The sequence below is a fragment of the Cupressus sempervirens genome, chromosome 11 (genome assembly GCF_028749045.1).
Source record: "Cupressus sempervirens isolate cs-2001-9-10 chromosome 11, ASM2874904v1, whole genome shotgun sequence".
Lineage (NCBI taxonomy): Eukaryota > Viridiplantae > Streptophyta > Pinopsida > Cupressales > Cupressaceae > Cupressus > Cupressus sempervirens.
In genome coordinates, this window is record NC_143128.1 from 304,721,697 (window position 1) to 304,793,785 (window position 72,089).

The 72,089-nt window shown below is 33.4% G+C and overlaps 2 pseudogenes across 1 annotated transcript; both read right to left on the reverse strand.

Annotated features, from left to right (window-relative positions):
- Nucleotides 1–20,539: 20,539 nt before the first annotated feature.
- LOC149529347 (pentatricopeptide repeat-containing protein CRR2, chloroplastic pseudogene) lies at nt 20,540–39,160 on the reverse strand (annotated as a pseudogene). The gene is made up of 2 exons (XR_016358969.1): nt 37,034–39,160; nt 20,540–21,293 (listed from the first exon to the last, which is right to left on the reverse strand). The product of XR_016358969.1 is annotated as a pentatricopeptide repeat-containing protein CRR2, chloroplastic pseudogene (transcript).
- A 15,161-nt stretch (nt 39,161–54,321) lies between these two features.
- Nucleotides 54,322–56,930, reverse strand: LOC149529348 (uncharacterized; annotated as a pseudogene).
- Nucleotides 56,931–72,089: the final 15,159 nt, after the last annotated feature.

The following is a 72,089-nucleotide window of genomic DNA, read 5'->3' on the forward strand; positions in this document are numbered from 1 at the left end:
TTCTGATGTATTGTATCTTTTCTCACATACCCTGCGACATGTGCAGTGGATGTTATTGATTGGATGTACTTTCATTGTATTGTTTATACTTATGCATTTGCTTATGCGATTATGTATCTGTTATTTCTTTATGATCTTGAGACATTGTACTTGGAACTTAAACTAATTAATTAAAAAATTATTAAATGTGACTCAACGTAAAGGAATTCTTGAGGAATTGAAACTGTATCCGTAATTGCAAACGTGTATTTGATATGTATGTTCTTATTGCTTCCGCATTAATGTTATCTTGATGTTGTTTAAACTTCAAAAAAAAAAATAGTTCAGTAAACATTGTAACATGTTAGGTTTAATTCTCTTGGGTTCCCGAGCGGGGTGTTACAGATTATTGTTGACCATGGTGATGTTGGTTGTGGTGATGATGGATGTGGTGATGCTGGTTACGGTGATGATGTCTCTGCATGGCAGAAGGCTGCTGGTCTGGTGGAGGATGGATGGACCACAGTAAAGGGAAAAAAGGTCAAGCCATCCACTCCTTTTGATATGGCATTATGTTCTCAGAAAATGAAACTGAAAGGGAAAGGTTGATTCCCTTTTGTTGTTGTCCCATTTTTGTTTCTCTTGGCTCCATTGGCTTGCTATTTGTTGTAGTTAGTCATGGTTTGTTTTACCATGGGGTTTTAGGTGCCCGTTAAAAACTTGTTTTAGTGGCTGGAGAATATTGTTTAGCTACGATGCCACCTTGGGCCCTTGTTCTAGGATGTTGACCTGTTTCCCCTTGGGCCTATTGTATTGTTGGTTTGGGTTTCATTGAAAATTTTATGTTATGTATAGGGTTTCAGGGCCCTTCAAAACCTATTTTCCTTAATAAAAAACATACACTCATACATCAACAACAGATAAACAAGTTATGACTCTTAAGGGTCCCATGACGTTGAATCACATTTAAGTTTAATTAATACTAAAACCAATATATCCATATTAAATAATATCTACAAGTACAAATTCCATTTAAATAATATTCAATTATATATGATGCCACTTGTCAATAAATAGAATGCACAATCATCCACTATACGGGTCACAGGGTATGAAAGGCTAAAATAATATACATAATGAAATAGATAACATCATCTCGTAAGATCTATGAAATCAAATACAATACACTACGTATAACCATCCATCATAGAAATACAAGAATAGATAGAAAGGAACATTAGAAGAGGGAACATCTACACAAACACATCCAATAACAGCATCTGACGATTGAATCTCAATGGTATAAGAAAAAGTACTACCGCTTGACCTCGTGCAACCCAATAAGGTCCACTCCCACTGTGCTAAGGAGATAGACTCAAGTCCCAAACAAGATAACAAACTCAACAATCAAATCCAACATCTAAGTCAAGGAAAACCTAAAAGCAATCTAACTCAAAGGTACCAAGATATAAATGACATCTAAACCCAGAGGCAACACTGACACGTAGGAAATCTACTATGCATGTGGGCAAGTGTCATTGCACGAACCAACTCTATGGTTACCCAGCTAGTCTTTAAATCCTCCACCCCACTAGTGATTCTATGTGGCACTAGTATCCTTTCGTACTTACAAGGCATACTAATGAAGCATGGTCGCAACCAAACATCCTCTCTACTCCCATCATAGCCTGTACTAGCACTCAAGGCATGGGCAAGGAAAATAATGACTCTTATTAATTCATTTTAAACCCATTTAATGAAATGATATCACTTATTAAACAACCTACAATGGGTTACCCATCAACCTCTTTAGGGCGTCGGCCTCCATTGCAAGCCACTTCTTAACATGACATATAAATAACCTACCCTAAGCTCAGTAAAGCAAAAAGATATTAAAAGACCACATACCAGACATCAGTTCTTAAACAAGCAATTGACAAGTATCGAAAATCACTGATCATAATCACAGATTCCATCAATATGATCATCCTCACAGGACTGATCCCAAAATTAAGTACACATAAAACAAATCCATGTCAACATCACATCACGGAGAACAAATCATACAAACACCTTAGTCCTATACAAGTGATTAGAAAGCAATTCCAAAAACAACTGATCGAAGACTCAAAGGTTATATTAGATATGTCAAACCATTCACCTCAGTTTCACACAAGAACACTGGAAAGCAATAACAATCAATAGATCAAAATACCTCATAAAGCATACAAGACACATTACCATGGTTGAGTATAGAAGATTGTATACAATGCATCATCATGACATCACAAACAAAACTCCCAAGCCTCTCGTAAACATCTTGACTGGTCAAAGCTAAGTCAATGCAACACAAACAATAAAATCACGTCATAAAAAAATGTATACAAAAGTGAATTTCATAATTCATTAGGTTTTGAATACCCTAAAGTTCAATATTTACTAAAGGTTTTTAGGTTAAATCACAGACAATTCTATAATGGAAATCAATTTTCTCAAACAAGGGTTTCAACCTAAATAAATTCTCAAAATAGAAACACAACAAACACAGAGAAGATAGGAATTTGAAAAACAAGTAACTATTGCACAAACTCACAAGATCCTTCCTACCTGGATCTGATGCTAAAACAATGAACACACAAACATGCAAGAATCTTCTTTTTCCTTCAAAAACCCTCTTTTCGAAAATTGGCTCCTCCAAACCTGTGTGTCTAGAAATGAGCTCTAATTTCCTTAATAAAGAGTTTTTTCCCCCCAAATCAGGGCTTTGATCATGCAATTATGCGAAAACTCTTTGTCTTTAATTATTATATTTTAATTTTCATGCACACACTTTATGCAATTTAATTAAAATAAACTTTAATAAATTAAAGCTTTCTCTCTCTTATTAATTTTCAAAGCATTTTTAATAATATATTTATTAATTTAATTAGTAATACTATTTAGAGTTTATTATTAAAATCAAACTCCTAAATAATTATCATTAAATTAAATAAATATAACTATGCAACAATTAGAACCATAACTTTATCTTTAAATTTTCATTCATTCATTTAAATAAATTCATGAGACATTTTTTACTAATACAATTATTAACTCAATTAATAACATTATTTATATTTGATTATTAAAATAAAACTCCTAAATAATTATCATTAAATTAAATAAATATAAATACATCAAAAATAACACTTTAATATAGTCTTTTAAATTTAATTCTTTCATGCACATTTAAAGAACTTTTGAATTAAAATATTCTTTTATATTTTCTTTTCCTCCACTTTATTAATCATTGCAAGCATTATTTAAAGCATATTTTATTATTTAAATTAATAAGAAAATTAAAACTCATTATTTAAATGCAACTCTAATCTAATAATAATTAATTAAATAATTATAATAAAACAATATTAAATCTTTGTTCTTTTAATATTTTAATTCTATTTTAATTTTTTTAAAAATTAAATTGAAGTACATATTTAAAAATGTAATTAAATAACATCATATTCTAATTTCTCTTTAACCAATTTTCTAAATTTAGACTTCTAATTTTAGACCTCTAAGTTTAGACTTCTAATTTTAGATTTTTTATTTAAAGCATACATTTAATTAGTTTTAATTAATCAAATATTCACATATTTTAATATTTTCTTTTTAATCAAATAATATTTATTACTCTATGCAAAAAGAGGGGTAAAAATTTATTAAGACAGAAAGGAATACACCAAGAAGAGCTCAACAGGGAGCTCGATCCTGAGCAACAAGATCATCAAATTCTTGCACCATCTCAAAGGACAGTTGCCTCCTATCCCTAATATTCCAACCTGGATCATGACTAGATGCCCATTTGGCTAAACAATCAGCAGTTCTATTCCATTCACGAGGAATATACGTGAACCTAATGAATTGGAAAGAGGAAGAGAAGAAAAGAATTTGCTTAACAACAGTAGCCAGCTGCCAACTAACATCCTCAAGCTCTTGCGAAGAAAGCATGTTCACCACTACCTGGGAATCAGACTCACAGATAATCTTACTCCATCCCCGCAAGCAACACTGTTCCACAACATATAAAATAGCTTGAGCTTCCATGAGATTGTTAGTATAATCACCCTTATGAATTGAGAAGAAAAATTTAACATCCCTAGAACTACAATGAGCCACTTCGCCAATACCAGCCGGACCAGGATTCTCACGGGAAGAACCATCAGTGTTAATTTTCAAAACTCCACAGGGAGGAGGAGTCCAATGCCCATCCCAGTTAACCCGACCCTTTCTCTGATGATGAAGCTGCCTAGACATAGAAGGAAACCTATGAGCTGCAGCCCCATCCTGCAGATGAAAATTGAGGCGATTACAGATAACAAGATCAACCGGATCCATACCCCGATCAAGCTCACACTTCACAAGAATAGTTTCCTGAAGAGAATGTGATATTTTTCACCAAAGATGCAAAACACCAAGCCAAACATCTTGGAATATGCAACGATTCCTCTCCAACTAGATATGCCAAAGCATGAAAGATGGGCCAGCAATCCAAGCAGCATGGAGAAAAGAAGACTTGGAGGGAGCAGTACCCAAGAAGGCCCAGAACTCAGGCAAAGAGGAAGCATGCCGACAAGAGCAACCCCAAGCGCGCCACCAAAGGTGCCATATCTGAGTAGAATAGGAGCAATGGAAGAACAGATGGGAGACAGACTCCTCTCCATTACCACACAAAACACAATAAGAGGGGCCCTGAAATCCATGTTTACAAAGATTATCCTAGGTAAGACAACGGTTGTGAGCCACTAGCCACATGAAAAAATTGCACTTGGACCAAGAAACTTTATTCCAAACTTGCTTCCACCAAGGGACCTCAACATCCCCAAATAATTGTCTAGTTATCTCCTGATACCCAGCAGAGACATGATATTTACCAGACAAGGTACCGCCCCAAGCCAAAACATCTGGACCAAGCAAAGAAGAACACTCTCTAGAGGCCAGAATTTGAGAAAGCTCCTGACGATCCATGTCTGTACCTCTAGGAGGCCAATCAGAAGAATGCTTCCATCTGTAACCAACAACAGGTCCCAATTGATAAGGAGTCTTGTAATGAGCCACTTTATCCCATCCAGCGGCAAGAAAAGAGTCACAAAGAGGCTGAAGATGAGGGTATATGGATAAAATGGAAGGGAATCCATCCCAAGCATTAGACCAAAACAAACTCTGAGAACCTCCTTTACATATCCAAAACAGACCCCTCTTTACCAACATCGCATCTGTCTTCAAAGTATGCCAAACCATTGAGCCACGACCTTCAAGAGGAAGTGCAGAAACAGAGCAAGGATCAACACCATGAAAATATTTATGAGTGATAATACGAGCCCAAAGTTGATGTTGTCTAGAGCACCATCGCCAATAAAGTTTAGCAGCCAAAGCTTGACTACTCAATAGAGCAGATCGAAGACCAAGACCACCCTCCTTTTTAGGCCTACAAACAGTTGCCCAATTAACCAAGCTCCATTTAGTACTACACAAATTACCACTCCAAAGGAATTGTCAAGAAAGAGCATCAAACTCCTTGAGAAAGTAAATAGGTGCAGCGTGAACCATGCTTCGATAAGTAGGAAGAGCTTGGATAACAGCTTGAAGAAGAGTAACCCGGGCAGCAGTAGAAAGCCATCTATGAGTCCAATGATTTACCTTATCCTGAAGCTTGGTAATCAAATTTTGCCAGAAGAGACATGGCTACTTGGAAATAGCAATAGGGATGCCAAGATAAGTCAAAGGAAGTGATCCTATTTGAAACCGTAGGATACCAACAATCCTGTGCTGAATAGAATCAGGAGTGTTAAAAAAGTAAATGGAAGATTTGTACTCATTAACTTTCTGGCCGAAAGCTGCCAAATAAACGTCTAAAGCATGTTGAAAGGCTTCAGCTTCCTTGATCCTAGCAAGATCAACAAGAGCAGAATCATCAACAAATTGAAGATGGGAAAGAGAAGGTAAGCCATTACCCCACCGCCAGCCTTGAATAGAATTCTGGGCCACCTGATGCTTAATGAATCTGCCCAAGCCTTCAGCCATGATGATGAATAGATATGGGGAGAGAGGGTCACCCTAGTGGAGGCCTCTAGAAGCACCAAATAGTTGAGAAGGTTGACCATTAATAAGAACAAAAAAAGAGGCAGAAGTAACATAACTCATAATCCAACTCACCCAGTCAGAGCTAAATCCAAAAGAAAGAAGAATACTCCTTAGGAAGCTCCATTTAACTCTATCGTAGGCCTTAGCCATATCCAGCTTAACAAACATGGCTCTCTCCCTTGAAGTAGCCATAGAGTGAATAGCCTCAGTAGCAATAACCACCCCATCCAAAATTTGTCTGCCAGCAACAAAACCACCTTGTTCTTCTGAGATAATAATGGGAAGCCACCTTTTCAATCTCTCAGCAATCAACTTAGTAATAACTTTGTAAACCACATTACATAAGGCAATTGGTCTAAAAAACTCCAATTGATTAGCACCCTCTCTCTTAGGAATAAGAGTCAAGAATGTAGAGTTCAAAGCTCGAAGCATCTGCTTGCTAGCATAGGATGCTTTAACCACCTCCAACAAATCATGATTAATGATGCCCCAAAATTCTTGAAAGAATTCAACTGGAAAGCCATCAGGACCAGGAGCCTTCCCCTTAGGCATGCCAATGACCACCTCCTCCAGCTCTTCCAAAGAAATAGGACGCATGAGATAATCATTCATTTCCTAAGTGATAAGGGAAGGAATACAGGACAAAATAAGATTTTTTTCATTATCAGCAGGAGGAGAGTCCTCAGAGAAGAGGGTAGAGAAGTACCAAATAGCCTCCTGGAACAAAGCTGGCAAGGAATTCAGTTGGATACCTTGAGAATTAACCAAAGAAGAGATAGTGCTCTGATTCTGGCGAGATTGCACTATTTTATGGAAAAAGGCAGTGTTATGATCACCTTCCTGGAGCCAATCAACTCTAGCCTTTTGCTTCTAGAAAATTTCCTCTCGAAGTTCCCATTCTTCTAGAGCTCTAGAAGCAAGGGATTCAACCTTGCCAAGATCCTCTGAGAAACCTCGATCTCTAATCTCCCTTGTGATGACATCAAGATCTTCTTGAGCAAGCATCTTCATAAAGTGAAGGTTCCCAAAGAATTCCCTATTCCATATCTTGAGCTGCCTTTTAACATATTGAAGCCTTTTAGAAAATGAGAACATTGCAGTACCATATGCAGGAGCACCATCTTTCCACCAACAGTAAACACAATCATGAAGAGAGGAGTCCCGAAGCCACATCAACTGGAACTTAAAAGGAGGATGTTGCGGAACATAAGCCCCTATAGCGAAAAATTTGATTGGCCAATGATCTGAACCCCTCCAATCAAGGATTTCTGAAGAGATAGTAAGGGTGCCACTAACCCGGAAGCAAGAAACAAGAAATCTATCCAGACGTTCTGAGATAGCAGCAACACCAGTCCTGTGATTATTCCAGGTATAGAGACCATTAGAAGGCTTAACATCAGAGAGATGCAAAAGAGATATATGTTGCCGAAGAAGAGCAGAAGAAGGCCCCAATCTAGCCAAACCACCATGCTTCTCCACCATATTTATTACTCAACTAATAATACTATTTAGGGTTTATTATTGAAATAAAACTCTTAAATAATAATAATTAAATTAAATAAATATAAATACGTCAAAATTAGAACTTTAATTAAATTTAATTATTTTATTTAATTAATTTATCAATTAATTAAATATAATTAAATATTAATTTTTTAATATAAAATTTCCATTAAATTAAATCATTAAATTATCTTTTAATTTGATTTAATTATAACAGAAAATCACAACAGATCCACAAAACCAAATACAATAACTCAATTGAAAACAAAAAACAAAGTCAAACTCTAGGGTCAAAGTCATGAATTCATGTCATTTGACAAATTCGGAAAGGTGAAACTAACTCAGATACTTGTCCTATTTTCTAGGACAATTGGCTTAGGTTAGGATTTGGACTCAAGAGTTATCTCCCCACTTATACCATTGAAATACTGCAATAGGATACGTTCATCTTGGCAATTCAGGGAAGTCAATACCCAATACCTGCAATCTGCATAAAATCTATGCATGTACAAACACATATATTCTAAACTAAACAAGCAATGACGGGAAGTGGTTCATCGTGTAGATCCTGAATAGCAGGTGACTACGACTCCCCTTCTCAACCACATTAGAAACGTCAAACATAAAAAATAAATACACTCAACATACACATGCAAGTATGGGGTAAGTATCCATAGAAATCACATAAAAATAATTCATCCAACTAACATCATTAAATAATTGAAATTCACTACATGAATATATATATATATCCTCGAACAATCATGAGGTAACTGAAATAACTAAGTAATTCATCACATATATCAACTAAGTATATAATGACATATAATCAAACCTGGTACCCAAGTACCAATAACCATAAAACACAATAATAGAACAAGGCTAAAAGAATCTGACACTACAATAGAAAAGTCAAGTAGGGGTAGGCATTACAAGGCATGTAGGTGGTCAGCGCATCCTACATATTGGATTTGTTGGTTTTTGTTTTCTCTTAGATAATGGTGTCTCATAAGAAAAGTCTCTTTTAGTTAAATTGTGTGGAGAACTTTTCACTTTTAAACATTTTACTAGTTTTTTTATTATTGTGAGATCTTCTTGATAGTTTTCATTCTCTATATTTTTTGATGGGGTTTTGATTGTAAGTTAAAAATGATCAAGTAGGCATAAAAGTTGTCATACTTTTTAGTTGGAGACATCCTCAAAATTTCATAAAGGATGATTGTTGATTACTTTAACAGAAAATTCAAGTTAGTTAAACTTTTGATTATTAAAAACAAAAAAATTGTACATTATACATACTTATTTTCAAAGTATACAACCAACCCAGTTTATAGGGTCCTAAGATGAGTTAAATTGATGAATGTTCCAAACTGTCCAGTAATCTTTCCCCTCTAAATGAAAGGGGATTGCTATTCAAATATTGATAATGCATGTAATAAATGCCATCAATGTTATTTTTATTAGTTAGGTGATTCCATACATCGTGTTTAAATTGTAATCTCATGTACACATTATTTTATATGAATTCATCATTCATAAGCTCTTAAGGGTTCCACAATGTCTATCATATAGAAGAGTGTAACATGATAGGAACGCATACCATTCTAAAATACAGAAAAAGTTAAAGGGATGCATGTTAATTGAAATATTGATTATTTATCTATTTAATAATGATATTTATTTATTATTAAATAGATATATGTTACAAAAATTGCATACCAAAAAAATATTTATGTGAAAAGTATTTCCCTATATCAAATAGATGACTTGGATTTTGACATGAACCATTGATATTTTCTTAGAAGCATTGGATAACCATAGTATACATCGTTACAACCTATTTTTCGTCCCCATGACTTCAAGGATAGATGAGAAAAAAAATAAAGATGGAAACCTAATGTTGCCCTTGATCCAATAATTTAAGATCTATAGAGTTGGGCTCAACAAGCCTTGAAACTTGACTTCTCTTTTTAGGTCAACTCTTAACATATTTTTCTCTGAGATTTTTTTGTTTACGATTCTTGCGAATGGGGAATGTTCGAGAAGTGCACTTTCCATTGGCATGCCACAATTGGTGTAAGACATGTTCACTAGACCTCGCAACCTCAATTACAAACAACCCATTTCGAAGGACATTGGGCTTCATATGTAGACAACAAAGATTTCTGATGCCATATTAAAACTCACAAACTTAGAAATATTCTGCACCTTGTTCCAAACCAAAAACATGTAGATGTGAATGGTGTAGAGTTTGAGAAGTTCATATTCAAAAGCTCCCTGGTGAGAAATGTGCACATAGTAAATATGTCCTCCATTTGGGCTCTACAAGATAGAAAAATATAAAAACTCAAAGGAACCCACCCTAAAATAACAAACAAAAATGGAATTTTAAACATCATAGAAATTTCAACGATTGATCTGAAGGCTCTTTTGATGCATTTGTTAGAAGACAATTTATGCATGTTAGGTTTATGTTATCAGTCAACAAATGTTTTCCTTTCGATAGATGAACATTTTGTAAGTATTTTTGGGATCTCCTTTATGTTGGACATTTAAATGCCCAAAAATCAAAAAAATTGTGTTAATGAAAATACATGTGGCCAAGGCTTTAAGATATTTTGTAGCTACCATTATTAGACAAACAAAAGATCTAGGGATGGACGTGTTCTTCTAGTTGTGCTACAACAGCTGCTTTGTAATCTATGAATATTAATCAAATCACAAATGATATAAATATTTCAACATATGTTGTAGTTGCAGTAGCATGTATACAAAGAGTGAAAGAATAGACAAGTCACACAAGCAGTTTGACAAATGACAAAATGTCTCACAAAGGATTGTAATGCTTGGATAATATGTTAAAATTCACACACACACACACACACACACACACACACACACAGGTTCAAGGATTGCAATGCTTGGATGATATGTTAAAATTTACACACACACACACACACCCATACCCACATGCACCGACCCACCCACCCACACACACACTAGTACAACCACACGTGTATGCACACCCACACACACACACACACACACACACACACACACATGCACACGCGCGCGCACACGCACACGCACACACAAAGTGTGGAAGCATGAAGCAACCAAAAGAATTAGTTTTCAGCATACCACAGATTCTTCATGACATGGACTACGATAATTGAAAAATATGAACATAATGGATGTACATAAAAGGCTTTATAAACTTACAAGAAAATGCAATTGTGAGATGTAAAGTCAAATTCCACAACCTTTACCAACATGCTCTGAGACTACCAGAATGGAAATTTTGTAACATCCATGAAGGCATTGCAGTAGGGGGATTTTTGTCAGATGTTGTAGTTGCAATTTCCTAAGATGTATGTAAAAGTGGTAGTTTTTTAGGAGAAATTAAATTGCCAAATCAAGATATAATGGGAATAATTAAATAAGACCTAAAAAACAACCTTTTAAACATATGAGCCTTTGCATCAAAATAGCAGACATTCTTAGAAATATCACAAGTTTTTGTGCTTGATAAACATCAACATATTTCATCGAATTTTCTAAATGTTTAAGAAGATATTAGTACTTAGCATACGGTTAGAGAAGGTTCAAATTATAATTCAAACTATTTTTCAAACCTTATGACCAAGCAAATAGTTGTGAAGAACATCTTATCCTACTCTATTTTATCAAGGGATGAGCTTTCAGTTGGTCTTTGGTTATTCTGATTTCATAAATGAGGTGGAGACTATTGAAAGGAGTAGGCAACGGAATTTAGTGGTTTTGAGAGGATTTTTTGTTCCTAGCAGTGACATTAAATGGTAGTGACAGTTTCTGATTTTTGGTTGTATGGTTTTGATTAAGTAAAAACAGGTTTTGAAAGGACCCAAAACCTTTTAACAAAAGGCAAGAAAGATATAACAATGAGTGTCAAAATACAACTATGGGAAACCACCCGACAAAACAAAGGGACACACCAAAGTTCCCAACAAGAGAGCAAATAGCCCAAGAAGAGATAGACCATCAAGATTTACATTTTGGTCTAGTATTTTGAGAACGTAAAGACATATCAAAAGAAGGAATAGAGGATTTGCCTTTTTTTCCTTTGACCAATGTCCAACCATCCTCTACCTTCCCAGCAGCCTTCTACCAGTCCCAACTGACCCCCAACAACCCCTCATTGACAGAGTCGACGACAAAAAAATGAACAACAACATTATGATTCAAAGCCATCAAAGGGACATCAGTCGAATCAACAAAGAAAACAGTAGGCGAATAGTCAGAAACAACATTCTAATTCAAAACCAACGTAGAGACAACAGTAGGCGACGAGTCAGCAACAAAATTCTAATTCAAAACCGTTGGAGAGACAATCTTTGAATCACCAGAAACAACAATAGAATCCTCAGCCAAAGAGAGATCAATATGCGAAGAGCTATCCGAACCATCCACCTCTGTAGAAACCTTATGAACCATATAGTGATCATCCGAAACCCTCGAGCACCAAGAAAGTGATTTCTTCGATCTAGCCTTGTCAGGGGAGAAACTCGCAGCAAGATGGCCAATCTTATGACATTTCCTGCATTTGAAAGGAATACCCTTATAATCAAGCAGCTAAAACCAAGAACCAATTGGAGAAGCCAACTTTAACATTTTTGGAAGCCCCTTGGAGGTATCCATTTCCACCAGGATGCGAGCATATGTTGTCCTATAGACGTTGGAAGAAACTGAATCAACCAATATGAAATCCCCAAGAGCATCTCCTATAGCCTCCAGGATTGAATCCTGCTAGAAATGAAGGGGAAGATTCAATAACCTCACCCAAAGAGGAATCTTATTAAAAGTTTCAGTAGTCGAATTGAATGTCAGAAACCAAGGTGTGGCCATTAGGGGGAACCTTTCCTCCCAAGAGAGACCACGACCCAGGATGACATTTTTGTCATCAACATTAGCAAATTTCATAGTAAAAAAACTCCTAGCCACAGGGTAAATCTACATTTCATCCGAAATGATTGGTTCCCAAAATTTGAAAATCCAAGCATGCAAATTTGAAAGAGAGGGCCAAAAACCCCTAAAATGAAAAATAGCAGTCATATTGGAGTAATCCACCACATATGAGTTGATCTCCTCAACAACATCTTGTTCAAAATGAAGCACAAGGGGATTACTAACCGGGATAGGCACAACCGAATGACTGATTGAAGGAGCAAACGGACGGGGCCCCTTCCTCATAGGATCAGAAATAGTTGCCTCAAATGCGGCCACATCCGCATAAGATAGGGAAAATTGAACCAAAGAACCCTTCACAACAACAGTAACATGAAAATCGGGACCAGGACCACCCCTAGCCACAATAGTCACCGCAAGAGGAACCTTAGCCACAACAACAAGCAAAGCTAACACAGAAACAAGAGTCAAAGGAGGAACCCTAGCCACAACAGCAGGTAGAGCTGTCGCATAAATAGGGGTCATAATAGCTCCTTGGGTAGACAGAGCCATTGTAGAAGCCGACACCAAAATAGAAAACGTTGTTGTATGGTTAATGGTAACCTAGATGAGTATATTTTTTAACATGGGGAGAAAAATACAACACCCTTAAATTGGAACCAAATAAAAAACATCAATATTGAGACTTTAAAAACATATTACTGAAAAATGGTCATGATGTAGTAGTTGTTATCGAAGGTGCATGAAAAGATATTGTTGAATCCACATAGAGTATGGATAAAGTACATGCTTCAAGAAACCAATTATTGTTGAACATTGTTCTCTCTCTCTCTCTCTCTCTCTCTCTCTCTCTCTCACACACACACACACACACACACACACACACATCGAAGGTGCATGATAAGAAATTGTTGAATCCACAGAGTATGGATAAAGTACATGCTTCAAGAAACCAATTATTGTTGAACATTGGTCTCTCTCTCTCTCTCTCTCACACACACACACACACACACACACACGTGCGCGCGCGCGCGCGCGCGTGCGCGCGCACACACACACACACACACACATAGAGAGAGAGAGAGAGAGAGAGAGAGAGAGAGAGAGAGAGAGAGCTTCATATGTTGTCAAGTTAGTATCATTTTGGTATGGAACATAAAATATTTAATTTGAAGTATATTGTTGTGTCTTGTGAGCATCAAGATGCCTAGATTCATCCTTTTGTTTGCATCTTTTCCTTTCATCTCTTTGAATTCAAATAATTTGAGTGCCACCTAGAGACTTACTTTCGAAGCTAGAAAATTATATCCTATTTGAGCAAAATACTCTATTTTTCAAACCCAAATTACATGATTCGTTCAATTACAAGAAATGCATCACCCAACATTGGTTGTTCCCTTGTGGCACAAAATGCCATTCATGGAGTTAGGTGCACAAAATTTGGTATATGCTATAGCTAGGGATGCTGATGTGGCTCTAGATAATGCTAATAAATGTGAACACCAATATCTTTTCTTATTTGTGTCTCTGGGTTTGTAATAAGTTTTTATATGTCCCTTGATTGCCCATTTTCTATATCCATGATTTATATAAATTTATGTATTGGAAAATGTGCCATCCTGTATATTTCTTCAACTAGAAGCTTAAGATAATTGATGTGAGGATTAGAGATAACTATTCACCTAATTTTAGGAAATTATACCTCGAGTTAGGTAAAGAACCTTTGTCCAACCACTTGTTATTCAAATAAAACACTAGATAAATTGCATATCCTCTTGTATGTTTAGGGAAAATATTACCTAAAATGACATTTTCATCTCAATACATTTCAATTTTTTTGGGGAGGTTGAGGGAGAGGGGGGCATCATCTTCTATTTTATTAACTCTCATCTCTTTGACAAGAAAACCTTTTTGTAGGACATTGCAATTCTTAAAATCATGGGTATGTTTTGTTTGTGATAATTCTAATGCATTTTCTTCTAATTATCATTTGTGAATTGTCAATATAATTCAACATATGCATCTCTTATAAGTTCTAAAAATTGGTATTATTGTGTTTACATATTAATTTTCTTCTTCTTTCAAATCGACTAATCTTGCCCATGGTATTTTTATCAAAATTTGGTTTCACGTAGGAATATTCTATGAGAATTTTCACACCTTTTCCATTGTTCCTAATAATTTATCGAAAATCAAATTCCAACTAATTAATATAGTTTCTATTAAGCTCTCATCTTTCGACATATCAATACTCAAATCAACGTAGGGGAGAGGACCCAATACCTGAACACGATCCAATGGTTGTGATAGCAGTTGTTTACTTAATACCCACACTTGGCGATTTAATATCCAACAATTTTGACAAGATTGTACCAAAAGTTTTTTTCGCTAATGTTGGATATCCTATTTTGGCTACATAAAAGGCACATGAATCTTTTGACTCCATGACAAATATGCATAAAATAAATTAGTTGAATAGACTTTAGAAGTTCAATTATCTCCTCAACCCCCATTTAAGAGACAAATCATTAAATAAATATGATATTAGAACTACGAATATTTAAACTAATGAAAATAAATTTTTACTTGAAATATTACACTAATTTACAATAAACAATGTTATAAATTAAAATATATAGAGTTAAACCATTAAAAATGATTTTTTTAACACAATCATAATAATGATTTTATTGATTATTATGATTTATTATATAATTTATTATTGATTTCTATCAACAACTAAAAAAATTAAGTAAAATTTTATCTTCAATACCTACAATAAATATATCCATCTAATAATTTCTTTTGAATAAGATTTGATTTTCCTTTTATATATATATATATATATATATATATATATATATATATATATATATATATATATATATATATAATTGATACATTACAAAAAAACTCAATTTTTTAAATTTTAAAGTGTAGTATAGTCTCAAACAAATTTATTTTTAAGTGCAATATGGTCTTAAATTAAGAAATATATATTTTCAAATGAACAAAATTATAATAATGTTGTTTTTTATTTATATTAAAACCTCAAAAAAGATAGTAGATCAACCATTATTTTCCAAGGCTCACATTTCACTTGTACACATGTATTGTCCACCTATTTAAATATCTATTATTTTTTAAACTACATTTTAAAAGTTGTACTTCCCATTGACTAATAATACTCTTCAATCATTGTTTCATTATTGCTTTGGTGGCTTCTACAAATTGTTAGTTCTTGTTACACATGAGACTAATTTTTTTGATAGCCTTAAAGTTAGCTTTTTCGAGCATTAGTTCACTCCTCGTTGGAAACTGTGCAATCTAGAATAATCTTGTCTAGAACTATAGTTTTAAAGTTTTAAACTATAGTTTTAGAAGAATTTTAGAATTAGTTTGACACCATATGTATAAATTATTTTTTCCTATTCGTTTCTAAAAGTACATAAAGAAAGATTTGCATGAGTGTGGCACTTGACATGCACTAGGAGTGTCAATTAGGAGAGGATTATATGGCATCGTGCATGGCCGTTAGGTGGATTTAACAATTGATCTTCTTCTTTCGTGCATTCAAAGAGAAATAAAGAAAGCAAAGAAGGAACACAAAGGAGGAGAGTAAAATGGGATCTATTGAATTGGTTGTGAAGTAATTTGCTCTTTCAACAACTTACGAAAATCCTAGAATTCAACATATGATCAAGTCTTTTGCATTTTCTACATTCTTGTGCAAATTCCCCTTTTCTTTTATTGGCTTTTCCTGCAATTTGTTTCTAGAATCACCATCATAGAATTGCATGACATTTCCCTTGTTTTGAATCAATTTGAATTCATTGATGCAATTAAATCTATGAAATCATTTGTAGTTTCCTTTCTTAGTGTTTTGTAAGGTTCGAATAACAAGTTGTGCATAGGGGGTTCTTGATATTTTTTGGATGTGTTAGATTTTTTTAAGTTTTCCTTAGTCGTCTATTATCTTTCGTTTTTCTTCTCATAACACCCTTATGATGCACCCAACTTTATTATCATACTATATGCCTTTACCACAATCAACATTAATTTAGCATGTCCCACGAACTTTATATTCTAGAAGTTTAGGCAAGTTATTTATGTATCCTAAATTTGTCATTATTTTTGTTCTCATTTGGCATTAATACAAACATGCAAACTTACATTGCCATTTAGGGATGATTTGGAACTATGCACAGTGAATTGATAATAAAGTTAGCAATACTTTATTATTGTTTTCCTTGGTAGATTCTAGATATGTCCTTATTAATTATAAGTAAACTTATTTTCTAATTGGACCATAAGCATAACTCTAGTCCTTAGCTTTATATGTTATAATGTACAAATTGTTACCACCACTTATATTTATATTAATAATAACTAGTTCAAAAATGGCCCTCAGAGAAAAGAACCAGAAAGGAAAAACCTCGATCATTGTCTGATACAAAAAGGATGTAGAAGAAGAAAGACTGCATCGAGAGAGAGTATCTATCAAGACTAATGACTCTTGTCATTATGAATCCCAAATCTAGAACATTGCGATTACAAAAAAGCCCAAAACTCATATGAAGACAATTGTTAATCCAAACATTATCTAGTAATTGAGAAAACACCAAGAGTCAAGCCAAAAACTGTCATAAAAGTTTTTGATTAAGAAAAACAAGTTTTGAAGGGTGCCTGAAACCCTGTACAAGTCTAAAGATTTTCAATAAGTACAAAAGCAACAAAACAACAAACAAAAGAAAAACTAGTCACCCCCCAAACAAAGGGTAACCAAGGTGTCAGATAAGCCTATCACTAGCCAAAGTCGAAAAACCAGCTAGAAGACATACGAGAGCCATATACTACAATGGAGCTCACGATTTGCCCTTTGATTTAGAGCCTCCCTTGCACAATTGGAGGTTTATTTCTAAAGGAGGAGTAGATGGCTTAGTTTTCTTTCTTTTTACCGCAGTCCAATCATCCTCCACCTTAGTTGCCTCAACAAACCAATCCCCAAAAGAAACTGAACAATGAAGCCCAGGGGAATTATAAGCAACAACAATCTCCCTAGAAGAGCCCGTAGGCAGCTAGCCCCCCACAGGACCAGGAGAAGTGTCCAATACAGGGACAGGTGCAGGAGAGAGTACAGGGTCCTGGCACCCAACAGGGCCGGGGGGAACAGCCAGTACAGGGGCAAGCGCAAGAGAAGGAATAGGGTCTTGACTAGGAGTCTGGACATACTCTGCCATCTCGGTAACCGAATGATCATCAGCAAGGGAATCATCCGCAGAGTCATCCACTGGATCCAGAGGCGCATCCATGGACTTAACCACCGTATAGTGTTCAAAAGAGACCCCTGACCACCACGAAAGTGGTCACCTTGATTTAGTCGTCATAGCAGCACGACGAGTAGCAATGTGACTTGTCATGTGGCATTTTCTATAGCGAAAAAGGATACCTTCACAATCCAATATTTGGATCCAAAAGCCCCTCGGAGAATCCAAACAAACCTTCTCAAGGAGGCCCTTTGAAATATCCATCTCTACAATAATTCGTGCACATGTCGAATGGAGAATATCCGAAGTGTCTAAGTCCACATATAAAAAATCACCAATGGTGTCCCCAATAGCTTCATACACAAAATCTAGCCAGAGATGCATCGGGAGGTTCAAAATCTGGACCGAGATAAGAACCCTGTTAAAGGATTCAATAAGTGGATCGAAATCCATATGCCACGGTTTGGCCATAAGAGGAAATATGTCCTCCCGTGAAAAATTGTTATCGCACAAAATAGTCTTCCTGTCTAACAATTTTAAACTTTACTATGAAAAATCTTTTAGCCATCAAAAAGATGTGGACATCTTGCTCTAAAATTGGTTCCCAATGCTTGGAGATCCAAGCATGAAGATTGGCAAGAGAGGGCCAAAAACCCCGAAAGCGAAAAATAGCAGCAAAGGTAGAGAGCTCCTCTGCCATACTGAGAACATCAACAATTGTATCTCAGTCTAAAAGTACCCTTATAGGGTTTGATACACTTACAAGGGAAACTTCACGAGGATGAGAAGGCCCAGAATGAGCAGTTCGAACAACACCATGAAGACCCGCCTCAAATGCAACCATGTTGGCATAAGAGACAACCCTACCCCCTAAAAGCATAGGAGAAGCCGACCCAGGTCCAGCTGGAACAGCGACAAAAGGCATAATGGCAAACCACTCCCACACCCTGAACCAACAAAAAGTGAGAGAGCACCGGCAACCAGCAGCTAACAGTTGGATCACGAACTGCAGAGAGCACCCAACAACCAACAGTGATCAACTGGAACACAAACTGGAGCCACGTCAAAGGCACAGAGAGCCGACCAGCGACTGCAGTGTCCAAAAGGAAACGAACACGTTGAACGAAACCAGCGAGCTGACCGATGGCCACGAATGGCAACAAGAGCCGACCAACGGCCACGACTAGGGCATCAAATTTTTCAGGTCTTAAGCAGCGAGAGCCGACTAGCGGCCACGGCTAAGGTGGAGCCGACCAGTGGCTACAACTAGGGCATGACAGGTTAAAACTATCATAAAAGTTTTCATCATTGATCTTCATCCAAAATTCCAATTAAGACCATGATATTAGTAAAAATTCATCCGATGCAAGTACAAGCCAGGACCCTAAACTACATACAATATCTTAAAAGGACAAGTGAGATCCATAAAAGTAAAACATGTGAAATCACAGAGAAGCCATGATTTACTGTCAATTAATATTTGAGAAGGATGCTAATGACAATATTATGCTTAGGCACACCATCTTTTAATTTGGTGTATATTACTGATAACAATAATAAGGGATATTGTTCTAATCAGATTATCATAGAGGATAGTTACTTCATATAGCATGTGTATAAAACATCATGAATGCATTCTATTAATACTTATTTTAAGCTCATCATCATTATTATTATAATGCTTCCATGCATACCGATTTATAAAATTGGAAATTATAAAATAGAAAAAGATATATATATATATATATAACTCTAAATTTTTTTTTTTTTTTGGGAATACTCCAAATAACTCAGCCTATAGTGTACAAATGCAAAGGCCATGCTGTCTGTAGAAGGCCTTCATGGGTTGATCAATTTGAAATCAAGGTAAACTTCAAGAAAGCCACCTCCAAAAAAAGATATAAAATATTGGCGAATCTTTCAATATTTTGAAAAAATAAAATTATTTCTATTGGCGAATCTCTCAATTTTTAATTTTAAATATGATTAATATTGATAATTATTTTCAAATCATAATTTTTTTTGTATAAAATATTGACGAATCTCAATAATGGTAGGAAGTTCATTAATCACCATGGAATATTACAAATCAAAATTGAACATTTTTTTTTACCTCATGGAATATTATGAGGATCGTTACATATATTTCAAATCAATAGTGAAAACTAAATATTGGTGATATATCCTTAAAATAACTAATAATTATGATAATTATTGATTAGCTCAATTTAATTTCTCTAATAATATATTATATTTAGGTGACTCAAATCTAATCATGTAATGAATATTGTGGCGAATATTTGAGTTTAAATTTTTCAATAAAATAAATTATTGAACAATTTTAAATATTCTAAAACTAAATTTTATAAAACAATGGCGATTTAGGTTGTATCAAACCCTAAATTATTAGCCAAATTACTAGCCAAAAAATTCTAAAATTAATCAATTTGCAAATATTAACCACTAAAAAATACCTTGTTTGAAATGCCCCAAATTGAGGTATTTGAAAAGGCATGCTCGTATAGAAGAGACACACAACATACCTCCAAGAACCACGTCAGCAGCTTTATCACTCTTCTCTCCCCTGGCAGAGCCCTTGTTTTGAGAGTTGCATTTTTAACTTGTACAATATCTTCCAAAAAAATAGACATCATTTTAAATTTGCATAAATTTAACCAAAACATCAAAGCAAGGCATACATACTGCTATTGAGATATTCCATATGTTGCTGGCATGAAACATCATGGTGTGTAAATTTCATTCACATGATTCACTTACAATGGATAATATAGCAATGTGCACGTACTGAAAAATAATATACTCTGTTGAGTGCTATTTCACTCTGCTGAGTGCAAACCATACAATGCACATCTTCTACCAAAATCTGGACATATCAACTTTTGAAGGTAATGAAGTGTGGTCTATCTCAAAGGCTAGCTTATCATACACCCGATTAGTAATCATTTCAATGCATGCAGAAGATATGATTACCAACTCCTTTTCGAAAAATATTTTTCTAGTTGGTATGCGTTGGCCAAGGATCATTCTAAATGCATATGTAAAGTTTAGTCTCAATGTGTGTGTCTTAATTTTGGCTTCTGAAATTGACAATTTCAATTTCAATGTGAATCACAGAAGGGGCAACAGGATGACTTCATCTTTTGGATTAATTAAGCTCAACAATATTGGGCAATGGACTCTATGCAACCAGAAGTAACTGTGACTTCCTTCTCTGGATCAACTATCAAAATGGTACCCTTCTCAAATCTTGCAGTTACTGCAGAATTATCTCCAGACACCATTACCACAAGCATGCCAGTTCTTACCTTCTATTATTGCTTAAATACCAATCTCCTTGAATCCAAAACCATCACATTTTGGGAAACCTTGCTCAAGATTAATGACATGATTTTTCAAAGGTAGGATACTCATTTGTGTAAAAACTATGGTCTTGAATTCCTCCAAGCAGTGGGAAGCCTGTGATCAGCATTTAAGAACATAAGAAAAACAAAAAAAAAAAGAATATAACATTAAGAAGACATTTTCCGTTAACCAACAATTAGGCAGACCTCTAAAATACTAAGCACAACCTTTAAAAATCTCTAGAGTTAGAACCTCTGATGGCTACTTTTGATACTCATTTGTTCTATTAGATGAGAAAAGTTAAACAGTCTGAATCTTAGACTCACGTGGGAAAGCTTGAGGCAGAGGAAAAGTAGATGTAATGGATGAAAGAATTTGATAAAAAGGATAAAAATCACTTATGGTGGGCCAAACGCATGTCAAACCTTTGTTAAACCTTTGGTGGATTTTGACAATGCAGATACACCTAGACATGGCTCCTTTAGAGTTTGGCAATTATCTATGATTATTTCTAAATTGCAATATCCAATGCATCAAGTTTGGGAGTACTCAAATCATACTGAAAGTAAGATATTCAGAGGGACTACATAGACTGGGATCAAAAGAGAATCTAAGTTAGTGTCAACTTTTCAAATCACAATTTATGCTGGAACTAAAAGAAAAATTAAGTCCCCCCTCCCCCCATAAATAGTGTTAACTTTTTAAATCACAATTTATGCACGCTCCATTTATATCAAAATCTAGGAGGCAAACACTTGAACAAAAATTTGAATGAAAAATTTACCGAAACTCAAAAAAGAAAAAAAGAATCACCAATTCAGATTCTACCATATTACTAAAGATCGCCTCAAAATGGAATCAAAACTCAAATTAGCTAGGAAACCATATGCACAGTTTAAATTCTGGCAAATAGTTGCACTCTGCAAAAATATTGGATTAATGTGGCAAATTGAAAATCCGAAAAACAAATTTTTAAATAGAAATCTTTTGAAACTTTAAACAAGAGATAATAAAAGATGAGCATCGAAATTAAAATGAGAACAGACACAGAAGACTCTTGTTTTGGGGTTTTTAACTTTTCCCCTTTTAACGTATCAAGTTTTATTTGTTTTTTTCATATTTGTCAAACAAAGTGAATCTTCCCAAATCATTTGACAAACTGTTGAGCGAATATGGCAACATTCCAAGTACTCTAATAGGCATTCTGTGCACAGGAAGTAAATGCTGCTTTTAGGAAGGCTATATAAACATCCAGAGTCTCAATAATAACTCAATGGATTCCTAAACTCACATTTCTACTAAAATTAACTCAAAACCAACAAATACTTGCATACCAATTGTTTGCTAGGCGATGCAATAAAGAGCCAACTCAACATCAGTCAAAATGGAACTCCAACAAAAGCCCAATACACTATCAATCATAGAATAACAAAACACAACCAATTATTTGAATCATCATAAACTCTAATAATTCTTAGTGAGAGTGAAAATAACTGTCATCTGTCTACAGAGCTGCTACAAGTCCACCTTGACATCAGATGAGGATGATCTCGATACGGGGATTATTGACTCTTAGTTTTCTCCAATCTTCTCCGCCTTCCTTCAACCTCTCCTCCAACTCATAACACGTCTTCCCTATCTCTATCTGCTTAAATCTTGTCAACTGCTCCCACCCTGATGGAGCTCTGATTTTTTTGGCAAAACTTTGAGCCTCCATTTGAGATTTGATGTTGGAGTTTTCATAAAACATTATCGTTAATGTTGAGAGTATAAGAAAAATCAATAATACTAGCAACTTCCTTGTCTATAAGAGTAAACATACAACAATGTGTAGTAGCAGATTGACTATGTGTTATAATAGCAGCACACATAAATGCAATGATATCCTGGTATCATTGAGCATCTAAAGCATAAAGCTACTTTCTAAAAGGCGACAAGATATTTATGATTTTGAAAGAGCCAGAAGAGTATATGCTGAGACCAAAATGCAACAATGTAACAGTAGCACATGGTATATTCTGCAAGGTGATGAGAAAGATCAAATTTAAAGGCTAGCTGAGGACAAGGACATTTACAATAGGCATGCACATTCTTCAGTTTTAGAAATATCTAGCCATAGGAGCAGCTTTATATTCTTCAAACCTGGAGCTTGATGCAATTCTCATTCCATTTTGGAAAGTATTCTTATAAGGATCGATAAAGAAATAATGTCAAAGAGTTTATCAGGGGATGTGCCTATGGATTGAGATGTCAATATCATTTCTGTTCTAAATCATTATTAGCACTAAGATATTTTGAGAGCAACATTAAACCAAAAAATCCAATAGTAATAAACTTGAGTCAGCGTAAGTCTCAGAAGTGGGTATCAAGGGAGTTCAGATATTGAAGATTTTAGAAACGAAAGCCTTTGAACGCAATCATCTTGAGCCTGATAAATCTGTACAGGGTTAAAGCCCAATAAAATCACAAGAAAAGAGCATGTGAGCCACGTAAAGACATGAAGTTATGCATCGTCACAAATGGAGTGGAAGTGTTCAGACATTGATTGGTTTGATGTTGTTGTCATTCAAAAACAGGTTTGCGTGAAGCAAGATCTGTTGAAGAGTGAGAAAGATGGAGACACCATGTACCCACGTCAAACTTGTCAACGCGACCAAATATGCAAAAAAGCAATTGAATGGATATCAAGTCACGGCAACGGTGAAGTGGTAATGAATAGATGTGCGTATATTTTTCAGATTGCAATACAGCACCTAGATTTCAGAAGGAATCACGTATCCTTAATAAGAAGCAGTTGAGCATTACCCACAGAATGAAGTGACCAAGATTTGCCATGCAGTGAAAGGATGGAGTTGAATAAAAATCAATTCTATTAAGGCCATAAAAACTAAGAACAATTACACTATAGTATTTCAAAGTTAATGTTTTAAAGTTTGAAGATATTAGTCTAAACATTATGTAAAGTATTAGCAAATGAGTTAGCAAGGGTGCAGTGATAGCATTGGGGATAGCAGTGGGGAATATCAGCAGGAGAAATTAGGAGGTATGAATTTTGCCAATGAGAGGCAAGGAATTTTGTATCTCTTGATTTGCTGAAGTTAATATAATTCTTTATCTGTAGAACTGGTTTTCCCTTGGGGGTTTTTCCATGGACGATTTGTCCAAAAATATTGTGTTCTTTGTGTTCTGAATTTCTTTCCGTATTTTATTGGTGAAGTTGCAGTCGTGTTATTTTTCGATATTAGCTGTGAATTTATTTTCAGTAGTTTAATAATCATTTAGGATAGGAGATTAATAATCAATCACTACAATAGTATTAATTTTCACAACCCTCGAACAACTATTTATGACCACTCCTTTGAAAAGTTTCAATGCTCCATCCTCCAATGCAGGAAGCACCTAATACCCAGCTTAACTAGCTTAGGAAATCGCTCACTCTCCCATAAATTCTTGGGCAATTCTATGCATTTTGAATTACCAGACATAAACAATGTTTGTAAGTTGGACAACTTTTGCAAAGAGGGGTAATTAATGGAACACTCCAATATAAGTTCTTTTAGATTCTCCATTCTACATATGAACTTGGGACAGAGAAACGTACAAGATAAAGTTGTTCAAGATCTTTCATAACATTCATTTTTTCTAGTAATGCTCGAAGAGTGGAGTCCCTTGCATTGCTATTCTCTACCACCAGAATCCTCATTTTGACCAGATGCTCAAGGATACCTTCTTCTACACTTCTCAACCCCCTACATCTTCTAACCGAAACCTTATTTCTTGGATATTGATCAAACTACCAACATCTTTAACATTTAAGAATTCATTCTCTTCAGTTGAAAATGGGAAGAAATCTGATCTTAGTGTCCTCAGACTCAATAGCTTTGATATCCCTTTGGGCATATGATTCTAAGTTAATTTTGGTGAGCAACGTTTATATTGAGAAGGGAAAGACATTTGAGCTCACGTATCCATTTGGGCACACATTGCAGGCTTCTGCAATAGGAAACATCAAGAAACTAAAGACTCTTAAGTCTTCTTATACATACTGGCACTTCCCTTATCATTGTGTGAGACAAATTTAAGAACCTGAGAAGTTTCAAGGTCCCAATATCATGTAGCACACCGATCTCAACTCACAGAGAACTTAATAAACTCATGACAAAACCCAAATAGTTTCAAACTCTAAATTGCTCATTTCCGAAAATTGCTTCTACATGGATCTCTAACTCCATTAAATAACAACTGACTCCAAAAAAAAAAAAAAAATTCCCAAATTTGGCAGATTTCGACAACTGGAAAAATATGCCATTTTTGGTAACTTCTAAAAACCTTTGAAAAGCAATTTTGAAGTTTCCTATATCTACCCTTTAAACCATAAAGGTGAATTGCCAACTAATCTCCGAAATTTAGAAAGAAATTTCGAAGTTATTACAAAGCAAAAAAAAAAAACAAAACAACACCTAAGATATTTTAAAACTGAAATTCGGAAGTCAAGATGGAATTTTTGGCTCTCCAAAAATAAATTGAAACTGCCCCAACAGAGTTGGCTTAGTTGGAATCCACCTCAACTATAGATTTTGAAAAAAACCCAGAAAAATCTAAGAAAACCCAGATCCAAGTCAAAAGTTACTACTCTCTGAACTCCCTACATCATTCTCCCTTTCTTGAAAGAAACACTGCTCCTGCAAGTGACTATTGGTGAAGTGGTGCAACTTGGAAGGATCTAATTGCAGTACTACCACTCAGATAGCCATGTATTTTCAGTGTCTAGTAAGCCATCCCACTAAATAGCGGTTGTATTGACCGTGCCTTGTGGAAGTAGATTGTTTGTCAAGAATTTGGGCAATGGTATCCTGTTTCTTATTTGGAAGGTGATGTTGGCACTCAACTTCCTGTCCATTAGCTACCTCTGGAACATTTCCATGAAATTTATGCAAATCAGTAACATTAAACACAGGAGAGATGTCTAGATTGTTGGGTAAGCTAACTTCATAAGCATTATCATTAATTTTCTTAAGGATTTTGCAAGGTCCAATGTTTTTGTATTTCAGTTTGTGATATGTGCCAATAGGAAACCGCTCGCGGCATGAGTAAACCATGACCAAGTCACCTTCAATAATGTTTGGTGTCTTCTAGTAGCATCTATGATGCAGGAGCATCTTGCATGGGAAAAATTGAAAAATAAAAAATAAAAAATAAAAAAAATCTGGAGGAGAGAGAAAGTGATGAAAATTAGAGGAGAAATAATAAAAAAAAATAAAAAGGGAAAAAAAGGAGAAAAGAAAGGAAAAGGGGATTTCTATTTTCGAGGTGCATAGGTGGCATAATAGAAAAAATAAAAAAATAAATGGTTGTCATTCCATTTATCAAGGTGTGTGGGTAGAATTCTAGAAAGTTATGAATATTGTGGAAAGTTGTGGATATTGTAGAAGGTTATGGAAGTTGTAGAAGGTTGTGGATATTGTGTAGGTGGAATTCTAGAAGGTTGTGGATAAGTCATGTATTGGGTGGTAAGTGCCTATTTAAGCAAGACATATGAGCATTTCTAATCAAGCTCGAAAAGAAGATGAAAGCTTGAGAAGTGGAAGCTCGAGAAGGAGAAGCTTGAGAAGGAGAGGCTCGGGAAGTAGAAGCTTTGGAAGGAAAGCTTGGAAAGGTGAAAGTTGTGGAAGGTGAAGCTTGGAAAGCTTGGAAGGCTTCAAGGTGTGAAAGAGAAGGAGGAAGTGAAGAGTGAGTTTTCCTGAGTCTGTGAACCAAACGCCGAATGTGAGGCAGTTTACAGCAGGATTATGATGGACTTGTGAGTGTGTAGACAAAGCGCCGAATGTGAGGCAGTTTACACTTGGATCTTGGATAAGGTTGGAGAAGAGCTAGTGGCTGCGGTTGAGAAACAAGGAGGTTGCTTGGTGGCTTGCCAGCACAAGTTGAGATCTCGGAGGTTTCTACTAGAGTGTGGATCTGGATCTGGACTAGAGTGTTGCATTCTTGGTTGTGAGTTGGTAAGGGTGGTGTGGCCCTTCGTTAGTGGTATCAAAGCAGTACTTCATCAAGTGGTATCAAAGCATACCTTCATCAATCTACAAGAATCTTGTAGCTGTCATTGCTAAGTTGTAACTTGTGCCGGACATCTTGTTGGAGTTGTTGAAGGTGTTCAGCAGAGGCCACTCCATAATCAATAATCCTGTCACCCAATGGTAGAGGCATGAAATCTAGAACACCTGAAGGATTTCTACCATAAACAATTTGGAAAGGAGATTTCCCCGTTGACCTATTAATAGAACTATTATAAGCAAATTCTGCTCGGGGTAATGCCAAGTCCCGCTGTTTGGGCTTCTCACCAACAATGCATCGTAACAGATTCCCCAAATTCCGATTGACTACCTCCGTTTGTCCATCGGTTTGAGGGTGGTAGGCATTGCTAAACTGTAACTTGGTCCCCAATTTCTTCCATAAAGTCCTCCAAAAATGACTCAAGAACTTGGTATCACGGTCAGAAGTAATGGTCTTGGGTAGACCATGTAAGCGAACAACTTCTGAGAAGAACAATTCAGCAATCCTAGTGGTATCATTAGTCTTTTTACAGGCAATAAAGTGAGCCATTTTGGAAAACCGATCAACAACAACAAAAATAGAGTCATTACCTCGCTGAGTGTGAGGAAGACCCAATACAAAATCCATACTCAAGTCAGTCCATGGTTCAATGGGAATTGGCAACAACATGTATAAACCTGTATTTTGTGAATGTCCCTTACCCATTTGACAGATTCTGCACCTTGCCACATACTTAGTAATGTCTCTCTTGATCTTCGACCAATAAAACTTATCTGCCACCAAGTGTATTGTTTTGTCTTTTCCTAAGTGTCCAACCATCCCTCCACTATGGAATTCCCAACTAATATTTTCTCGCATAGAACCAGCTGGTATGCATAGTTGTCTTCCCTTGAAGAGGTAACCATCCTGCAAAAAATAATCACCTTTGACATGAGACATCCTACCAATGCTTGAACCATTCAACTGTTTCACAATTTCCCAAAAATCATCATCAGTAGCATATAATGTTTTAATAGTATCAAATCCAATGACTTCGATTGCCATTGTGGTTAATCAAGAAGTACACCTGCTCAAGGCATCAACATCCTGGTTTTGTTTCCCAGACTTATGCTTCAAAACAAAGGTGTATCCTTGTAAGAAAGAGACCCAATTGGCATGTTGTGTATTCAACTTTTTTTGGGTGTTGATGTATCTCAAAGCAAGGTGATCAGTAAACAGCACAAACTCTTGTGGCACTAAGTAGTGTCTCCAATGGCATAATGCTTGAAGAATGGCATAGAATTCCAAATCATAGGTGGAGTAATTTTTCCTTGTATCATTGAGTTTTTCACTAAAAAAAGGCTACAGGTTTACCTGCTTGACTAAGAACAGCACCTATTCCAATGTGGGAGGCATCACACTCTACTTCAAAAACTTTGTCAAAATTCGAAAGTGCAAGTATAGGAGCTGTAGTTACCTTCTCCTTCAAAAACTTGAAACTTTCTTCTACATCTGCTATCCAGGCAAAATCCCTTCCCTTTGTGCAATTTGTTATAGGTGCTACAATGCTACTAAAATTCCTGATAAACTTTCGATAGAAAGTGGTTAACCCATGGAAACTCCTTACCGCTGTTATGTTTGTAGGAGTAGGCCATTCGAGAATCGCTCTAATCTTCTCTAGGTCCATTTGAATACCATCTCCAGAAATGAAAAATCCTAAAAAGGTTAAGCTAGTCTGCATGAATCTGCACTTCTTTAAGTTTGCATAGAGTCCCTCTGCTCTTAGTACAGCCAAGATAACTTTCAAGTGTTGTAAATGTTCTTCTTTGTTCTTGCTAAAAATCAAGATGTCATCAAAATAAACAACCACAAACTTACCAATATAAGGTCGTAGTACAACATTCATCAATCGCATGAATGTGCTTGGTGCATTAGAAAGTCCGAAGGGCATAACCATCCATTTGTACAAACCATCCTTTGTTTTGAAAGCTGTCTTTCCATTCATCCCCTTCTTGAATACGAATTTGGTGATAACCACTTCGAAGATCAATCTTGCTGAAGTACTTGGCACCTACCAATTCATCCATCATGTCCTCGATATGAGGAATAGGAAATCGGTACTTAATGGTAATCTTATTAATTGCTCTATTGTCAGTGCACATCCTCCATGTACCATCTTTTTTGGTGTCAACAATGCTGGTACCGCGCATGGGCTCATGCTTTCTCTAACCAAACCCTTTTACAGGAGTTCTGTGACCTGTTTATTTGACTCTACATGTTGGGTTGGATTCATTCAATAGGCTGCTTGATTAGGTAGGGTGGCTTCAAGGATAAGATCAATGTGGTGTTGGATATCCCTCTTTGGTGGTAGACCATCTCGTAATTCATTAGGCACAACATCAGAAAATTCCTCTAATACCTTCATTGCATCAGGTGGTATTGGGTTCTCCTGGTCTTCTTTACTTTTCACTACTAGAGCATAACAACACCCTATCACCTTCATTTCCTTGGCAACTTCTTTTGCAGACAACATGGCCTCACTCTTCCTTTCATCCTTACGTGGTAATAGAACCACTTTCGAGCCATCCTTCCAGAATGTGTATGTATTCTTCTCGCCATCATGTGTGACCTTCCTGTCATACTGCCATGGTCTCCCCAATAATATATGACAACCATCCATAGGGATTCTATATTATTGCCTCCGCAACTGGATCAAGCATCACACCATATCTCATCCTTATAGAACTTTCCTATGGTAAACTTACTAAACATCTTTTATCAATAGTGACTTCATTTTCTTTCTTAAACCATGCAATACGATAGGGATGAGGGTTCTTTTCACATTGTAAACCTAGTTTCTCTACCATTTCTCTGGACACCATATTCTCACAACTACCCCCATCAATAATAACTTGACATACCTTTCCACCTGAAGTGCACCTGGTTCTGAAGATGTTACTTCGCAGCCATGAATTCTCAGAGTTATTTGTAGGAGTTTCGTCCTTCTTTGGGATGATCATTGATCTCCTCATCACGAGATTTTCTCCTACATCCGGCGAGACTTCTTTCTCCTTTCTTTTGTCTGCATCAGGTTCACTCTAGTTTCTCCTCCTTGTATTCTTTCTGGCATGTTATAGTTTGAGCATTCAAAAGCCCTATGTCCTTCCTCTCCTCATCTGAAGCAAACAAAAGGCCTTCTTTGATTTTCCCATCCATTTCCGCTACCATAGTCTCGTCCTCTTTGAAAACCCTTTCCTCTTTTTGGGTTTTGAGGTTCTTGTCGAGTATCTATTGCTTTATTGAATCCCAAGGATGAGTCTCCTCGACTATAACTAGAACTTCCTTGAAAAGGGTTTGATGTGCCTCTTCGTCCTCCTCTATTCCTTTGGTTATATTATCTATTTTGTTTCTCTTCAGCCTTTACAACTAACGAATAGGCCTCTTCCATACTATTGACACGGTGCATGCTCAACTCATCTTGGATGGTGAATTTTAAACCATTTATATACCTGGCTACCATCTGCTCATCATCTTCTTGATGTTCTATACACATAGATAGCTTATAGAATTCATTTGTGTATTCTTGCACAGAAGATAAGTTCTGCTTCAGATTTTTTAACCTATGAAAGAGAGTTTGAGAATAATTTATAGGCAAGCAATTTTCCCTCAATTTCTTTTCCATCTTACTCCATGTCTTGATCTTGTCCTTGTTTTTTCTTCACCCGCTCCTTTTGGAGATGATACCACCAGATCATGGCATGACCTTTTAATTTTGTGCATGCAAACTTCATCTTCTTTTCCTTTGTCATAGGCTTCTAGTCAAAAAATTTACTCATCTCATTTAACCAATCTATCAATTCTTCTGCTTTAAGGCTACCAGCATAGTCTGAGACTTCAATTTTGATACCATCATTCTTTCCTTCTAAAGCCCTTAGGACTTTGTCTTCGTAGCTCATTCGTGCTAACTCCTCAGCTTCATTTTCTACATTTCCCTCCATTCGATCACTGCCTCCTTCGTCTGTTTCTTCCTCCAATACATTATCATTTTGTGTTCTTTGATTATCAACTCTTTCAGTAAGCTCCTCAATTTGCCTTTGCAAGTCCAATATGATTCTTTGACATTGGGCAACGCCTCCTCTTCCTCTTCCTCTCCCAGCCATCTTGTGGCTCTGATACCAAATGATGTAGCACACCGATCTCAACTCATGGAGAATTTAATAAACTCATGACAAAACCCAAATAGATTCAAACTTTGAATTGTTCATTACCGAAAACTGCTTCTACATGGATCTCTAACTCCATTAAATAACAACTGACTCCAAAAAACAAAAAACAGGAAATTTCCAAATTTGGCAGATTTCGACAACTAGAAAAATATTCCATTTTTGGTAACTTCTAAAAACCTCTGAAAAGCAAATTTTGAAGTTTCCTATATCTACCCTTTAAACCATAAAGGTGAATTGCCAACTAATCTTCGAAATTTAGAAAGAAATTTCGAAGTTATTACAAAGCAGAAAAAACAAAAAAACACCTAAGATATTTTAAAACTGAAATTCAGAAGTCAAGATGGAATTTCTGGCTCTCGAAAAATAAATTGAAACCGCCCCAACAGAGTTGGCTTAGTTGGAATCAACTTCAACTATAGATTTTGAAAAAAACTCAGAAAAATCTAAGAAATCCCAGATCTGAGTCAAAAGTTAGGACTCTCCGAACTCCCTACATCACAATACATTTTGGCAGTGCAGCTAAAGTCAATAACCCGGAGTAGTCTGAGATGATCAAACAAGTCTTGTGGAATACTTGTAATGTCAGGTTTTGAGACAATGAGAGTGTGTGGAGAGATTGCTGACAATGAAGAGGGCTTTCTGAAATTTCACAAGTAGCTATACCCTTTTTAGCTAATAATAACCTGCGACAATTTGTTTCTTTGAAGAGAAGATCGAATTCACACTCATGTTCTTTACATATATTTAGAACCAAATCAAGCAGCAAGTAATGTATAGTGTAACAAACTGACACTCTGTTTATTTCCACCAAACATAAATTTTCCAGTTGATGTAAATAACTTAACCCAATATCCCATTGTTCTCTCTCTTTTGATTGTGGAATAAATCCTTCAGCAATCCACAAGTATATCAAATAGTCCTGATATATAGCTTCCTCAATTTTAGTGGTAGAAAAAGAGGAATGGGTGTCTTCAGGAAAGAAAGAAAAATAAGCAAAGATAGATTTCAGGTGGGAAGGAAGACAGTCGTAACTCAGCTTTAAAATCTTCATAGTGGAGTCCTCTCCATTTCCCACCCCTTTTAATTGGCTCAATTTGGACTCCCATTCTGGTGTGAGGGCAGAGTTGGTCATGGATGCTGCAACTGCCTTAAGGACTACTGGTAACCTCCCACATTCCTCTACAATTTGATGAACTAAGCTCTCCAACTTCTTTGGGGGCCTATTTCCCTCACGATCAGGGAAGGCAGAGAGGCAAAACAGATTCCAACTGTCCTTCCTGGACAAGTGTTGCATCTCATAGATATGGCCATTCATGTTTGCAGCAACATCTCTACTTCTCGTGGTAATCACTATTTTACACTGGTTATTAGAACCAGTGGGAAGCCCACGTCATGAAATCAAATTACCCTGTACACTACCTCTCCACACATCATCCACAACAATCAAAATTTTGCCCTCTAATTTTCTATAAATCAACTCAGCAGCTAGCCAATCACTTATATTAGATTCTAAATTGTAAATGAATTTGGAAGGCCAGGTCACATTGTAGGCTTCTAAGAGAACAAGTCTGTGAGACAGAAATCCAAGCCGATAACTCATACCTCACTATTGATCTGTCATAGACATGCTGGAGAAGAAATGTTTTACCAAGCCCACCCATTCCTGCAACCCCAACAACTCCAACAGCAGGGTTCTCTAATACCCTCAAAATCTCCTCCACCTTGTGCTCTAAGCCCACTTCTAGTAAATCTTTCTTCAAGATACTCCATCTTTTTGACTCTAATCCTCTTTCTATTTCAGATGTACTAGTAGAGAGCTGATTTATGTGGAAAACATCATGGAAAAGCTTGAGCTCCTGCGCCTCTTGAATCATAGAGCTAATCCTATCCTTGAGCTCTTTAATCCTCTTCCCCATCTTATACCGAAAGGCTAGTTGTGTAAAATTGCACAGACATTATTCATTGACATTTGTATACAAATTATCAACAGCACACTCATCAATTATAGTGCATCAAAAGCAATATTGAAACATTCCTCTCTTCTGCCAGCCATTCTTTTACATCATCATCATCATGCTCACTTTGCTTCTATAGTATATAAGCAATAATAAGCAATGATGATTTTGTAAAAGTATTTGGTGAATGGAAAAATAAAAGTTGAACAGTAGACAGCTAAAAAGAGAGTGGAAAGTACAGATAATAATGAGGACTTAAAGAGTTGTGTGATGTTAGTATAATCAACAGAGAATACTTCATTTTCTTTTTTTTGGATCGGTAAATGGCCGAAGTCTAGATTAATTATTGTAATTAATTATTTTTATGTGTTAAGCGATTCTGAACCCAAGACCTCCCACATGAGAGGCTCACAAGTTACCATTGTGTTGTAGGCTCTTGCTTAGAGAATACTTCATTTTGTAAGTCGAAACTAAAAATGAATTGATTGATTTGTCAATGTTACTTTGTAAATGAGTAGTCTAGAAGGTCTAATAATGATGAGATATTTGTGCTACTATGGTCTATTAGTGAAATGTATCATTGTTATTTAAATATAAAAATACCAACAAATATAAATGTAATGGCATTCACTATCATCTAATTAATTGTCTTAATTTAATTTGACATTGAAAAAAATTGTGTACAACTACTTACCATTTCATATTTGAAAATACAAGAAATAGTGCTTATAACATGGCTTTATGTTAGGTCATAAATCAATCTAGTTCATTAAATATTATAACTATCAACCAAAAGCCCCCACGGATCATAAATCAATCTAATTCATTAAATATGATTACTATAAACTAAAAGCCCCCATGGGTTAGGTGAGTTGGCCTGAGGTTGTGGGTAGATCCCCATGGTCTTTTGACTCTCTTACATGGAATTATTCTGCCACGCCTAGTCGGGGGCGATGTGGATTGCAATGCAATTGCATGGATCAGTCTCTTCTCAACCTCCCTCCGTAAAGGGAACATGTGTTTGAGTCACGGTGATACCCTGACTATAACACACAAATCAAATATCATATATTTAAAATAGGATATTATGTCTTTATCATGATATTAAAGTAAGATTTGTACACTTTATCTCTTTATCTCTCCAGAATGTATTGTGTTGCGTATAATCAACATGTGGCTACCATAACTTCTAGATAAGTGACATAATTTTATATATATTACTAGGAGTTATATTCAAGTATCTAAGTTGTTCTACTTGTTATTCAAGGCATAAATATGGTACATATGGGGGGTATAACTTAGTAACATCATGTTAAGTAACGAGTTATCATTAAAGACTATTGAAGGCATCCCCCTCAAAGTGAGATATTATTATCAAGTATTCTTATTTTATTCATCTTGTGCAAATAATCTCATAACAAGTGGCTTTGAAGCATGATCTTGGCACAATGAAGAATTATATTGTTGGAACATTTTCAGAGCAAGAAGCAGCAAAAGAAGATAAATAAAAGAAAATAAATAACAAGTGGTTTTCGAGCATGATCTTGGCACAATGAAGAATTATTTTGTTGGAACATTTTCAGAGAAAGTAGCAGCAACAGAAGAAAAATAAACAAGTACAAGAAGTAGAACAAGAAAATAAAAAATATGTAGAAGAGAAAAACCAAGAGCAAGAAAAAGAGCAAACACAAGAGTGAGAGCAAGAGCAAGAAAAAGAACAAGCACAAGAGCAAGAGAAAAAGAAAGAAAAAGAAGATAAAGAGACAAAAGGAAGAAGATGAAGAAGTGAAACAAAGGAGTTGAAGAAGAATAAAAAGAAAAAGTTAACATGGAAGACAACGCTTTTGTAAAGAGGGAGGAAATGTTATGCCCATTATCCTATAGTGTGTTTTGTGTGATGAGTAGTTGGCTTTTGGCTACTGTAACTCTTAAATAAGTTACAAACCCATTATTATAATCATAATTTATGTATTTGGGTTATCCTAGGAGTTATATTCTACATATCTAAGTCAGCCTAGGTGGTATCCAAGGGTGTAATTATGCTATATATATGAGGTATAGGGTAATTAAATATCGTCATGTTTTTACCCAATGCACTGTAGTATATAATGGGGGGCTACCCAATTCCTGCAGTCTAAAAAAATAAAGAAAATCAAGTCGAGTATTGAGTTATTGTTAAAGACTATTGGAAGTATCCCCTTCGAAGTGGACCATCAAAATGATATTATTATCAGATATTTGCAGCATGTTTCCTAATATATTCTATCTCGTGCAAATTATTTTATAACACTTCTCATCTCTACATTTGTGGCCATCTTAGTTGGTAGGTAAGCTACAACAAACCAAATAAGCTAAAGTAAATTTGAATGTCATCCAACCCAAGTATAACATACAACAAATCAAATCCAATCCACGCATCCACCACAGTTCTGAAGCTCCAACACATCTAAATAAACAACACAAAAAATATAGAACAAAACTTAAAAAGTAGTCCAAAAGCATCCATAAGTTTCAACTTCAGTGTTATTGAATCCAAATCTTGTCCAATTTCAACTAATGCTTACCTTGTTTTCAAGGAATATTGTTCTCTGTCATACCAATGTTTGGACTAGGCAAAAATTAGAACAAAACAAAAATAGTAGTCCAAAAGCATCCATAAGTTTCAACCTTATTGAATCCAAATCTTATCCAATTTCAACTAATCCTCACCTCGTTTTCAAGTAATATTATTCTCTGTCATGCCCGTGCTTGGACAAGGCAAAAATAGGACAAATTTCCTTTTATGCTCCACTTCCATTTTACTCCTAGCTTGAATCTTGAATATACAAATATTCTTTAACATCTACTCAAGTTATTGAAGTTGAAAAGAGTGTCTAATTCAACAATTTATTTATAGAAGACCTTCACACCCTTTTTGTGCTGTTACTACAATGCCTAGGCATGGCAGTGGGGAGTGCCAATTAAGTAGATTGTCCAAGAGAGATATTTATATACCTCCAAGAAACGTACTTGTACTTCCAATCATAGCATTCATCTGAGAACGTAGATTTAGATAATTACACCTGTTTTTAAGTATTGCACTTCTTGCACTTATCAGTTAGGCGAAGCACGCACCAAATAAAACAGTCATGTCCTTTTTTGACATGCCTTCATCTCAAATAAATGAACACAATTGCAAACATAATCTTTTTTTAAGTAAAGTACATTTAAATTTAAATCTAAATACCAATTTCTGTATTTAGATTTATGTAACAAGATGAATGCCTAATTCAGAAGTATGCTAGAATAACACCCTCAAACCAAAATCTCAGATAGTACTAGAATACTCCTCGACATTGAGGTTATGGTGGTTACTTATATTTTTGAAATTGTACTAAAGTAGTCTTCTGCTCCATAATTGTTTCAATGTTTTCGTTCTGTTTTATTTTCCCTGCTGTTTAGACTGCTGTTTCTGATTGGTGTGGACCTATTTTGATCTGCCTTAGGTCAGTTTTTAATTAGGCTCGGGATCCTTTTTATACACCTATCTAATAAAGAAAATTGTGCATACTCAATAAAACAGTATGCTTAAACTATTGCATGGACTGGAATTCAAAACTACACTATATTGGAAAGTTGAAACAATGTAATGGCCATATTTTACCTGCCAATCCAGGGTCAGCACAGTTGTTAACTTTCTCTCTGTTGGTGGTTTTAACTAGAAAATCACCAGTAATCTCCGCAAGAACAAACCCCATGCCTGAAATGATGGAAGCGGTTTACATCCCTCAATATAATTTCCCGGCTTGCAATCCTGGAGATGAATTTTATAGCAGTGTGGCAGTCACCACAAACACGGAGATTTTTGGTAACCTTGATGGGTGTCCGTGGGCTTGTGTTAATAAGCCCAAAGGCAATGGCCAACTTCTCACTATGGCTGCAGATGACGTTCTTCTTCTCCTCTTCGTCTACATTGTGCAGCACAAAGCTTGTGTCAGCTACATAACCTTGAATATTCATCTGCTTTTCCAAACTCCCCAGAACTGCATAGATTTTGTCTGATTGTGGGTGTGACCTGTCCGCCGCTACAAAAGCATGAATCTTGTTCCTGATCTCAATCCAGCTACATCCTGTGCTCTTTTTCATTCCCTTGTCCTTGAGCATCGTTCTCACCTTTGCAACATCATTCCACCTTCCAGCGGCTGCGTAGATGTTTGAGAGAATAACATAATTGCCAGCATTATCTGGCTCAAACTCCAGGAGCCATTCCAACACCAATTCCCCCAACTCAATATTGCCATGAGCTTGACATGCAAAAAGCAGTGATCCTAACACACAAGCATCAGGTTCACATGGCATTGTTTTAATCAAATCATATGCTTCAGTCAGATGCCCGGTTCGGCCAAGAAGATTAACCATGCAGGTATAATGTTCCACCCTCTTAGGAATGCAATAATCCACGCTCATCAAATTAAAATACCACCAACCTGCACCGAGCAAACCCGCATTACTACAGGCAGATAAGACTCCTACGAAGGTGATATGATCGGGTTTCAACTCTGTAATCTGTTGCAGTTCAGAAAAAAGTGCAAGGGCAGCTTCGCCCTGCCCATGCATTGCATACCCTGCAATCATTGCATTCCATGACACGACATCTCTATTATACGTTCTGTCAAACACATTGCGTGCAGTCCTTATACTCCCGCATTTTGCATACATACCAAGCAGAGCATTACTTACATTTCCATAGCCCTCAAGTCCATTCCTTATAACATAATCATGGATCTCTCTACCCTGTCGCAGAGCTGCCAAATCCGCACAAGCTGGAAGAACACTCACAACAGATGCCCGGCTCAATTTGACTCTCGCATCCTGCATTTGGGATAAAATCCTCAGGGCTTCACTGGCGCGTCCATTGTGAGCATATCCTGCAATCATTGCATTCCATGAGACAACATCTCGTGTGGACATTTTGTCAAACACGTTACGTGCATCGTCAACGCTACCACATTTACTATACATATCCATAAGAGCAGCAGCCACATAAACATCAGACTCCAAATCATTCCTGATTACATCAAAATGAATCTCTCTACCTTCACTCAGATTCAATGAACCAGCACATGCTTTGAGTACAAATGGGTATGTGAAATTATTTGGTTTTACACCTACCTCTTGCATTTTATGGTACAGGGAAAGGGATTCTTTTTCTGATCCATTCCACGCATATCCTCTTATGATGGCATTCCAAGCGAAAATACTGGGTTTCCGCATTTTATCAAAGACTTGGCGTGCATCGTCCAGGCTTCCACAAGTGGCATACATTGTGAGTAATTTGACTTGTAGACATACATTTTGGTGAAAACCACTGAATATAAGCATGTGCGCATGGACTCTCTTGCCTTGTGCAAGTGCTTTCAGTTGGATACATGCGTTTAAGAGCGAAGAATATGCAGTAAAGTCCAGACGAATGCATTGATATTCTGCTGTATGTAAAATGTGCAGAGCTTCGTCCAATCGGCTTTCCCTGGAGAGGATGGTTATGGCACAATTTTGGCATTTAGATTTAGATTTTGCATTTCGATTCAGAGAGGGGAATGATGGATGTGAAGTACTTAATTTGAGTCTGTTGATGACATTGAAATATGCCATTCATGAGTACATCCAATCCATCATGACAATAATTTTTGCTGGCATTGTTGTTTCCACAAATAAATATACGATTCAAATTTATCCAGTTTAATGTCGACAGCGCCTTTTTTAGTTGTGTAAGCGGACTTTGCCCTCCGCGGTCTCATGTGTTTTAAAAGTTTCCTGGCGTTTCAGTGGGCAGATTGAGCTGCCTCATGTGTCATCACAAGAAGTAGCATTGTTTATATCTTTGTTGAGTTGAAAATTTTTAAAACGGAAAAATAGGTATGGAATGAAGTAAACAAAATGTAATTGGCATTGTTTTTCAAGATTTTTATTATAGATATTATTATAAAAATTATTTATTTGTATATATGTTGTTAAAAATGGTTTAAAATGTAATATTTTTATATGCTTATTAATTGAATAAATTGTAAGAAACTTATTATTGAGTTATTAATATAATAGATATTATATTTATTTTAAATAAATAGAATTCGAAGTACTTAGTAAAATGAATAAATATTCTATTATTTGAATAATCAATAAAATTTAGACCTTGAATAAGTACTTAATAAAAAATATTTTTTGGTCTAAAATTAGTAATTCAACCTACAGTGACAGAATGGGGGGAGGTGAAGTGGTGTGACCATGTTAATGTTAACTTTTTAAAATTGAAAATTTAAGGCCGACTAATATTGTATTAAATGAACCTTGCATCGGGTAAAATTAATGATATAAATATAGAATATACATTTAAAAATTTACACATTTCAATATTTAAATTTATAAATAAGATAGAGTGGTAAGTTTATACAATCATTTTAAATTTGAAAATATGATATTGGAATTTCTAGCTTAGATATTAAAAGTTGGACCAATGTAAAAAGTTGATATCATATATTTACTTTTCGTAAATATTCTCTATATTGATGTGCACTAAAAAATATTTTTTTGTAAATTTAAAACATCTATTCCAATATGTCCAATATGCATCAATTTAAATAAATTAATGAAATTTATTAAAATTTAATAATTGATGGTACTATTTAATCGTGTTACTGTTCAAAACTAAAATTTAATATATTTACTCAAATGCTCCATAATTTTTTCTTCCAATGTGTACTAATACTTTATCTTCTTAATTCATTGGTAGTTTTATATGTTTTACAAATCTTGAAATGAAATTATTTAATATTAATATAGATGCTCACAAAGTTATTTTTGAAATAAAATAATTACAAGTCATAAATATTTTTATGAAAATAATGTAAAGAATTTTTCTTTGTTAGTTTAGATATGTAATAAGGATGATAAACTTACCAACATAATTAGGTTTAGATTTAGTTAAAAGTTAAATTTGATTAGTTGAATTAAATAAAATGGTGTTAAATATATTTTAAAAATAGTGGAGATGGATAAGAGTTTATTTGGAAATTGGGAAGTTGATAAAATAATGTGATGTTGTAATTAAAATGATTTCAAATTTGAAATTGGATAAAGATTAAATATGGATATTCAACGTGTTCAATATTTACATACATTCAACTTTTAAAAGAACTCTTTGGTTTACCTTAGATTTCTTTTTCCTAATATAAATCTAACGTGCAGAAATCTTTTCATTTGATGTTTTATATTTCCATCGATAATTAAATGATAGAATATACAACAAAATATTTAATATTTAATTTAAATAAATATATAGTGCAATGCATTTATAAGGAAAAACATTTGAATGATATTAAATTTATTAAATATTTAAAATAATATATAGTTCAGTATATTTTATGTTTTATTTGTTTGTGAGAGACTACTAATTTAAATCCTATTACTTTTAAAGTTATCACATTCACATTTTCTAGAGTCCCTCGTCCAAGACAAAATTTTGAGAATGAAGAGCAACAAAGACAATATTCTCAAAATTATATGAGACAATGACATGAACAAAGGAATAATGCTATAAGAGAGGAAGCTACAAGTCCTAGAAATTAAGAGAAACAAATACAACACAAAGAATATGCACGAAATTGTATGAGACAATGACATGAACAAATGACTAATGCAAAAAGAGAAGAAGAAAGAAATCATCAAAACCAACTTCATAGAGAAAGAAATGTCAAGCATAGGATAACTCTGACAATGGAAGAGATTGAAGAAGAAATGAGACAACATGTAGATGAGATGAGAGCCCATTGTACACAAACATCTCAGGATAATCAAAATATAGTGACAAGACAAACAAAAAGAGTTATGAACCTAGATGAGTTGAATGAAAGAGAAATATAACAAATACAACTATGTAAATGTGAATCGAATCAAGGAAAAGCTCAATCTCATGAAAATGTGGGCTTAGTTTTGATGGGATGAATTCTATGACAATAGATCCTGTTGTACAAACTCCAACTAATAGAGTAGAAGATCTTATGAATGTTGATTTAGGAAATTATAATTTACAAGAGGAGTTGATATCTCAAATAAGAAGAGAAAGACAATTGAAAAGAGCACAAATAGAATGGATGAGGAGACAATCAATACTATTGAAGATAATGGGATTTACTAGAGGACTTTAGAAATAATGTTTCAAAATTGACTAGATAAACTTGCTATATCGAGTATGTGCTACATTTGTCAAGAAAGTTATCTTGCAATGAAGGTTGTACGGGTCCCTAAAGGCCCTATTTGTCATTGATGTCAACAATAAAAGAATGAACATCAATTTTTAGCATCAAACAACATGGTTCCCTGGCCACAACCATTAGAACTTTCTAATCTGACACAAATAGAAGAAATGTTGATAGCACATATCAACCCCATTCTTCAAGTTGAACATGCAATTGGATATCAATTTGAATATAAAGGGCACACCATAAGTTTTCCACAAGAAGTAAGAGAAATAGCCAAAATCTTACCACATCGAATAAAAGATTTACCTATTATCATTGTTTGCAAGAAGGATCAATGTGGAAAAAATTATAATTTTATAGTCAATAAAGAGAGGGTATACAAAGCACTTCAATTTAAAATAAAAAATGATAAGTTCTATAGGGATGTTCAAATTGATGAAAATGCACTTAGTGAGCTTACATCCAATTCAGATGATGATCAACTAAACTCAGTTCATATGGAATTTGATTCGGATGCAAATGAATATGTAAATTTGTTGGTCCAGTAATGGAGATGGATCAAGGAAATATTATCAATCATACTACATCAATGGCCTCTAAACCATCAAATGCATGAAGAGAGATGGAACTAATTCATGCATGGATAAATAACCCAAATACATAGATCCTGGATCACTAAATGATTGGTCAAGAATTGGAACATCTCTAGTGAATGAGTATGTCACAAAAGGATTGCTTGATATGGCTTTTCTAATACTATTTCCACATGGACGATGCGATTGGATCAAACCAAGATTGATGAAAGTCCATCTTCATGAGTTTGTTAAGCATTTACTTTGATATAGAGATCATCACTTTGGATGACACCCATGATTTAGGTATTATATGATGAATATGAACATGTGACATCGTGCACAAAATTCATCAGCAGTATTTGTCAAAAAGAGCTTGCATGATATGTCAATCGAAATCAATGAGATATGAGAACATATAGAAAATGTCCCTCCCTTACATCTAGCTGATTGCTTGATGCATTTTGGTACACCTCTAAGGGGTACAAGGTCTTATTGGGAAAAATGTTGAGTTGAATTAAGTGATCTCTTGCTTTAATGTTAGGAACATAACCATTTAATCCACGAGAAGCACAAAAATGGTGACAAAAAAATATTATTGACTACTTGCATATTGTTGCATATTATATGCATCTAAGATATACAATGTTTCGAAAGGAAATACTACAAAAGGGAATGAACGTAAAATATTTTTGGTCAAGATATGAATGAAAACACAAAGGATCACCACATATGCATGGATTCATATGGTTAGAGGGAGCACCTAACATAAACAACCTTAATTGGAGAAATCATGATGAAATCAAGATTGTTCAAAAATATTTTGATCCTATTATACATGCATGGAAAACACATATTTCAAATTAAAAACTTAATAGATTTCAATTTTACATGTTGCATTGTGGATGCTACTAGCTTAGATATCTTTATACATCTATCTAAAACATGACAAGTGATATCAATCTTGAGGCACCTGTTTCAATAAATAGTTATTGAGAATGGATAGGTGCCCCGAGATTGATATCTCTCGGTGTGTTTTAGATAGATGTATAAAGATTTCTAAGCTAGTTCAATTAAAATGCATCAAGCAAAAATAGTGCAATATGGAACAATATTTTTACATTCTAAAAATGAATTTCAATAATAGAAACACTCATTTATATATAAGTTAAAATGTTTACATAAATTACATATATTTATATTACTTTCTTGCAATAATATTTATATGTATTTTTAGATAAAATTGTTAAGCTAGTTAATTAACAAGTGTAATTTTATTCATAAATGTATTGTTTAACTAAGATTATGATTAATAATTTATTTTTAACATTTATCAAAAATTTCACCAAAAAAAAAGAAATATGGAACCTCTGAAAAAAGGGCTCCTATTACACAAAACTATTTGAGTCAATCATGTAATTTGTATATTATATAAAACTCATAAAAAATCAACAAAACCATAGAAATATTTCAGTTTAAAAAAATATGATTGGTGGAAATTAATTCATCTCAGAGAGAGTGAATGCAATAGTACATTGCATACGACAAGTACAACAAACGATGCAAAGCGTTAATGTTCATGTCGCTTAGAATAGCCTAGAGAGGGGGCTTCTTATTTCAAACAGTTTTAAACAAGTTGTACATGCACTATTATTGAAATTATTCTCCCGTTTTTATTTTATTTTTGTTAATTTTATGTCTTGAATAATATGTGTGAGTTGGATTGTGATAGTTTTGCAAGGTAAAGTTGTAAATCTATTAAAAAAAATTTGAAGTAGTCTTTAAAGAACCTTCTTATTGTTGAAATAAGTAACATATCAATAGCAACATCATTAATTTGAAATATTTTTAACAATTGAAAAATTAAATAAATTCTAAAAATTATGCAAGGCTATTTATTGTAAAATTGATAATATCTATATTTAAAAAAATTATTGATTGTTATAAATATTATTTATTTTCTATTAGTTAATTTTTTTCAAGTTAAATAATATGTCGATAAATAATAAATAATATTTATTAACTTAATTATATTTAATTCTAATATTGCAAAAAATGGTCAAAATAATATTTAGAAAAAAAACTGACCCACCTAATTGTTAAAAGATAAAGTTGTTATTAATGAATGAATAAAGTTGTCATTAATGAAATGAAATATTTTCATATGTTGTGAAAAAATCTAATTAATATGTGATAATTGTAAAAAGATAAAGTTGTTATTAATGCATAATATTAAGTGCCATATATTTTATATTTTGGTTTAGGGAAATTGATTTTTATCCCTAACAAAATTAGCATAGACCAATAGAATTATTAATAAATGTGAATTACAATATCATAAAAAATTAAGAAAATATGTAAGATTAAAATATCAAATAACTTTTCAAATTATATCTTTTGATTGGTCAATTTAATTAAAAAATGGATTGACTGGATGTAATAGTATCTTGCATTTGTCAAGAACTAACACTAGTACAAAAACAACAACATGTGACTAAAATACCACTAAAATTTATATATAAGTGACTAAACTTAGTCACGTGACTAATAGTCGTTAATATCCAGTCATTTTTAATGCTACTAAATGATCTTAGTCAGTTATTTCATCACTGATTTTGATCATTGATTTAGTCACATATTTAATTGTATATTTAGTACTATATTTAATCGTATCTTTAGTAGTATATTTAATCACATATTTAGTCATATATTTTGTAGTTGATTTAGTCGCATATTTTGTGGTATATTTAGTAGCCTATTTAATTGTATATTTGGTCACATATTTAGTAGCATATTTAGTCACATATTCTGTAGTGTATTTGGTCACAATAGGGCATGATGGAATCAAACCAACATCCTCCTACTTCTAAAACATGTGCTCTTCCATTGAGCTAGAACCCTTTGAAGAATACATAATAAATTATTATTTTTTGTTTTTCATTCTCAATATAGCACCTAAAAAGGTTACGGCCTAGTATTTCTTAAAATGGGGGCAAAAAGGCAACATCCAATAACTATGCCTTTGATATCACTATTACCAATTTAGCCTACATATAAATTGTTAAGTCCTGAATTTGCTACATGTTTTAAGTTGTCGATGTTATATTTTACAAAGTTATTTGTATGTAGAAAAGTAAACTACAAAATACATAAATTACGAAAATTTGATCATTGCTATTCAAAACTGAGATATAATTGCAAAAACAGTGTAATATTCAAAACTATTTTATAGAGATACAAGATGTTTAGATTTCATATACACCATTTACAATGCATTAAATCCACATAAGTTGTGGTAGCTTTCAAAATAGAAATACTTTGGGTTTCTTTTATAACATTTTCAAAATGTTCAAAGATTCAAAAAGGACACATACATTGTTCATATATGAAAACCAAATAAGAAATGGGTTAGAGTGTTTTCTATCATTGTGTAACTGCAGTAGGCTAATTTTAAGGGATTGATGAAGTACTTAAGTCCTTTCATCTTTTCATCCACATGTGGAAACATTAAAGAGAAAAATGGGCTAGTCTTATGAATGGCTGAGCTCCGGAATACAAACTTGAACCATTCCTACACATCAGATGAAGATAAATAAAATAAGGAACAATAATCAAGGTGCAAAAAAGATTCAATGTTTACTCTAATTGATTCTCGAGTGTGTAGGTACAAGTATGAAGACTTGAGGTTGTTGAAGGATCACACATAAGTTACATACGTGAAGCTTTCTAGCTAGGAGTTATAGAGGCCAAGACCCAAGAGGTGAGGAGACTATTGAAGGGACACAGATGAATTACAAGCATGGAACCTTTTGGTCAAATCATGAAGGGGCAAATATTGAAGATTTTGAAGAGACTATTGAGGGGGCATGCACAAGCTAGGACTTTTTGGCTGAGCTATTTAATTATTTAAAAATGAAGGCTATATTGTTCAATTGTTATTGAAGGGACTTAGTATTATAGCTAAAAAACCTTTTAGCATACCATATTTTAAATTTTAGAAATTGTTGAGAAGGATTTCAGATTTTAGACATAAAGGGATTCACCATGTATAAATGACTAGAAGTGCGCATAAAGATTCAACAAGTTCAAATTATCATATAAGGCTACAATTTCCAATTAAGCTACATGAGGTATTCTTCCTTATTTATATTTTTAGTTCTCAGTCATAAGAGATTTTGATGAGTTTTAAGGTCTACAAGTTGTGTCCAAGAATGTCTAGTAGTGTTCAAGTGACTAAATAAGAAAAGGGGGCAACTATTAGAATCGAATAAATGCTTATAGTTGAAAAGTTTGCAAGTCTACTACATGAGCCAATTAGTAAATTCAAACTCCCAACATAAGGTACAACATCAAGAAATAGTCATCTTGCGTCTTTATTTTTGGATGAATAAGGATAATTCAAGGAAAATTCTTTCTAGGTTATGTCTAGAATAAGGTTATTTAGGTCCCACATAGGTAGAATTCTCATAATGTGATGGATAGAGAATATATCTACTATTTTCTAAAGGCAATTTTTTCTAAATTATGAATACAGCTAAGATATTACATAACCATTGTATTTTAGAGTATTGCAATTATTTTATATGTAGCAACTAAAGTGAAGAAGTCATGATATTAACATAAGATTATGAAAGGATACAAAAGCATAAAGATGATGCTGGAATAAGAAATCAAAATATTTCAGTAGCCTTATCAAAATACGATGATTGTAGACTAATAAACAAGATGTATTTGATAACCTTTTTTGATAAGTCTTGAATAAAAAAAATCTACTCTCTAATAATAAGAGATTTTTGTGTAAAATTATGTGATTAATTTTTATGAAACAGAGCTTCCTCTATTTTTCCATTGTTGTGGCCTTCTTATTTTACTTGTTGCTATTTTTCAATTCCTACATAGACATCTATTGGAGTGCATGGGAATTGGGATCTTTGTTAGCCACAATTATCCAACATTGACATAACTTTCATGGACTTCCATGGACAATGTTGAATCACAAACAATGTACCAATTGTTTGAACAAATGCATTGAGAAGCTACGGGTGGATACAATGTAGCTAAATGGTTTAACAAAACACCTTCATAATGATTGTATTGATACACAAATAGATTTGTTGACCAGACCCAACTTATAAAGGGACATTCCTATTTCAATTTAGTGTTGGTGTCCAACATAGTGGTAGTGGAGAAGTAAGGAATATGTGGATCAAAGGTCCAAGATCTTTCCTTGAAATCTTTGTGCACAAATTTTCTCAGGCTTTCCTACTTACATGCATATCATGGCATTATCATTATTTGGGAGAACTTGTATTCCTTGAGTGTTCACCACATAGACACACTATTCTTGAGGCATTTTGATTATTTGTCATAGTTATCCCATCTCTTATTTGTGGCTCACAATTCTATCAATTTTTTCTATGTCTTTTATTCTTTGCTCGAATCTATTCCGACTTTTGTAAGGAATCACATATGGTGGTATTAGTAGTGATTGTTGCAACTCATATGAACACCATAATATACATTGAAGTATTTCACTTGACAATATTCTATATGTTGATTTTATTTCAAATCAATTTCTCTCTCTTTTTATCATAAATATTTTAAAAACTCATAGGCCTGGCAAGGAACCTGTAGCTCCAATACCATGTAAATGTTTATCAAGTTTATTTTAGATTTAGAGAATGTATATGTTTTCAATTTGAAAATCTTACTATTTTAGTGATTGATATATTGTAGATTTAAAGTTCAATGTCTATGTCTCTGATCCACTCCATAACTTTATATATGTATTGTTGTGTCAAAGATAAGAAATGCTTCAATGACTGAATTGTTTATTATTCTCTAGATCTTGCTTTGTATTTATTGATTTTGTTGCCTCTCTTGGTTGTTTGGCTGGGTATACTTTTTGCTTCAAAAAGACATGAGATCTAAAGGCATGTCATGAGAGGACATTTCTCATGTCCGCTCATGACATGACTATTCATATAACCAATTATTAATCTTATATTAATCATTTTTGTTAATACTTAACCAAATAATATTTATGTCATGTCATTGGTTTGCATGTTCTTGGAAAGATCATTTGCTCAATCCTCAAGCAGGCTTATCATTGACATGTCTAATCATTACTTGATATGTTTGATAAACTAATAAGATCGTTTCTCGATCTTTACCAAGACAGAATAATTTTTTATAGAGAATCTGATAATACAAATTACTGTACACTTGATCTTGCATAGAGTTTTGATCTTTACATTTTATTATATTAATGAATACATATAATAATATATATTATGATTAAAAATTTATGGAAGCATTAAAACATTGGACACATGGTCAAGATATTAGCAGTGAAAGTATGCCATCACCATAATAGTCATATCAATAATTGAAAGATTAACAAAGGATGAATTAGTGACATCAAAAGTTTTGTGGTCATGGGATAAGTCCCTTGGACAATGAATCAATGATCTAGCTAGAGATATAACAAGAGCTCTTTGTGAGCTATAGTCCCTACCTTCTGGGTATGAGGTTGGAGTTTATTTTTCAAGATTTCCCTTGTTAAAAGAAAAAACCATATAAAAGTGCGAATTTAAATCAAATCAAAATTATTGACCAATACATTAGTGCTATAGTGCTATGCATTCAGTTTATGTGCACTGCTATAAGTTTTATAAAAATAACAAAAATAATCATTTTATTTATTTATTTTTTTAATAATTTTTCAAAGGAAAAACATTCATAAGTCACCAACATAATTGATATTTTTCAATATTATTGTAAAATGACTTTGACCAAAAAATGGAAAAAGAAGCAATGCAAATGAACAACATACGAGTAACTGATCACAGTAATTGTAGTGTCTAGATTTAGCTAGCAAAACCAATGTGTTTTTTCTTGATTTTTTGTATAAATTCTCAATGGTCTATCAAAAATATGTTTTTCATAGTTAGTTGTTTAAAGATTTAAGGGGAAAATTTAGAGAAACCAGTGAAATACACTATTGTTGATGGTGAAATGCATTAACATAGTTTTGCTCTTTGATCTAGTATTAATTTTTGAAGAGAAACTTTGCACTACAAAAGCTCAATCATTATTTATATTTTTGTAAGTTCTAGTGAAATTTAAAAAGCTCCTATATTTAAAATTAATTTCTTTAAACAACTCTATAAGAAAATTTTAAATAGTTTAAAATAGATATCAGAGTTTAGAGCAGTAAACATATTTGGTTTTATTAGTTATTTTTATTAAAAATAGTTAGATTTAGCAAAGGTAAAAAAAATATATATTAAACATTTGCATTGCTTTATTCAGCACCAAATATCATAGAAAGAAAATTAGAAATCTAGATACTTAAATAGATGTTCTCTTGACAATCTGAGTGCAAGTTCACATCTTGGAATTTCAACAATATAGATCTATAAATTAGAAACATATATTGCCAACATAATGAAATATGTTTGTACAAAATTCAGATTCTATTAACAATTGTGTAGGAAAATATTATCTTAGGCAAAATTGCACACAAATAGAATGTGGATCTAAATTCTATCTTTGCATAGGATTCAAGACATGTTGTGGTTAAGAAGCCCATTTCAGAGATTTTCAACAAATGGAGATTTTGAAGTCTCGAGCAATAGATATATTGGAGATCCATATTGAATGAAAAATTGGGAGTATATTGGACTCATGTTGTTCTATTCCAACAAGAGGACTATTGAAATCAAGAAGGTGTAGAACAATGCCACAGATAATAGGGCTGCTTCGAATGACTAAGATATCCAAAAATAATAGACAACAAGTTCATTATGATTTAAAAGTTGAAACAAGTCCCACAAAATTTGTTAAAAAAGGGATATTTTCCTATTATTTGCACATTTAAACCTAGATTGGTGCCAAGTCCTCAACCCATTAGATTAAAAATAAAATCGATTGATTAATACACAATTTCAAAATGAAACAACAATAGATGATAAGCCCAAAAGCCATTCACTCACCATGATCTTCTCCCTAAGTTCGGTGATAGTCTGAAAGCTTGTAAATCTTAGACAAATGACATATGATTTAACAATTGTGAGGGCTTCAACCAAATTTGTATTCAATTCTTTAACATTGTCGATTGGATTCTTGCTTGTTTAAGTTGGATTACTCAATAATAGGGAGAGAAGATTTGGGGGAAAAATCCTACTTAGTGGTTTAGAATGACCCTTCTTCCGTTGTTATAATTTCAATGATTGTGTTGCAACAACATTAATTGCACCTTTTTGCCATCGATTTTCATGAAATAAATGAACTTAAAATCTCAACAGTTGTGCCTACGGATTGTGATTTTTGCCCAATATTAATATTCATAAAAGCAAAAGAACCCTGGTAAAATAGTGTTAGCCAATCACAAATTTGAAATTAACATATAATAATTGTATTTTTTTAATCTAGACTTCCATAACTTTGCAATATGGTGGGTAGTTACCAAGAAAAATAAAATAGGGGGGGTCAAAAGAAAACATTAGTTTCCTACCTTATATAAGGTACAAACTAATAAAAAATCTAGTACATTGGTTGAGGTGGGTGGGTGGGGGATAAGAGAAACACACTCATCATAGAAGAGATTTGCATTTCAGTTGAAGGAACATTATAGAGTAGCCTAGAACTAAGTACCAATGGTTTTATAAAACAATAGAATTAATTATGGAATGATTGGAGAAGCCAAGTATCCACATAGAGATATTTGCGGAAGACTCAAACAATCTTGTAAACTAGTGTATAGTCTCAGATTTGAATCCAAGTAGAGAGATGTGAATTGGCATCACATTTCTAGTTGTTGTGCTACCCAGTACCACTCAGAACAATGATTGTCTATGAGATTAAAGGAGACTACAAATTGAGCAACTTGTAGCCAAATAGATTTACATAGGAAATCTGATAAATTACTTCATATTGAGGAAGGGTGATTGCCACCAAAGACAATGGGTTCAAGCATGATGGGAAATGACATTATCAATGCATATATATTAAACATTTTACATAGATGAATCAATTCTCTTGTCACTCAATGAAGAGAGTGGAAGGGGTTTGGTCGATATTTCATCATCATAGGGGTCTTTGATAGTCAAGATCAACAATAAAACCTTTAGTTGAAGCCATAGATGATTGTCATTTCCACTAGTGCATGCCCATCTATATGGGCTTGGGGAGGAGTTAGTCATCAAATCATACAAATCATTTAGTGAACAAGTAATAAGGGATATATAGGAAGCCACAATTTTAGAGATGAAGTATTTTGGTATTAGTGCTACTATTGATCTGGCAATGATTAAATTGTGATTCTAGATGATGTGATTGTTGTATGAAGAACCAACAATAACATTGAAAATTGTGGTGATTACTACAGGAAGTCAATTAGTCAAGGTGTTAACCAATGGTAGTGGTTATGTTTGACCAAGCAAAACATTAGTATCTAATAGACATAATTATGAGCATGACAGTGAAGCATGAAGGAATGAATAGTTTTCAGATTAATTGAATTAACTTATGGTGAATGATCTATGTGGAGTAGCAATATGTATTATTAATATCTATATATATATATATATATATATGAAGCATGAAGGAATGAATAGTTTTCAGATTAATTGAATTAACTTATGGTGAATGATCTATGTGGAGTAGCAATATGTATTATTAATATCTATATATATATATATATATATATATATAGTAAGAATTATGCAAGAACTTGTTTATCAATAATAATATATAAAAAATTGCCCAAGAAGCATGGTTTCTCCTTGATTAAGGACTCTTAGCATTGACATAATTAAAGAAATATGTGTAATTAATATAAACAAACAATTAAAGGTAGATTGAGACAAGGTTAATCAGAGAGATAAGTATGAAGCATTGTATTTGATAGAGTAATAGCATTTTTTGATACACCAACATTGGTTCATCACCATTCTTTTATATTTTTCAGACTTTTATTACAACTTTTTTAATTGAAAGAAGTTTCAAATGTGTAAGATGATTTTTGGGAATTAACTCTTGCTACTTTAGATCAATCACTCATGAGAAGTGGATGGAGGTGTTGGGTTGTGGAGTGACTAAGAAAGCAAATAATAAATGCCAATAAGTTGAAGAGAAATACAAAATCCTTCTAGAATTATTAGTGTATCTCGGTACCTCATGGTGTTCCCTTAAAAGGTGCTCTAAACAAGGCTCTTAGAGTCAATGTGTTATTTAAACACGTTTGGGTCATGCTATTGAAAGAGATAACTATCATTGCAAAAACTAGTGACTCTTGGTTCAATTTCTAGAAGCTTAAAATCCTAGCACTAGTACAAAAACAACAATATGTGACTAAAAAAACCACTAAAAATTGTATATATGTGACTAAAATCAGTCAAGTGATTGATAGTAGTTAATATCCAGTCATTCTAACACTACTAAGTGATTTTAGTCACTGATTTTGATCTGTGACTAAAATATACTACTAAATAGTCACTTGACTGATTTTTAGTAGTATATTTTAGTCACAGATCAAAATTAGTGACAAAAATCACTTAGTAGCATATTTAGTAGTGTTGTAAACGACTGGATATTAACTACTATCAATCACTTGATTGATTTAAGTCACTATTTTTTATCGTTGATTTAGTCACACATTTAGTCATATAATTAGTAGTATATTTAATCACATATTTAATCATAAATTTGAAAGTTGATTTAGTCATATATTTAGTTTTATATGTAGTGATCTATTTGGTCACATAATTAGTATATTTAGTAGCATATTTAGTAGTATATTTAGTTATAATAGGGCATGATGGAATCGAACCACCATCCTCCTACTTTAAAATCAAGTGCTCTTCCATTGAGCTAATACCCTTTGAAGAATAATCATACAATGTGTATAAAATTGTATGAGTACATTTCGTAGCATATTTAGTTACAATAGGTTATGTGTAGCATTAGGAGTTCCAGAGCTAGATGACTTGAAATTGTTTTCAATCCTATCTTTCATTATATCAAGTATTACAAGGAGTACATTAGAATCTATGCCTTTCTTAGATCATTTAGCTTGCAATATCTGCATAGTCAAGTGCTTGCATTCAGGTACAAGCATTTCTCTTCCACTTATGATTTTAAGTCTTGCCTTAAATTTTGATGTAACATCACCAAGGTCATGCATCAAACATGCAGTTGTAGCTACAGATTCTGCATCCACCCTTTGACCATGCAGTTACACAAAATAAATACTTATTTTTTAAGGCAAGAACAAATGAATTTTTTTGATTATAAAGTATTTTTCATTTCAAAATAAAATGACAACTACTAAACCCACATGAAATTGTGCACAAATAAGACACAAAAGAGTTTATTTTTAGTAGTAATAGTAGCCAAAAGGAAGTGAAAATGTATCAAGAGCACTAAAACAATAATTACTTATATAGAAAAATTCAAAATTTTCATTGAAGCCACATCAACAAGCACAAATAAGCATGCAAAGTGTTCCATAGGCATGAATTATATTTCTATTGTTAAAATAAATTATCTTTAAAAATTGGACAACTAATTCCACCCACATTCTTTGGAGGTGACAACTTGTAAGATTCCATGTCAAAGAGGCTAAAGGGGTTTTATACATTATTGAAAACTTAGTTGCTTTATTTTATTGGTTAACACAAAGGTCCAAGCAAAAATTCATATCAAAATTTTAAGTACCAAATTAATGTTATATTTTACTAATATGGTCCACATGGAACATCATATAAAATGAAACGCACAGTTGATAATTAAGATTGAAAAATTTATTGAGGTTGCTGTAGTTGAGGTTGATGTTGTTGTTGTGCATTGGACTACCACATCTGAGGATGTTATTGTTGTTGGGGTTGCAACATTTGAGGCTTTTGTTGTTGATGAGGTTGTTGTAGTTTTGGCCGAGGATGTGGTAGTTGCTTTTGTTGCTCAAATTTTTTCAGCATGACTACTAGTTACAAGATAACATAAATTGAAAATCATAAGAAACTATATCATATTTGTTTTCAAATGATAGAATTTTAATTGAAAATATTGTCCTCCATTGAGCAAGTTTAATAATATGAATGTCTAACATTAATCACAAAGTTTCAATCGAAGCTAATAAGATTGAATAAAAGAATGTTGCTTAAAACCTTTCTTTCGCCTGTCATACTATTATAATAATACTTGTATCCCTCTAAAGAAGTATGTCCTTTCTAGACACAAGTCAACAGTGCAGAACTAGGGGCACTAACTAGTGTAACGACTAAGTAGTCTTAGTTTCAATAGACACAGAAAGTGCACTAGCGGAGCTAGTTGTCACAATTCCTTGTGACTATGCTGAGAATGTCCACGACTTTATCAACAACATATAAAAAATGTTATTATTATACCACATTAACAATTCTAAATAAATCAACAACTAAGTCATAATTGCATTATTGACTTGTTCCAATCTAGCTTATTGTGTTGGAGCCACTTGATAATAAACTTGAAAAATGAAAATCATGAATAAGTATTCTTAAGATATTTCACATTCACTCAACTAGTTTGAGTCATTACATTTATTAATAATGTTTATCCTACACTTGCTTTTGCTGAGGGTGCATCAAGAGTGGTTGTTACTGGATTGAGTTGAGGCCTGCGCTAAAGGTGCTGGTACTAGAGGTGACTAGATCTACTATTGAAATGAAAGGTGTTGTTGGGGTTGAACATTTCTCTACACAAAAAGAACCTACTATTGTAATAGCTGACTAGAGGGATGATGTTGTGATAGTTGTTGCACCGATTTCTATTGTGATAGTTGCTGAGCTTGGGAAGGAATCTCCTAAAGAGAGGAAGCAACATTTGGCTAGATTAGAGATTGAGAAATGTAAAATTGGTATTTAGATGGTCATTATGAATCTGGTGCGTGGCCAAATGGGATTTATTGAACATGTTGTTGTGAAGATTGTAACTATTTGTCATACTATTACAAAGACTATTAGGCCTGCAATTATGAAGGAAATTGTGTGGGTTGTTGGGCGTGTGGTTGTGAGTGTTGTTGCAACTGTTGATGATATTTTTGTAAAGATGGTTGGGCCTACATTTGAAATTGAGATTGTGTTGGTTTTAGGCTATGTAGTTGAGAGGATTTCACATGTTGACCATATTGTTACAAATTCAATAATCACTATGATTTTTGCAACTATGAACGAGATTGCGTGGATTGAAGTTAATTTCGGAATAATGGCTACAACTGTTGTTGCATTTGGTGTGTTTTTTGTACTGGTGGTAACCAACCTTGAACTTGAGTCTGATATTGCAAAGAAGATAAATTATAGCCTTGTCAAGGACAATATCCAACACATCACTAAATGTCATAAACAAAATACTATCCAAACCATTTCTACAGGCAACCAAAAAATGAAAATCCTTGTCAAAACTTATCAAAAAAAAATGTATCATATTGATTGGTTGATACAAAAAAGACAAAGAAAAATCTAAAAAAGTACCTGTTGTGGAGAAGGGGTAGTCACCCTTGCAAAGCCTCCTACTGGAGCAAACACACGAAGAGGCCCTTCAACATGGCTATTTATTGAAATTTGGGGGCCATTGATAGATCCAACCTATACATCACACTTGATGTCTATATTAAACAATGATACAATTCTCCTTAAAAATATTATTGGAAACTCCCAAATTTTTATAATATATATAAATAATATAATCAATAAAGTAATACTTGAATGGCCTTACTAATGGTGAATGTTCTCCTATAATTCATGATCTTCCATTGGGAGTTGATGGTCTGCCATATGGATGTTATCCAACTTGTGGGGATGGTATTCTCATATTTGCTACACCCATGGGCTACTAGTTTCCAGGTGCACCCTTTCCTCCTATGTGGCCTCTACCACTCATAGTAGGCCTACATGAGCAACACAAAAGATTCTACTAAATACATTATTTGAAGCCTCCAACTCAAACACATTAAATTACTGATGGCTTATCTAGATCCAAATGGCCTCTGCTATTCAACACTAAAGCTTGGTCCTCCAAACATAGAACCATTTCTAGATAATATAACAAAAAAATTAACACCTAAAATAAGTTGGGAATATACTAGTATTTCAAGATAAATATTGATGTAACATGTTTTGGGTGACAAGATAAATAGAAGTTTTTAACCTTGCATCTCCAACTTTGGGTCTTTTAGGCTCTGCAAACCATATAGTCAAAGGTTGATTGCATCCCTAAAAAATACATTTTCATAAGGCTAAAATGTAGTTTACATTTGAGAACTATATAAAAAATAAGCACCCACTGAAGGAAATATCAGCAATTGAAAACACAATGTTTACCTTCATTCTGAAAGCTCCATGTAATTTGTTAATAGCTGTCGCATCCATTTATCTAGTTAACAAATGCACATCCTACATAAATAATTTAATAGTTAACAAAGACAATATCAACCCTAAAACATTTTTATGAATCAAACTATTAAAAATAGTAAAAGTTGCCCCACCTTTCTCTATTTCTATTCATCTTTCATGATATTTATGTCATCAATAAGACCAAACTCAATGAAGATTTATCTGTCAAAAATATAAAGGATTCTATGAGAATCAACACTAAAATACCATGCCCAATATTTTAAAATTTTAATCATCCACGTTGCTTATTGACCAATGCATTCAATACTTGTGAAATACTTTATAAAGATTACCAGTACCATACAGGCCTCAAGAATTAGAAAAGGAACAAGAATATTTTAACTTACCCACCCCATTTATTTATTGATAGTAAAAGAGAAAGAAAACATGATGAATATGATATAAGACTTGCAAGTTCCAAATAGAAGCTAATCATCAAAGATGAACCATTGATCACTTCTACTTATATAAAAGTACACATTTCATAAAATAATCACCTCCTCAATATGCTTTTCCAGTGCAAGTTTATTGGTGTAGGAGCATCCAGTGGTGTAAGGACAATCCTATATCACCCAAAAATATGCTTAGTGTTAGTTTCTATTTAATGTGTTTTTATTTCTGAATACCCATTTGGTTCAAATAGAGATTCCAACTCTCATAGTTCCACTATTGGTTTTTTGGGTTAGTGTTTTTAGCACCTTGGGATATATGCCAATGTAGAAAATAGGTTATTTTTTAATTGATCCATAATTATGATGAGTTATAGGGATGATTATGCTTGCAATTTAAAGCACTCCCAAAAAAGAATCAGGTCAAAAGGCTTTATGGTTTGAAAGTTATTGCAATTTTAAGTTGCTTGAAGACCCCCTAAGAGTGATTCAATGTCAAATTTGAGGCACTAAACAGCCTTGTACAGGCCCAAAAAATGGAGGACAAGAAAATCTAGTCCATAGGGCTATAGAGCACTTGGAGAGATTTTCAAAAATATAAATAGTTTGTCAATCAGAGTCCTGGATCAAAAGTTATGCCTCCCAGAAGTTGGACTACCATTTCTAGATTCTTCTAATTTTGTATTGACTTATTACTTGTTTTCTAGAACCTTCCATTTTGATGGTGGATGCCAACTTACATATTCTAAAATTTATTCCTAACCCTAAACCTAATTCAAGTTACTTAAGGTCATTGTTGGCATTGTAAACACAATTTTTTGGTGGAGTTTGGGAGAAGGTACCCTGAGGAGTGTTTTTCTCCAGAATTAGACAACATTGTAAGCTTCTAGGGCATGCCATTGAGTCTGTTTTCATTGTACTAAACTAAATAGCATATCACTTGTGATAATAATATTCCTCTTTTCTTGTTGTGTTCATTTTGTCTTGAATTGTGCTCTCATCATTTATTCAATGTAAAAACAAACAATTTATGCTCCATTGTACCTCACAAAGACACATGCATTTCAAGTCAACATAAGCAATGCTCATACCTTTCAAATATCTTAGACTACTACACCAAATTCAAGATGTGTATTTTGAGTAGAGAATTAATGGATGTCAACTGTGATTGAACTTTATAACCAAAATCACACAGGACTCTACTAGTGTAGTAAAAAAACTAGTTAGAATTTGTATCAAAACTTGTGTTCTACAAAGGGATTCCAAATCATGGACAATGAGAGATCACCAATATTTTCCCTCTCGCCATCAACAAATATGACTTGTAAAGGACTTGTAACCTTTAGAAACACAACATATCATAGCAATGTTAATTAAATGTATACCTATTAAAGAGTCCCCTTTGAAAAGAAAGTTGTTCAAAATTATAAACTCACCCCAAGTAATGTGTGCCAATTGTGAAAAGCACTGATGGCACTCTCTACCTCTAAAATAGTTGCATACTTAATAAAATAATAACCTTTCAAAAATTCAATATTTTAAATAGAAACTTGTCAAATTACAACTAAAGCTTTCATTTAACATACAAATGATGTTGTTTGAACAATGGTGATATGAAACACTAATAATAATAGTTAAAAAAATTCCTAAGAGATGCTTTACTCCATTGAGGGTTCCTTGTTAGGTTTGGGAAGCATTATGGATATCAAGCATATTATCTTCATGTTCCTTATACATTTTGGGGACTCTTGAAACAACAGACCACACATACTATATAAACAACAATAAATGTTTCTTTGAGGATATTACACTATGGTGCAATAACCATTAAATTTTGTTCATCATGAATATGTTCTCGATCAAGCATATAACAACATTTGGACACTTGAATCTTGCTCTGATTATTGCAATTCCTCAATACTTAAATTATGCATGAAGATGCAAAAAATGAGTCATACATCCTTTGTAATTACATGCACGGATGCAGAAAAAAGTCTATTTTCATTTTTATGAGCTTCCTAAAAAGTGTAACTAAGTTTTAAATTTTAATTCCTGGTCTAGAGAGGAATGTATGATAACCTAGTTTTGAGGAAAAATTAGAAGCCGAGTATTCTAATTCTATTTTTCCAATTTTGGAAAAAATGCAAAATCTTTCAAATCCAAATTATGGAGATGACAATTCCCATCATCTTCCATAAACCAAATAGACCCTTAATGATCATACATATTGTCTTGATTTCTCAAACATCATTTATATTCACTCATCTTGGATTAGGCACCTTATATTTGTCTTGAATGACATTGTTATCACCTATTTGTCCTATCTTTTTGAAATTAGAAAAATCCACAATCTTATAAAATTAGGCAATCTTCTGTCAAATGTAGGCAACTACAACAAATGCTTAGGAGTATGGTTTATTTTCACGATTTATAGGAATTACGATGAACCCCAACATGATGCTTATGATGTTATTAAGCTCTAAAAGTCATTTTATGTTTGGTCATGATAGAGACCAGATGTTCTACATTCTTAGTTTGGTCATAGCACAAGTAAATTTTTAAAATTTTTTTTTCTATCTAGTACGAAATCATAATAATAATATTCAATGTGTGTCTTGGTAGTGTTCTTAAATTGCCAATCAATTCAATGTGTAAGCTGAGCATATGGGGAAAGTTGACTTGGGATCATACCTTTAGAAGTTGTGGAAGAGGACATGATCTCATGATGAGGAGAGTTCTTATGAATTTTTATTTATTTTTACAAAATAGGGATATTGTCAAAGTTTTGACAACTATTCCTCAATCCATCAATCATAGTAATCTTGAATGACATGGCAACACTGTTGAAATCTCATAGCATTTTGATGACAATTTGTTAATGTTTCAATGAAGCCTACCATTGATGGCATGTCAAGCTCATCGATAACCACTCTTAATTGTCAAATTTTTGACCTCTGCTAGTTATGGCCTAATGTCATGTCCTGACAGAGATTGGGCTCATTTTCAATGGGGTTGTCCATTAATAAATGAACATACCCAAATTTCATCAAAATTTGGATGAAATTATAAATATGGAATGTTTCAAACATTGGATACCAAAAAATTGACCAACCCTCATTGAAAAATACTTCAAAATTTACTAGTGATACAATTTCTATCATGCCCAAAAATTACAAGGCAAAACACAACCAACAATTTTTCTTTTCTTTTGAAGGTAGACTGAAGGGTAATATATATAGACCTATACTTTGTTATGAATATTATAACAAACTATGGGGTGTCAGGAATATAACAATACATTGTTTCCTTGAGAATATAAGAATCTTACTTATTCGATCATTAAGTTAGAGGTAATACTTAACACCATTTAGTAATGCTTCAATCTTATTTGAAGACATGTGAGTAAAATGGTAAATCTTCAGGATAAGGTTTGAAGATCATTAATTCTAGTTGGAGTAGGAAGATTCGTTTCATTCAGAATTCTTAGACCTCTAGTTTTCAAGGGAGGGGCAAACTAGTTTTGCTAGCATCCGTTGAAAATCCAAGCCATAACATAAGAGCCAGATGATGCTATCTTTTCAATTCTACATTCTGCCTTTGAAATGGGACGATAAGGTACAATTAGAGTTCAAGATTTCTAATAAATTAAGGATGAGAAGGTATACATAGTTGTTTTAACATTCTGCTTGCAATTCACCCTTATATATTTTGCACTTATTAAGTGATCTTGATCCCTTACATTTTTAGGCCAACTCCATTTTATTTTATTTTATTTTTTTGATTAATAAATGGCCAAGGCCTTGATTATTTTATTAAAATTAAAATTAAAAAACCCTATATCATAACTCCATTTAAACGAGCACTGGTAGGAAAGAACGGAGAAGAAAACCTCCAGTCTTGCCTGGGACAAATGTCCTATATTATTACATTTACATAGGGGCATACCCCCGCACTCATAAAAGTTACAAAGATACTCATGGGAATTCCCATGAAAAAAAGGCTAAATTAAGGTATCTGCCATTAAATCTTAGTAGAAGTCAATATCCAATGCTTGGTACATCAATATACCTGTCTAAATAACCAATCCTCAGGAGAAACATAAAGCATTAGTAGAAAAAGGGAACAAGCAAAAGGACCATATAAAAGCCAAAAGGTACCTAGTCTTATAACTCCATTCCATTTTATTTAATTAATTATTTTTATTTTTATTTAATTATTTATTACTTATCATTTTATTATTATTTATTTTTATATAGGCATACCAATTTTTAATGGGCTCTCTAATTTATTAACCTAACCATATACTATTATTTTAATTATTGGATATATATATATATATATATATATATATATATATATATATATATATATATATTGTCATGCCCAAAAATACAAGGGCAAAAACACACAATCTTATTATTATTATTATTTAAATGCTCTAAGTTTGATATGGTTGTGTTTACAGTTAAAGTAAAGGTTCTCTATATTTCATCTTAAGTTTATAATCTTGTGGAGGAATACATCGTTAAATTTGAACTCTTGTTATTAATCTGATATCGACATTTGTTTTGTTATTTCATTACTAATATAACATTATATTTAAAGAAATATTGAATAACAATTCAAATGAAAACGGTTCTAATTAAATTAAAATATTAAAACAAAGAACTAACTAAGATAATATCACATCTAATCATATACTTTCTTTAATTTTATTCCAATCACAATTTTATATAAATCCAATAAAACATTCGTAATATAATGACCATATGAATTGAATTTAAATTTCACTAAGATAATAAAATATTTCAGGAAACATTATCTACAAATTTTAACAATACTTTAACTAAACTAAAACAATATTAGCTATAATTTTAAAGCAATCATATTGATTAACATTTTAATAAAATCTATTAATTAACTTATAACATATCAACTACTAAAAGAAAATATTTAAATTAAATAAATTATACACTACTCCAAATTAATAAACAATATAATCTTAACATCTTTCTTCTTTTCATATAACAATTTCTATTTAATTCTTAAAGTAAATTTCATTTGACTAAATTAAATTTACATCCAATAATAATAATAACTTATTACTTTTTGACTAATAAATCAAAACAAGCCATTTTCTACATATTACTCTAACAATATTAATAAATCTAATATTAACAAACAAAAATAAATAAATATTATCTAACAACTATTCTTACCTAAAATCAAATACTAATAAAATAAACCAATTTAACTTAGATTTAAACTAACATATGAACCACGTATCAAAACTTAATATTTAAAAAGAACACAAAAATTAAATATATACAAAGATAAAATTTCAAACTAACCAACTGATATTAACTAATCATTAATTTAAAACTTTCTAAAATAATAAAACAACCAAATTAATTTAAAACTAAACTAACTTCAATTTAATTCTATCTTAATTTAAATCCTATTTTTAATACACTAAAAATAATAATTTAAAACAATACTAAACTACATTCAAACTAACTTTAATTAGTTATAAACTAACTAAATTTAATACCCACTAACTAAATTTACTATCATCTAACTAAACTTAAACTAAAACTAAATAAATCCTAACTTAACAAATTCTAACATAAATACTAACCTAGCAATAATACTAACCTATTAATCTTCCCCTACATCCACTTTTTCCCCCCCACACATGACATTAATCACAAGTTTCATGCACTTTTCCAAGCTGTGCGCTACCACTGTACTCACGTTAGTCATGCTCTAAGTGGGAAGAGAAAAGAAGGTATTACGTGGGGTCATTAGGTAAATTTTTTTTTGATTGTTTTCCCCCACCCCAATACCACCAAGGACATAGAGCATTGACCAATGAGGTGGCGATCCAAGGACAAGATAAGGACAGACAATAAAATCCTTCAATGTAGTTTCCAAGGTTTGAACAAGGCAGTTTGCATACACAAGAACCAATTACCTACACCTCCATACATGTGATCAACTTATACAAGAATTTAGACTACTTTCCTTTAACCATGTGAAACCACCAGATCTCCAAGGGCTGCAAAATTTATGGAATGTACAAGGGTGATGTCACCATAAGGAGATAGTATTGACTTTGTTTTTAAATCCTTCCCAAGCCCATTCCAAGAGCTGGTGCCAACTAAGGAGCAGTTAATGCAAAGTAAATTTGGTAAGAGTAGATATTAGTGAGCTAGGATATTTAGGTTATTATAAAGTATTGGTTATATATATATATATATATATATATATATATATATATATATATATATATATATATACATATACATATACATATACATATATACATATACATATACATATACATATATGTATATATATATATGTATATATATATATACATATATATATATACATATATGTATATATATACATATATGTATATGTATATGTATATGTATATATGTATATGTATATGTATATGTATATATGTATATGTATATGTATATGTATATATATATATGTATATATATATGTATATATATATATATATATAATATTTTTTTTTTTTTTAAAGCAAAGCATCAATAGAGAATATTCTCTGTTTCCTCATGAGAATTAAATTTATTTGCTCATACAAAATTCAGAGAGTTTTTGCTCTCTTGTGACAATTTTTTTTTTTTGTCTTAATTTTTCTAAGTATAGATTTTGAAGTTGATTTATTAACCAAGAGGTGTCATATATTTTTGTCAAAGTAAATCTAATTAGGACTTACTACAAACTAAATATACCAAGAATTGAATAACTACTTAAATAACATTGCAAGATTGATTTTTTTTTTTGGTTTACAATAATCACAAAACTGACCCTCATTCATAACATAATTTTCGTTTTCAACATATAAGAAAACTTGAAATTTTGCCTAATTGAACATCATCATTTCATCTTATTTTTCATGTACATCCATATAATTGAAAAATTACAAAGAAAATACATAAGAAGTAATAATACTCAATCACTATTTTATTGGCAACTTGATTCGAAGGCTCAGCCAGGAAAGAACCAGGAAGAAAACCCGGCTTCGTTGCCATTACAACAAAGTTATTAAATAAAATTTTCCATAGGATTTCAATCCTGAATTTTCAACAATCAAATAACTTCCTTCATGTCCCTTATCAAGGGATCCATATCGTTTTTGCAATACATTGCTAAGACCGTGGAGGGAACATAATTTGATCAGGTGTCAAACAAGCATGACCAAGAGACAAAATCAAACATGCATATTCATACTAGGTTTTCACCATAGGATTCACAATGAATCAAAACTAGGGAAAGGTGGATTTTTCCAACAGGAGATGTCAGACACAACACCATAACCAGGTGCCTAATCGGGGCTATAACTCAAGAACTTCCGTTCTTCCATTCTTACATGCCAAAAATCATACGTGGTTTGTGTTGACAGGTAGGGGCCCATAACACCCTACCCTCTCTCCCTCTTCTTGTCCTGAGAAGAGACTCTACATTGTTGGAGTCCAACTAAAAAGACCTTTCCCAAAATTGGCTACTTCTGCCCTCTCCAAGGGTGAGTAATGCCAAAACACCCATACAAGAAAACTTCAAAATTCAAACAAGAACATGAAAGAAAAGCATTCAAGAAACATGGTTTCAATCTTTCCCAACATACCCAACATACATACAAGCATCCAAATAAAAATACAATAGCATAAGCATGAAACAAGCATGAAAAAATCTAAACAAGGGAGACGAAGAACTCCTACCTTCACAAAGAGGTAATGGTAAATGAATAATTTTGAGAAGAGCTTTTCCTCTCTTCCCTTCAATCTTCCAAGACTCCTCTCTAAAAGTAGAGATTGGGTAACAACCAAAACTACTCCAAGAAGGGCCTCTAAATAAGATCCAAATTCAACCACCAAAAAGGGCAATAACTTCACTTGCTCACCTACAAATCTAGAAGTTTCTAACTCAACCAATCCTAAGGTTAACCACTAAGTGGAGTTGAGGTTATGCAACTCATGATAACCACTTTCAATTTTCGCACAAAGGCAAAAATAGAACTTTTGAGTGACCTCAAAAGTCAATAAAAGGGGCTTATGGGGTGGAAAATACCCCCAACCCATATCCATACCCCTTGGGTATAAAGATTTTATGTTTTAAAGGTCTTAGGAATTGATTTGGAACCAAACAAAAGCTAGGAATAATTAGGACCAACTAACAACTCAAAAATGCAGGTTAAGCACTAATCTGAACTAGGGTGACTAAACTCGATTGAAAAACAAATTAGCAAAAAAAATGACACTAACTTAATCTGACTTAGGTCCAAAGGTTACATAGTTAACCCTAACTAGCATGTTGGAATGCATATGCAAATTCACGAGTGTTAAGTGACACTAAAGAACACAGTTACAAAATATAACATTTACTAATCATGGAAAGATACATTTATACATCTCACAATAAAATTAAGTTACGAACAACAAGGTTTCCACAAATGGTACATAGGGAGGAGTTCCATTCCTTTGTCGGGTTTCTCAGCTAAAATATCCTGCACACTCATTGCACACATCAGTAGTCCCATAAAATCACATGCACATATGTATATACATATTAGGGAATCACATAAATTAAAATATACATCTATAAATCAATCATGGTTTCTCTCATCCTACTCATATTCTTAATCATTAAAATCTCTTAATCAAAGTGTTAATCCTGCATTTACTTACTTTGTCAACATACATGTTCATAAAGCATTAAATGACGAACTTAAATATCTAAAAGTAAACATCACACAACATGAAATAATATAATATGTTCAAGTACCCGATAATGTCTCGACGTATCGAGTCACAAGTATCAAAATAATAAGGTATCAACTATGCTATGAAGGGTCGAGGCGAGGCCTCACATATATACACACTATTTATTTTAATTCCAACATGACTAGAATCTTATCATTATTATTTATGTATATACATATATATTTTTCATTAACTGTTGCCTAATATGATAACCTACTAATGACTTTAAGGATAATTCCAAAGGTTATCCATCCTCTAATGAAACCCACATATCAATCAATCATATATATGTTAGATATCCCATAATGACTATTCACTATTTAGTACATAAATTTCCACTTTAATGTGTATACATTAACAAGATTTAAAATTATATAGGGTAATAATTATACAATCATAAATGTTTTATTTATTTAATGGCATGTAAAAATAATATCAAGATCTACTAATGCATCCTCACTAAATATACCATACTAGCCACTCTACCAAATTAAACTATATGTTAAATCACCTTAAGTAACTCTTTTTCCAAAACTTAAGACACTAACTAATCCCTCTCTTACATCCCCCATCGCCCCCCCCTTCTTATTTATTAACTCCATAACCCATCTAACTCACTGCTCACTAGAATTTTCCATTTCCTAACCTTTGCTAAAATCTGATTGGACTTTCCTACACTAGCCTATCCCTAGGCACTATTCCCTAAAACCGTCCTTTCATCCATGCCTTAACACCCCATTTAATAACTTAACATATTCTACTCTTAACCAGGAACCTAACTAGCTTGCATTGATTTCCTGTCACTACACCATCCCCCTAAATTTCCTATTGTAAGAATTTGGTATAGTTATGATACCATGCAAGAATTCTCCTTAGGGAAAAATCACCCAAGATCAAGAATCACAAGACTAGCACAATATGGACCAAAAATTGTATATGAAAATGGTATAGTTCTGATACCATGTAAGAATTTGCCTTAGGGGAAAATCACCCAAGATCAAGAATCACAAGACTAGCATAATATGGACCAAATAATGTATGATTAGAATAACTATATGAAAATGAATAACTGATTCTTTGGATATCAGATTATTCAATGATAGATAAATTGATCTATTGATTACACTAGAAGTGCTTGTATATAAAGGCCTCTTGACTGACTAGGAGTTAGCAATATGATAAGCCTCACAACTAACTACATGTCCACCAAGAGTGGATTATCCTGCATTAAGCACATGAGTTAGTGTGATGATGAGAGGATAAGCCTACATAGGTGTGTCATGTAAAATTATGTTGTAGACACCATGTGCTTAATTAGAGTGCATACAACTGTGTTGTCTACATGACAACTCAGTTAATTATGCAAACTCTAGTGTTGTAGACACCATGTGCTAAAATAGAGTTGCTAACTCTTGTGTTGTCAATATGACAACTCATATGAATACGCATACTCCTAGGTGTCTACCAAATAAATAATAATATAATAGATTTATCCTAAGTAAACTTAAGTAAAGTGTAAATAATAATTATTTTCTCTAACATCCCCCCTTAAGTGCAACTTAGGGAAATACACTTAAGCTCACAAAATCTATGATGAAAATGCATAATGGGTCTCGACTACTAGGCCATGTTAGGTACCCAAGTACAAAACAATGTAATCTCTCTAAAAATGGGGAAAGAGGGAAAACCTCATGGGAAAAAATCTCCTCCAAAAAGAGAGATAAGTACAATAAAGAAAGATGTATGTATGGATGGAATAATCAAGATTCCCCCATTATGACATACATCATGCATATACAATAGAGAATCCCTCCATATTGAAATCCCCCCCTTAGTGAAGGATCTCCTAATTATGAGTTCTTGAAGACAAAAGAAAATCCAATTCTAAAAAAAAAACGTTTCTCCATTTAGAAAGAAGATACACCAAGTATAGGTCTGAGTATGCTTCTCACTATGGATAGGGAGATGGAAGAAGGATCCAGATGTAGTATGGTGTGGATGCCGCCTCTGAAGTTTACTCATATGAAGACAAGTCCTTGATGAATGTAGATGCCACAAACCAATCTAGTGGATGCCCAAAAGAAGGTGGAAAAAGAGGTAACATGTCTATGTATGAAAATGAATCAACCTCTAAAGACAATGAAGCATCTCGATAGCAAGATGTAGGAAGAGAAGCAATGTAGCCTCCCCTCAATGATGTAGGCACAAAAAGAAGCTCCTTGATGATTGAAGAAGCTACATCATGAAAGCTGAATGATGGTCCTCCTTGTAGGAAGAAATGGTGCCATAGGTGTAGTAGAGAATGCTCCCAAATTGGTAGGAAGAATCCTTAGAAGATATGATGTTTGAGGAAACTAGCATACAATCTCCAAAGATGAATATGTCTCCTCTAAAGTAAAAGAGTCCTTCTCCATCTGTTATAAATAAATGTCCACAATCATGTCAATCTTGAAAGACAACTCGAGTGGTTGAGGGTTAGAGTGATCCCTCACAATAAGTGAAGAAGAAGTCTCCTCAACAAAGATAAGATTGATGTCATCAATGATGTCTCCCACATCTTCAATGTGAGACTCCACAAAAAGCCCTACAATTTTTGGAAGGAAGTCATCCCATGAAGCTAAAATAGGAAGACATGGTAATGCCTGCTGTACTAAATCAAGAGCATCTATGGTTGGAACTAGATTAGTAGAAGCAATAAGAGCATCAGGAGGTAGGACCTCATCTGGAGCTGAAGGTACCATAATTGGAGTTACTGGAGGTAGAATGTCCTCTGGAAATGGAGGAACTGTTGGATCTCCATATGCTTTCCAAAGAGCCATCCAAATGTCATAAGGATCACTGACCTTCCTAATTACATCAAAGCAATCAGCATTGATACTGAAAAAAATGACATCTAAAATTATTTTAACATGTGTCGGATCATCAGAGGGAAATTATTTGGAACATAGATAAAGAAATACTTTCTTATGCTCTCTTAGATAATCAATTATCAAGGCACTCCATTTTTGATAGTTTCTCTTTGTCAACCTCGGTCTAACACCAAATTGACATGTGAATCAAAACTCAATGAGATAAATAAATATATGCACCCCTAAAATGCAAAAAAAATCAATTAAACCCCCCCTCCCAATGTATGATTTGAAAATTTATACTTAGTGCGATTACAATAGGCCACTTGTCAAAATGGACAAAAGTAGAATTTTGATTTTGCTGTTTACAACCTCCTCTTGTAGTTCAAATCTGGAACTTTATAATGTAGCTTAGAAATACAACAATTTTGAAGTAATACAATGCAAAGAAAGGATCTATTTCTGAAAATGGTATTTCTGTCCACATAAGCCTTGTTATCTAATTTTCACCTTTTACGCTCAATTAGGATGAATGCTATAGGAGGTTACATTTAATGAGAATAATTACATGAAGTAAAATGTATAATCAATAAAATGACATGATGTGAGGAATCTAAAACTTGGGGAATGAAAAAATCTGAAGTTATCAATTGCTATAGGAAGTATACAATTTCACTGGTTGTTGATTTTGATTGTTGCAACACTTTGCACAAATGGTATAGCCATATATGGATTTTATTATTATAAAAAATCATACTCAAATTAAAGGCATCTTATTTTTCTTTCATTTAAATCAAGTTTGAAGCATTTTCATGAAGAAATGAAAGAGTTATGCTCTTTTTGGTGATAGTACCTTGCCCAGATTTTTTTTTGAGCCTGTAGTCAAGAATAAATTTTTTTGTATGGCCACATATGGATTCATATGACTCTATAAATTGGTGAGGAGTTAGATATTGATGCTAGGAACAAATTGTTTTCTTTCTAGAAATCTTTTTATGGACATTTAAGGTGTCATCTAATCCATTTTCTAAAATTTGTCCTATTAAAAAGGATGTTGAAGCATGTTTTTAAAAGACTGGGTAATTGAATTGTAAAAGCCCAATTCTCAAGAGGTTTTAATGGATTGAATATTATTGTAAAAAATTAAATAAAATGATTTTTTATAAATCATTTTATTTAAACGTCATCTTCAAATGCAAATTGGGGAAGTTGGCAAGATAAAATATGCAAGTTTAGAAGGCGGGCATTTTATTTTTGCATTTGCATTTAATGTAAATATTTAAATGGATGATATTCTTATAAATCATTCCATTTAAATGTATGTTTGAAATGCAAAAATTGAGAGGATAACTTGATTTAATTATGCCAAGTTTATGGGTAGGAGAATTTTCATAAAAGGGCAAGTTAATTACACCTACTGACTGATTTGAGGGAGATTTCAAATTTCAGATTTCAACATGATTTATGGACATGAAAAATTACACCTACTAGCTGATTAGAAGGAAATCATGGATATGCTTGCATTTTGAGGAGATGATGAATTTGTGGGATTCAAATCTATTTATCCCCCATTCTTGAGCATTGTTTGGGGGGCTCTTACATTCTATCTCCTTGTGAGTTCTTGAATTCTACCTCCTTGGAGAGATAGTGTTTTGTAGCTCAAGGCCCATTTGTAATGCAATTTTGAGCATTTTGGCTCCTTCTAAATAAATATGCAGCAATGATTCTCTTTGGTCTTATATATAATTTTTCATTTGTCTTCTAAGTCTTGTTAGCTTTAAGTTAGTGTGATTTTTTACAAATCCTTGGCTTAAAAGTTAAGTATTTATGAGGCATGTGAGAGATAGTTTTTAGAAAAATAAGTGTGATTTGTGTGTAATCTTGATGTAAAAGTTGTGAAGAAGTTTCCTTTTTTTAAATCCCATACCTTTTTACATTTCATGCACTTAATGTTAGTAGGGTCTTTCTATGATCAAGTTGTTATATTCATTTTAGTTGTGAGTTTTTCCTTAAAAGTTGCATTACCTTCATAAGATTGGTGAATGACCTTAGTTTATTTTATGTTTACTCTCTCTCCCCTTTTCCTACAAAGTTAAAGTCAATTTCAAGCAGTGATTCAAGGGAAGCTGGCCCTTTGTACCAGAGGTTGATCCTTAACATGGCATACCTACAAGCCAAGGATCATCCCATGTTTCACTAGATTGCTGAAAGCTAATATTCAACATAAAGGCACAATCTAAGTGACAAAAAGCCTTTAATCTAATTGTAAATCTAGAAAGTAGATGAAAAAATGAGAACTTAAAAAAAAAATAGAACCTAAATATGTGTTCATATGAGCCTGTACGGAGCATTTGAAGTTTTAAAATGTAGGATTGGATAGGTGCAATCCCCAAAAAATGAAATTTCTAAAAAATCTATGCACCAAAATAGAAAATACTAGCATCACTAAGAAATTCAAGAAATTCTAGCCAAAATCAAATAAATTGCACCTAATTTGGAGTCTGGATGACTGAGATATGGGCTCCTAAAGTCAGACTGTCAAATCAAAACTAAATCTGGAGAGGGGTCTGATCAGCAAACTATGAGGTTAAATTTGATGTCCAAATAGTTGTTATGATAGTGCAATCTAGCCTGCTGATGATGGTCAAATGACTATCAAATTTAAAATCTTGACTGGCTGACGTCAGTGAAAAAAGGCCTTCTTGGGTGATGTTGGAGTGACATTAGTGTACAGATATGTGACATGGCATAGTGCAAACAAGTGACATGGATGGGCCATGTGTCTTCATTGGCATGGAGGTCTGCAAACATGTGCCCTTATGTGGTTGACTATGCTGCCATGATACCATTAAAATTTGGTATAACTCTGATACCATGTAAGAATTTGCCTTAGGGAAAAATCACCCAAGATCAAGAAGCACAAGACTAGCACAATATGGACCATATAATGTATGATCAGAATAACTATATGAAAATGAATAACTGATTCTTTGGATATCAAATTATTCAATAATAGATAAATTGATGTATTGATTGCACTAGAAGTGCTTGTATATAAAGGCCTCTAGACTAACTAGGAGTTAGCAATATGATAAGCCTCACAACTAAGCACATGTCTATCAAGAGTGGATTATCCTCCATTAATCACATGAGTTGGTGTGATGATGAGAGAATAAGCCTACATAGGTGTCTCATGTAAAATTATGTTGTAGACACCATGTGCTTAATTAGAGTGTGAACAACTGTGTTTTCTACATGACAACTCAGTTAATTATGCAATCACCAATGTTGTAGACACCATGTGCTAAAATAGAGTTGCTAACTCTTGTGTCGTCAATATGACAACTTATATGAGTATGCATACTCCTCGGTGTTTACCTAATAAATAATAAAATAATGCATTTATCCTAAGTAAACTTATGTAA